Source organism: Oncorhynchus kisutch, linkage group LG12 (genome assembly GCF_002021735.2).
Source record: "Oncorhynchus kisutch isolate 150728-3 linkage group LG12, Okis_V2, whole genome shotgun sequence".
In the NCBI taxonomy this organism is placed as follows: Eukaryota; Metazoa; Chordata; class Actinopteri; order Salmoniformes; family Salmonidae; genus Oncorhynchus; species Oncorhynchus kisutch.
Window position 1 is genome coordinate 35,122,872 of NC_034185.2, and position 72,089 is coordinate 35,194,960.

The window sequence follows — 72,089 nt, forward strand, 5'->3', positions numbered from 1 at the left end:
ATGAATTTATTTGCAAATTATGGTGGAAAATACGTATTTGGTCACCTACAAACAAGCAAGATTTCTGGCTCTCACAGACCTGTAACTTCTTCTTTAAGAGGCTCCTCTGTCCTCCACTCGTTTCCTGTATTAATGGCACCTGTTTGAACTTGTTATCAGTATAAAAGACACCTGTGCACAACCTCAAACAGTCACACTCCAAACTCCACTATGGCCAAGACCAAAGAGCTGTCAAAGGACACCAGAAACAAAATTGTAGACCTGCACCAGGCTGGGTTTGAAGAAATCAACTGGGGGAGCAATTATTAGGAAATGGAAGACATACAAGACCACTGATAATCTCCCTCGATCTGAGGCTGCACGCAAGATCTCACACCGTGGGGTCAAAATGATCACAAGAACGGTGAGCAAAAATCCCAGAACCACACGGGGGGACCTAGTGAATGACCTGCAGAGAGCTGGGACCAAAGTAACAAAGCCTACCATAAGTAACACACTACGCCGCCAGGGACTCAAATCCTGCAGTGCCAGACATGTCCCCCTGCTTTAGCCAGTACATGTCCAGGCCCGTCTGAAGTGTGCTAGAGAGCATTTGGATGATCCAGAAGAAGATTGGGAGAATGTCATATGGTCAGATGAAACCAAAATATAACTTTTTAGTAAAACTCAACTCATCGTGTTTGGAGGACAAAGAATGCTGAGTTGCATCCAAAGAACACCATACCTACTGTGAAGCATGGGGGTGAAAACATCATGCTTTGGGGCTGTTTTTCTGCAAAGGGACCAGGACGACTGATCCGTGTAAAGGAAAGAATGAATGGGGCCATGTATCGTGAGATTGAGTGAAAACCTCCTTCCATCAGCAAGGGCATTGAAGATGAAACGTGGCTGGGTCTTTCAGCATGACAATGATCCCAAACACACCGCCCGGGCAACGAAGGAGGGGCTTCGTAAGAAGCATTTCAAGGTCCTGGAGTGGCCTAGCCAGTCTCCAGATCTCAACCCCATAGAAAATCTTTGGAGGGAGTTGAAAGTCCATGTTCCCAAGCAACAGCCCCAAAACATCACTGCTCCAGAGGAAATCTGCAAGGAGGATTGGGCCAAAATACCAGCAACAGTGTGTGAAGACTTACAGAAAACGTTTGACCTCTGTCATTGCCAACAAAGGGTATATAACAAAGTATTGAGATAAACTTTTGTTATCGACCAGATATTTATTTTCCACCATAATTTGCAAATTAATTAATTAAAAATCCTACAATGTGATTTTATGGATTTTTTTTCTCATTTTGTCTGTCATAGTTGAGGTGTACCTATGATGAAAATTGCAGGCCTCTCTCATCTTTTTAAGTGGGAGAACTTGCACAATTGGTGGCTGACTAAATACTTTTTTGCCCCACTATATATATATATATATATATATATGCTCTCTAGCACACTTCAGACGGGCCTGGACATGTACTGGCTTAAGCAGGGGGACATGTCTGGCCCCATTCATTGCCTTCTATATATATATATAGTGGGGCAAAAAAGTATTTAGTCAGCCACCAATTGTGCAAGTTCTCCCACTTAAAAAGATGAGAGAGGCCTGCAAATTTCATCATAAACATGAAAACACACATTACATGTTGGATAAATAGTACTCAGACATGTTCAGTATACACTATATACAGTATAGTGTTTTCAGCAATAAATATTACCGATCATGAGCTTTATAATCCCAACCCTCTCCGTCCAAGCCACCTATATCCTTAGACCACCCTTTTTTGATTTTCATGTGCCATATATTTTCAACTGTGCTGTGACGTCTTACATGAATTTTGAACCTTTCTAATTGCATAGTATACAGAGATTGCAAATTAAAGATAAATATTATTATAAGGAAAAGCATTATTGTATTGTTGATTGACTATGGCTTTCAGAATCACCCAACACTGCTATTTGTAGGGTTCATTTTAAATTAACATTGTGATTTTTCTGCCATTCCTGAACCTATGACCAGAAATAAAGATAAAATAAAATATAAAATTAATAAATAAATGTAAAATTTAGATGTTTTTTTAAAAATTACCAGAAACAAAATACAAGATGGTAAAACCAGAATAAATGATAAATGATTCTGTCTCTTTGCAGCAAAAATCAGCAGAGCTGAGATGGTTGTATACCCCATATATAACATTCTGTTGGTGGCAAAAATGCTCTATAATCTTTTAAATTCTGTTGAATCAAGCATTGTTTTGTGTATCAGTTCATACACCTTGTGCCATGGAATCGGTACATTAAAAACATCTTCCCAGCTATTTTGCAACCTGTATGGCGCAGCTGTCAACATTTTTGCCCTCAAATTAAACTGGTATATTTATGCTAATCTTTTTCAGCCAATTTTGGTCTGTAATATATGGCAGACAAACAAGTTCCCTACCCTCTCCTGCTTAGACTTGCCTTCTACATGTTTTGCAGTAATGCTGCAATCAGTCTGTTGTAACTTTGGATTGAGGAAACATTCCCATATATTTTCGATAGCTGCATGTGTGAAAGAACTCCACCATTCCCATTCATAATATCATTAATAAATATAACAGTTTTATTCCATAAAGAAGGTTGTTTTAATCTATTAGTATATTTGAGTTCAACATTAATATTTGTTGTGATTATTTGTTCCTTCTTCTCTGAAGGATAACGTTTAAGTTGTAAACAGCTTTGTATGGCTTGTTAAAGGAAGGGTGATACTTTGAACAAGGTTTAATTTTCAATGAACCCGAAAATGGGAGATTGTAATCTGTATAAAGGCAAAAGGCAATTTTTTAACAATGAATGAGGCTTTCATTATAATCCCTGGGGAACCATTTCGAATTTAAGTATAATTTACGTATGAGTAAAGCTTTAATTGAGAGGTTTAATGATTTAATATTTCATCATTTCAGCCCCTACAAATTAGATATGTTTAATTTTGTCTAGTTTAGCATTCCAAATAAAGTGAAATACTAAAATCATTGCTGAAATGATGTTAAAAACGAGTCATCTAGAATAGGCAGCCTCATAATTAAAGAAGTAAATTGTGATATAACTAAAGAGTTAATGAGTGTGATGTTTCCATAAATAGACAGGCATTTACCTGTTAACTTCTTTGTGGTAGGGGGCAGTATTGGGTAGCTTGGATGAAAAACGTGCCCAAATAAAGCTGCCTGTTACTCAGCCGTAAAAAATAATAATATGCATATAATTCACTCTGAAGTTTCTAAAACTGTTTGAATGACGTCTGTGAGTATAACAGAACTCATATGGCAGGCAAAAACCTGAGGTTTGTAGTTTTTCAACTCAGCCCACATTGAAGATACAGGGTGATATTAGTTATGTTTCACTTCCCAAGGATTCCACTAGATGTCAACAATATTTAGAACCTGGTTTGATGATTCCACTCTAAAGGAGGGGCTCATAAGGGTTCTTTGAGTGAGTGGTCTGGCAGAGTGCCACAGCCTCGGGCTGGCACGCTCATGTGAAAGGTAGCTACGTTTGTACAGACAAAGAAATTGTCCGGTTGGAACATTAATGACGTTTTATGTTAAAAACATCCTAAAGATTGGCATGTTTCTACGGGCTGTAGCAGAACTTTTTGTCCGATGTTCAGCGCGACCTGAACGCGCTTTTGGAGTTGTTTACCAAACGCCCTAACAAAAGAAGATTTTTGGACATAACTGATGAACAAATCAAACATTTATGGTGGAACTGGGATTCCTGGTAGTGCATTCTGATGAAGATCATCAAAAGGTAAGTGAATATTTAAAATGCTATTTAATGTATGCTGAGTAATGTTGACTACCCAATATGGTGGGTATCTTTTTGGCTGATTTGTTGTCTAAAGGCTGTACTCAGATTATTGCATGGTTTGCTTTCTCCGTAAAGGTTTTTTGAAATCTGACAGAGCGGTTGCATTAAGGAGAAGTTTATCTAAAGTTCCATGTATAATAGTCGTATCTTAATCAATGTTTATTATGAGTATTTCTGTAAATTTATGTGGCTCTCTGCAATATCAACGCATGTTTAAGAACTACTGAATGTAACACGCCAATGTAAACTCAGATTTTTTTATATAAATATGAACTTTATCAAGCAAAACATACATGTATTGTGTAACGTGAAATCCTATAAGTGTCATCTGATGAAGATCATCAAAGGTTAGTGATTAATTTGATCTCTATTTCTGCATTTTGTGACTCCTCTCTTTGGCTGGGAAAATGGCTGTGTTTTTCTGTGGCTTGGTGGTAACCTAACAATCGTTTGTGGTGCTTTCACTGTAAATCCTTTTGGAAATCAGATACTGTGGCCGGATTAACGAGAATTTTATCTTTAAAATGGTGTAAAACACTTGTATGCTTGACAAATTTTAATTATGTGAATTTTGTTGTTTTGAATTTGGCGCTGTGCACTTTCACTGGAGGTTGCGGAGGGGTTCAGTCCTAGACAGGTTAATGGTTGCAGGATCTAGTCTATTTAAAAAATATATATTGAAATTTAATCTGTTATGTTAATTTATATCTTCAGGTATATAAATAGCAAGTATGTTTATTTCACCATCACCCCATTTTATTTGTAAGCTACAGGGTAATGCAAAAGTTGTGTATTTTAACGATCCAATACATAATAGAATAAACTTACCATAATTGGGGTTTAGTTCAGAGAGGCTAGAGAAATGTAATAAGCGTAATAATAAAAATCCCCATCCAAATCCTAAAGCTAGAGATATCTGTTTTTTTGTATGGGCTGCCTTCAGCATCTGCGTTGGAAGCTGGCCGAGCTACAGCAGTGTTTGTCAGACTATGAGACATTCCAAAAATCGGTCTTCTCACAGAAATGTCTGTTGCGTACGGACGGTTTGGCCTACTCTATAGAAAGATGAAACTCTCATGATGGTGTTCTCCGTTTTTCTCAATGACCCCCACAAGAGCCACAGGACTCGTCTGAAGTCGGTACCGCCAATCTGCCTACTTCTACTTCGTCTGTAGCGTCTGAACAGTTTGTGCTACACACTGATATGACCCCTCTACTGAAAGGTGAGACTCTCACAAACATGTACATGTCAGTTGTTTGGCTGTAGGATGCCCACAATAATTGACTTTAACCCACTGTATAAGACATTCACCGGAATTAAAACAGTCCAGGCATGTATATATAAATTTGAGTCATACTTTATCAAAAGCGTTTTTTCAAAATCGAAATTATCTCCAATGTACCATCCATGTAAAAAAAACTGTCTGATCAAAATGAACACTATCTGTTCAAATATGTTTCATTCTGTGCATTTTGCCAGGATGTTTGCTTCACAACATTGACTTGTAAAAGGCCTCCAGTTTTATCTTTATACTTACCACCTGTGTCCTGTTTCAGTAATAGTGAAATGAGACCTTCTTGATTGTCTACCATTTTTTATAGGCGTTCAAACATGCTAATAATGGATCTTTGTTTATTAAGATCTTGCTGTACATTTGTGACCGACCTGCTTGATTCTTTTGTAGCAACATTTGAAAGTGCTTTTTTTTACATTGGATAAAAGTAGAGACTCAGAGCTAGAAAATGGCATATCATACACTACAGTTGAGAAACAATGGGAAAGTAATTCTGGTTTGAAAGTTGATCAACTTGTAACCACACTTTTGAGAAAATGTCCTTTGAATGTTTTGGTACACCTACTGGAGAGCTCTTCTTTGTCTACACCCATTCAGGATCATTCACACCCTCTTAAGCTTTAGCCACACCCAGCTCTTTAAGGATTCAGATTTGAGCCCATGTACTAAACAACCAAGGATTTGAAGACTAAAGGCTGGTTTATACTGTGGGTGAGGTCGTAAATTCAATCTGGAGTGCCAGAGTGTGCTCAGAGTGCGCTCTGGGTGTTGGTAAACTCAGAGCGTTGTCACATTGTCCATTCATAAATTCAGAGAGCACAATGGACGCTCTGGCTGAGGAGTAGGGTTGATTCGAGATTTCTGTTCTAACAATACCAGTCAAGCACCCAAGCAAACTGGCAAATTTTGCTAGCAACTTCCAGACACAAATGAGGGAACAGCTCACTGACTATTTTACTCACCCTTGCAGAGCTGGTTAGGCTGATTTTATGTTATCCAGAGCATTGGTGACTGCAAGTGTGCTGCTGGCAATAATTTAATTATGCTTTTTTGCCAACGTCTACTGACAACGGCCATATTCAACGGGTGTTGAGTGTACGTACATTTTTCAGTTATTCTGCGCTATGGTACACTCAGACGAGTGCTCTGAAATCTGAACAGATAGCCAGAGTGAATTTACCAGATACATCTATCAAGAGTTGTCACAGTGACATCATGAATATTCTATTGAAATGGTTATTTGCATAGCGGAGCCGTTTGTTTCGGCATGTTTTTTTTCTCACCTTTATTTAACCAGGTAGGCTAGTTGAGAACAAGTTCTCATTTACAACTGCGACCAGGCCAAGATAAAGCATAGCAGTGTGAACAGACAACAACACAGAGTTACACATTGAGTAAACAATAAACAAGTCAATAACACAGTAGAAAAAATAAGAAAGAGTCTATATACATTGTGTGCAAAAGGCATGAGGGGGTAGGCGAATAATTGCAATTTAGCAGATTAACACTGGAGTGAAAAATGATCAGATGGTCATGTGCAGGTAGAGATACTGGTGTGCAAAAGAGCAGAAAAGTAAATAAATAAAAATAGTATGGGAATGAGGTAGGTAAATTGGGTGGGCTATTTACCGATGGACTATGTACAGCTGCAGCGATCGGTTAGCTGCTCAGATAGCAGATGTTTAAAGTTGGTGAGGGAGATAAAAGTCTCCGACTTCAGCGATTTTTGCAATTCATCCAGTCACAGGTAGCAGAGAACTGGAAGGAAAGGCGGCCAAATGAGGTGTTGGCTTTAGGGATGATCAGTGAGATACACCAGCTGGAGCGCATGCTACTGGTGGGTGTTGCCATCGTGACCAGTGAACTGAGATAAGGCGGGGCTTTACCTAGCATGGACTTGTAGATGACCTGGAGCCAGTGGGTCTGGCGGACGAATATGTAGCGAGGGCCAGCCGACTAGGGCATACAGGTCGCAGTGGCGGGTGGTATAAGGTGTATTGGAAGCTATTTTGTAGAGGACATCGCCGAAGTCGAGGATCGGTAGGATAGTCAGTTTTACTAGGGTAAGTTAGGCGGCGTGAGTGAAGGAGGCTTTGTTGCGAAATAGAAAACAGACTCTAGATTTTATTTTAGATTGGAGATGTTTGATATGAGTCTGGAAGGAGAGTTTACAGCCTAGCCAGACACCTAGGTACTTATAGATGTCCACATATTCTAGGTCGGAACCATCCAGGGTGGTGATGCTAGTCAGGCGTGCGGGTGCAGGCAGCGAGTGGTTGAAAAGAATGCATTTGGTTTTACTAGCGTTTAAGAGTAGTTGGAGGCCACGGAAGGAGTGTTGTATGGCATTGGAGCTTGTTTGGAGGTCAGATAGCACAGTGTCCAAGGAAGGGCCAGAAGTATACAGAATGGTGTCGTCTGCGTAGTGGTGGATCAGGGAATCGCCCGCTGCCTGAGAGCAACATCATTGACATATAAAGAGAAAAGAGTCGGCCCGAGAATTGAACCCTGTGGTACCCCCATAGAGACTGCCAGAGAACCGGACAACATGCCCTCCGATTTGACACACTGAACTCTGTCTGCAAAGTAGTTGGTGAACCAGGCAAGGCAGTCATTAGCAAAACCGAGGCTACTGAGTCTGCCGATAAGAATATGGTGATTGACAGAGTCGAAAGCCTTGGCCAGGTCGATGAAGACGGCTGCACAGTACTGTCTTTTTTCGATGACGGTTATGATATCGTTTAGTACCTTGAGCATGGCTGAGGTGCACCCGTGACCGGCTCGGAAACCAGATTGCACAGCGGAGAAGGTACGGTAGGATTCGAGATGGTCAGTGATCTGTTTGTTGACGTGGCTTTCGAAGACCTTAGATAGGCAGAGCAGGATGGATATAGGTCTGTAACAGAACAATATTGGGTCCAGGGTGTCTCCCCCTTTGAAGAGGGGGATGACCGCGGCAGCTTTACAATCCTTGGGGAACTCAGACGATATGAAAGAGAGGTTGAACAGACTGGTAATAGGGGTTGTGACAATGGCGGCAGATAGTTTCAGAAATAGAGGGTCCAGATTGTCAAGCCCAGCTGATTTGTACGGGTCCAGGTTTTGCAGCTCTTTCAGAACATCTGCTATCTGGATTTAGGTAAAGGAGAAGCTAGGGAGGCTTGGGCGAGTAGCTGCGGGGGGGGGGGGGGGGGGGGGGTGTTGGCCGAGGTTGAAGTAGCCAGGAGGAAGGCATGGCCAGCCGTTGAGAAATGCTTGTTGAAGTTTTCGATTATCATGGATTTATTGGTGGTGACCGTGTTACCTAGCCAGTGCAGTGGGCAGCTTGGAGGAGGTGCTCTTGTTCTCCATGGACTTTACAGTGTCCCAGAAGTTTTTGGAGTTAGAGCTACAGGATGCAAATTTCTGCTTGAAAAAGCTGGCCTTTGCTTTCCTGACTGACTGTGTGTATTGGTTCCTGACTTCCCTGAACAGTTGCATATCGTGGGGACTACTCGATGCTATTGCAGTCCGCCACAGGCTGTTTTTGTGCCTGGTCGAGGGCAGTCAGGTCTGGAGTGAACCAAGGGCTATATCTGTTCTTAGTAGCTAGCAAGCATTTTTTTTTTACCATAATCCCAATACATAACATTACTACCCATGAATCTGCAGATAGCTGACCAACCAGGTTCAATGTTAGCTAGCTAGTTAAGAGATGCAAATAATAGTACTACACAGATCATACACATAACTTTAGCTAGTGAGCCAGCTAGCTAACAGTAAGCTTTAACTTCAAATTAAAACGACTTTCTGACTAAATTAGAAACATGTCATAGCTGAAAATGTAGCTAGCTAGACTATCATACCCATATACATTAATGGACAGTTCTCCCTCTCTGTCACAGATGCCATGGTTGCCTTAGTTTTGAAGATGTAGTCCGGAGAGAGGTGTTTTATATAACAGCCTTCTGTGTTCTCTTTTCGACTCCGTCTGCATATTTGTAAACAAATGCCAGAATTTTCTCCATCTCCTGAGCTATCATACTCTAATTCCACTGGTATCAAAACTGGGTCCTGCAGAAAGTGGAAAGCAACACCTTTGCAGTTATACGACGTGATGTCTTTCAAAACAGCTGCGTTAGAAAGGATTATATACACATAGTGACCGGCACATGTTATAGCCTGAAGCATGCTGCATGCCATGCTACATGCGCCGAATACCGTTAAACGCTTACTTACAAGCCCTAAACCAACAATGAGGTTCAAGAAATATAGCAAAGCAAATATTTAAGTAAAAAATTCAATAAAAAACAACACAATAAAATAACAATAATGAGGCTATATACAGGGTCAATGTGCAGGGGTACAGGTTAGTCGAGGTCATTTGTACATGTAGGTAGGGGTAAAGTGACTATGCATAGATAATAAACAGCGAGTAGCAGCAGTGTAAAAACAAGGGGCGGGGGGCAATGTAAATTGCCCTGGTGGCCATTTGATTAATTTTAACAATGTTATTTGTATTTACAGATGGCATACACATGTGTTATTAAGGCACATGACAGTTCACATGTTCCAGAAAGCGTTTCTGCAAAAAAATAATTTTTGATTTAAAACATTTTTTATTCACGTTCAAGTGGCTCTCCTGTGAAGTAATAAAGTGAAATTTGACATATGTCTAGTTTCCTGAAATTCCTGAAATGAGTCAGTTGTTAGTATTACATTATTAATATCATTACGGGAAAACACTTACAGTTAACATCATTCAGTGTAGATGGGGGAGACTGATAAGAAAACATATGCTTAAAATATTTAGCTCTATCTTTCGAAATATAATTTGGGTTTCTTTAAATTAATTTTCGGTAGCATTTCTATGTTGAAGATTCAACAATCAAAAAATTGCATGACCCCTCTTTGGAAAGATGAGACTCTCACAAACACAATGGCGTTCTCTGTTTTGCTCTATGACTCCCGTCTAAAGTTGGTACAGCCGATGTACCAACTTCTGCCTGTAGCGGCCAAACCATTTTGGCTACACAATAATATGACCCCTCTGTGGAAAGGTGAGACTCTCACAAACTCATACTTGAAAGTTGTTTTGCTCTAGGATGCCTCAAAAGTCTCGTCTGAAGGTCCCCCGGGACCAGTTGAAAAAATGAATGGAAGCACAGTATATGGAGGCTGTTTAGTGACAAAAATAAGACAAAAATAAGGGGTTAAATACATGTTTTAAAAAAAATGTTTCCTGATCTTTCTTATATCTCTCAGATATAGGACAAACACTTCAGAATCTGTTGTTCCATATCGTGAATTTGTTATTCAATGCGTTTGCATTTTCATCAAATCCTTCAATGGGTCTTCATTGACCTTGTGACCTTCTTAAAACATTTCCACATAGCTTGGGTCCTCTTGTCTTGTCTTCTCTTCTCTTCTCTACCAATTCCCCTCCTCCCCTAGCCTCTCCTGATCCTCACAAAAAAAGTGAACGCAATGTCAAATGTCAAATGATGCCAGGCTCACCGCATCTCTTCTTGTTTCTCCCCGACTACAGAATTCAAGGCCTTCTGTCCTGGTGTCTCAGGACAGTCAGCAGTAGAACAAGCACCTCTCTCCTCTCCGTTCTTTGCATGACCATGACCGGAGCATCCGGCTGGCAGACAGACATACACTTACCTCCCTGCTTATCCTGTCTCCGTGTGGGGATGCATTGTCTGTCTGGCATCAAAAGCTTCTGCTACACTCAGCAACTGCCATCGCAGTTCACAGAGGTGACAAAGAGCGAATGGTTCAAAATATGCACAATCAGCACATGCAGGCTCAGACACACATATTGTACTTGCAGCGACACACACATGTACAAGGGTGCACGCACACACAATCACACCTAGACACAAAAAGATGAAACCTGGAGCCTTTTGAAGCCAGGCGATAGTGTAACAGGTGAAACCTGGGATGTGGGAGTGAAGAGGGTTTGTTGTGGTGTCTGTGAAGTCTGGCTCTTTTATCTGGGGATGTGAACGTTGTCCCGACTCGATTCACCCGTAAGATACCCACTCCCCACCTGGGCTTTGATGTGCCATGCGTCCACTTTCCTGGGAGGAAGCAAGCATCAACATGGTGGAACATTACACTCACAATGTAAAAACATTGGTCTTAAGATAGGACCCGTATGTTTTCCCTGACCACATGACTTATCAAGGGGAGAAAAAAAAACGTAACTGTAAGAAACTCTAGTCCTGTTTCACAGAAAAAAATATTGGTAAAACTCTTCATTTATAATGGGAAATGAGACAATGAAATTCATTCCTGCTCTTCTTTTTCACCAATTCATTTAGGGTTGTCAACTAAATCATTGAAATCCCAAGGAAAATCTCAAGCAGAAATGATTCATTGAAATTACAGGTATGGACAAGTGTTCTCACGTTCTCTCAAACTGAAAAAATATTATTTAGTGTAAATGTAAAATGAGGATGAGCTACAAGCCCAAACTAGTGACTTAAGAAAGATTGGACAGTCTGTCACATAGCTGAAATATGCTGATAATTGGCATGAATCTCAGCTGCCTTATGCCTCATTTTTGCATGGGACATAAGTAACAACAAATACCCTCTTTTGGGCTTTGTAAATGTGCATGATTTTTACATTCTAAATAATGACTATCCAGTGTGTTACAAAATATGGATTGACCAATATGCTAATTTCATCCCTGGCTCCGGTTATACAATGAAGAACAGAAGAATGAATCAGACATTCAAGAACAGCAAAAACCACAAACACCCTGCAGGTAGCTAGCTTCACTTCTAAATGTCACCTACAGATGTAGGATCTTAATTTGAGAGTTTGCTACAGCAGGAAAAAAAATCCTGCAGCAACAGGTTATGTGAATTATTATGTGGATTATAATTAATGAACAAACATTTCAAAGTGGAAATTGCTAACTTTGGAAGCCTTTTTAAACCTCAAATACACAAGAAGTTTAAACTGTTCTGTTTTAAATGTCCTTAACATTCCTGCATTGATCAAATTAAAATCCTACATCTTTAACTTTGTTCCTCTCTCTCATTTCAATTTGTCTTTCTTTTTTCATGTTTGTGTACATGCTGTGCTACCTATTCTTAGCTTTTTTGTTTCATGGTTGGTAACTGGCAACACTTTCCTGCGGTCTCCACAACAACACTGGTGATTAAAGAGGCGAGAAGGGTCTTCTCTGTCTGTTTAATAAGTGGCTAATCCCATGGCCTTTCCTTCTGTCAGTCTGAACAGATGAGCTCCTAGGCTGGGGACATTCATCAAATGAGACCCGCCATGTGTGTGCGTGTGTGTGCGTGTGTGTGTGTGTGTGTGCATATGCTTGCGTACATGTGTGCGTATGTGGTAAATGCAGCTCTACTTGGAGCAGGAATCTGAAACATTTAAAGTGATGTCTAAAGTGAGGACTGATAATATGCCATGCATAAATCATAAATCACCGCTAAAGAAAACTGGTCCTTTAGCAGCTCAATACTTGACAGACGATGGCAATTGGTTAAAATAGCAACTTTAGAGGGGCATACAGAGGATAATGTTTAATTTATTTTGTAGATTCCCCCCCCCCCCCTCTAACCAGAGCCTGTGATGTGTATCACATTCCTCTATGTTTACATTATCGTCTATCCAAGGCCGAGCCAGCAACCGTTCACACCTGTCTCGTCACGTCCAGGGAGGAGGAGGAAACGGTGATACATTTTCAGTGTGGACAGAAAGCTGATTGTGTCGGGGGATTGTCAAATACACACACACACACACACACACACACACACACACACACACAAAAATGTTGTCAGGCCCACTGAGGAGTGAGTTATGAAGCTGGTGGTGGATGTGCCTGAACACGGAGAGAGAGATTCCACTCCTCTAAAGATAAATGGGGGAGAGGTGAGGATGGAAGACTGAGAGCCTCAACTCGTCTGCCGAGACACCCTTGCCGCTCACTGCTTAACGCAACTCACAGGGGACGATGGGTGTCAACACATCAGGGGCTTCCTACACCTCACACACACACACCTCCAACACACCTTACACAGCAGGACACGCAACCCGCACAGCAACTGTCAATTTCCCATCATCACCACTCCAGTCTACACCGGGGTTAGTGTAATTGACAAATGGCATGTCCACCCTGCCAATTCCAAAATCACAGCAGGTGATGAAATGTAGGATGACATACACAGAAATTGACAGACCGATACAGAAATAAAGAGCAAGAGAAAGAGACAGAGAGGGAGAAAGAACATTTCCTCAGTGGAAACAATGTACTGAGCAAATGACAAATTGTCTTTGTACCAAATTACAGTACGACATTCGCCGTGCACACCCCAATTGACAAAGTCTTCTCATGTTTTGTTGATTTGTTGCTATACAAATTGATGGAAAGTAGTGTTGGGGGAAAAACATTTGACATGAAAATACAAGAGTCGTTAAAATTGGTAAAAAAAAACACATTTCCTTCTTAATCAAATCAAATTTATTTATATAGCCCTTCGTACATCAGCTGATATCTCAAAGTGCTGTACAGAAACCCAGCCTAAAACCCCAAACAGCAAGCAATGCAGGTGGAGAAGCACGGTGGCTAGGAAAAACTCCCTAGAAAGGCCAATACCTAGGAAGAAACCTAGAGAGGAACCAGGCTATGTGGGGTGGCCAGTCCTCTTCTGGCTGTGCCGGGTGGAGATTATAACAGAACATGGTCAAGATGTTCAATGTTCATAAATGACCAGCATGGTCGAATAATAATAAGGCAGAACAGTTGAAACTAGAGCAGCAGCACAGTCAGGTGGAAGTTGAAACTGGAGCAGCAGCATGGCCAGGTAGACTGGGGACAGCAAGGAGTCATCATGTCAGGTAGTCCTGGGGCATGGTCCTAGGGCTCAGGTCAGTTGAAATGGCCATGGAGTGAGACAGGATTGCAGCTTAAGCCCCATCCTCTTCAACATATATATCAACGAATTGGCGAGGGCACTAGAACAGTCTACAGGACCCGGCCTCACCCTACTACAATGTGAAGTCAAATGTCTACTGTTTGCTGTTCTTCTGCACAGATTCAGTCCGACCTGGGCCCTGACAGTAAATCTCAGGAAGACAAAAATAATGGTGTTCCAAAAAAGGTCTAGTTGCCAGAACAACAAATACAATTTACATCTACATACATACCTCGGGCCTAAACATCAACGCCACAGGCAACTTCCACAAAGCTTTGAATGATCTGAGAAACAAGGCAAGAAGGTCTTCTATGCCATCAAAAGGAACATAACTGTGACGTAGAAGTCCGTCACTGGCTGCGGGCAGCATTTGGTTCTTTAACGCACACACATATTCATCACTCCTCCCTGCGCCATTATACCATAAGTTAACAATGTGGGTCGACACACAATTTAACTTCTGTCTTGGTGCATGCATTTCACACTTGTCAATGTTCATATTTGAGAGATACAATAATTATTATACTTATCAATGTTGTGGATGAGCGCATTGTTTGTTTGTTCTGTTCCTCTCTCTCCATCTCTGTAGCTTCTGGGTATGCTGGAAAAGGACCCGAGCTAAGGGAATTGGGTTGGCTTTATAGTGCCTGTCCCAAATGGCTCATTAATGCATATGGGCATATTGAAAGATATTGTCAGTAATGATGTAATGTTGTAAATGTTATGTTGTGATATTGTTTAAAACCGTGTTGCAATGTATATCCTTTAGTATGTTTAGTTCATGGAAAATGTAGGTTTGTATTGTTAGTTGATTAATTAATTAGGGTTAATTGTTCTGAGGGGAGGGGCTAGCCCTACAAAAGGAGCCTCTCTCCAGTCTCTAAGGGGGATTTTTTGGATTGAGCTGTGGATGGGGCAGCATTGTTGTTAAGCTGTCCCATAAGGTAGACGTTGATGGCAGTACTGTTGTTTTCTGTTCCGGAATCACTTGTAAATAAACACCTTTGCACAGAAGAACTTTTGCGGTTCCGCCATCTTTTTATTTTTATAGTTTTATTTTTATAGTTTTTTATAGTTTTACTATTTTTATAGTTAGGTTATCCAGTTTAGCCATCTGGCCTACTCTACGTGACAATAACATTTGACATACTAATTAGGATCTGGCAAAAAATACTTGAATCAGTTATAGAACCCATTGCCCTTTATGGTTGAGAGGTCTGGGGTCCACTCACCAACCAAGACCTCACAAAATGGGATTTGACCACCAAATTGAGACTCTGCATGCAAAAATCAGCAAAAATATTATCCATGTACAAAGTAATACACCAAATAATGCACGCAGAGCAGAATTAAGCCAATACTCGCTAATCCAGAAAATAGCCGTTAAAATCATCAACAACCTAAAAGGAAACGATTCCCAAATGTTCCATAACAAAGCCATTACCTACAGAGAGATGAATCTGGCGAAGAGTCCCCTAAGCAAGCTGGTCCTGAAGTTCTGTTCACAAACACAAACAGACCCCACAGAGCCCCAGGACAGTAACACAATTAGACACAACTAAATCATGAGAAAACAAAAATATAATGAATTACTTTAAATAATTAACAGAAAACTGAGCAAACTAGATTGCTATTTAGTCCTAAACAGAGAGTACAGACTGACCAAAACTTACGGAAAGATTTGACTATGTACAGACTCAGTGAGCATAGCCTTGCTATGGAGACAGGCTGCCGTAGGCAGACCTGGCTCTCAAGAGAAGACATGCTATGTGCACACTGCCTACAAAAGGAGGTGGAAACTGATATCCACTTCCTAACCTCCTGCCAAATGTATGACCATATTAGAGACACATACAGTGGGGAGAACAAGTATTTGATACACTGCCGATTTTGCAGGTTTTCCTACTTACAAAGCACGTAGACGTCTCAATTTTTTTATCATAGGTACACTTCAACTGTGAGAGATGGAATCTAAAACAAAAATCCAGAAATTCACATTGTATGATTTTCAGTAATTAATTAGCATTTTATTGCATGACACGTATTTGATCACCTACCAACCAGTAAGAATTCCGGCTCTCACAGACCTGTTCGTTTTTCTTTAAGAAGCCCTCCTGTTCTCCACTCATTACCTGTATTAACTGCACCTGTTTGAACTCGTTACCCGTATAAAAGACACCTGTACACACACTAAATCAAACAGACTCCAACCTCTCCAAAATGGCCAATACCAGAGAGCTGTGTAAGGACATCAGGGATAAAATTGTAGACCTGCACAAGGATGGGATGGGCTACAGGACAATAGGCAAGCAGCTTGGTGAGAAGGCAACAACTGTTGGCGCAAATATTAGAAAATGAAAGAAGTTTAAGATTACGGTTAATCACCCTGGGTCTGGGGCTCCATGCAATATCTCACCTCGTGGGGCATCAATTTTTTAAAATTTTAAAATTTTATTTTATTTCACCTTTATTTAACCAGGTAGGCAAGTTGAGAACAAGTTCTCATTTACAATTGCGACCTGGCCAAGATAAAGCAAAGCAGTTGGACACATTCAACAACACAGAGTTACACATGGAGTAAAACAAACATACAGTCAATAATACAGTTTAAACAAGTCTATATACGATGTGAGCAAATGAGGTGAGAAGGGAGGTAAAGGCAAAAAAAGGCCATGGTGGCAAAGTAAATACAATATAGCAAGTAAAACACTGGAATGGTAGATTTGCAATGGAAGAATGTGCAAAGTAGAAATAAAAAAAATAATGGGGTGCAAAGGAGCAAAATTAATTAATTAATTAAATACAGTAGCGAAAGAGGTAGTTGTTTGGGCTAAATTATAGGTGGGCTATGTACAGGTGCAGTAATCTGTGAGCTGCTCTGACAGTTGGTGCTTAAAGCTAGTGAGGGAGATAAGTGTTTCCAGTTTCAGAGATTTTTGTAGTTCGTTCCAGTCATTGGCAGCAGAGAAAGGTGAGGGATCAGCCCAGAACTACACGGGAGGACCTGGTCAATGAGCTGAAGAGAGCTGGGACCACAGTCTCAAAGAAAACCATTAGTAACACACTACGCCGTCATGGATTAAAATCCTGCAGCTCACGCAAGGTCCCCCTGCTCAAGCCAGCGCATGTCCAACCCCGTCTGAAGTTTGCCAATGACCATCTGGATGATCCAGAGGAGGGATGGGAGAAGGTCATGTGGTCTGATGAGACAAAAATAGAGCTTTTTGGTCTAAACTCCACTCGCCGTGTTTGGAGGAAGAAGAAGGATGAGTACAACCCCAAGAACACCATCCTAACCGTGAAGCATGGAGGTGGAAACATCATGCTTTGGGGATGCTTTTCTGCAAAGGGGACAGGGCGACTGCACCATATTGAGGGGAGGATGGATGGGGCCATGTATCGCGAGATCTTGGCCAACAACCTCCTTCCCTCAGTAAGAGCCTTGAAGATGGGTCGTGGCTGGGTCTTCCAGCATGACAACGACCCAAAAAACACAGCCAGGGCAACTAAGGAGTGGCTCCGTAAGAAGCATCTCAAGGTCCTAGAGTGGTCTAGCCAGTCTCCAGACCTGAACCCCATAGAAAATCTTTGGAGGGAGCTGAAAGTCTGAATAGCCCAGCGACAGCCCCGAAACCTGAAGAAGGTTCAGAAGGTCTGAATGGAGGAGTGGGCCAAAATCCTTGCTGCATTGTGTGCAAACCTGGTCAAGAACTACAGGAAACGTGTGATCTCTGTAATTGCAAACATCACCAATGTGATTTTCTGGATTTTTGTTTTAGATTCCGTCTCTCACAGTTGAAGTGTACCTAATGATATAAATTACAGACCTCTACATGCTTTGTAAGTAGGAAAATCTGCAAAATCGGCAGTGTATCAAATACTTGTTCTCCCCACTGTACGTACCTCAGATTCCACAGATCCACAAAGAATATGAAAACAAACCCAATTTTGATAAACTCCCATATCTATTGGGTGAAATATCACAATGTGCCATCACAGCAGCAAGATGTGTAACCTGTTGCCACAAGAAAAGGGCAATGAAGAACAAACACCATTGTAAATACAACCCATATGTATGTTGATTTATTTTCCCTTTTGTACTTGAACTTTTTGCACATAATATGACATTTGAAATGTCTTTAGTCTTTTGGAACTTTTGTGAGTGTAATGTTTTCTGTTCATTTGTATTGTTTATTATCTACTTCACTTGCTTTGGCAATGGTAACATATGTTACCCATGCCAATAAAGCACTTCAATTGAATTGAAAGACAGAGGTAGTAAGAGATATGGAATCATCTAAAAAGAAAAGATGACATTAGGATTGTTCTCTGTGAGAGATGTTGAGTTGTAAATGCTCTTGGTATGCCTGCCAGTCTTCAGGATCTTTTGATGGATAGTTTTTGTTCCTCAGTTTTTGTCCCCTAACAAGTTGAGTGCTGCCTGTCAGCCAAATGAAAGTGGCTGGGAAAGCTAGAGAAAATAATGTCTCGCCAGTTGCTCTCCAAAAAAAATACACTGTTGCACTCTGCACTTGATAATGTAAATCCCTTGTGTGTGACTGATTTAGGCCTGCGTTCATCCCGCAATATTCCTACTGGCTCAGACGCTGAAATATCCCCCTCACATCGAGAACATTTTCCCACCTGTTGCTTGTTTCAATATGACCAAATGGGTCGGATGAGTTTATTGATTTTTGTCTCAAGGAAAATAAAAACATCTCATGAAATGGAAGTGAAGGAGCTGAGGACACACATTTTGCAGAGATACATCTATTGGCAGATAGCAAGTGCTAAATATTGATGCATTATATAACTTTGCAAAGTAACAGTACTCAAACTGTGGACTTTTTTCACTTATAATCCCAATTTAAACCTACTATAAATGCAAATGTTCTCCTACAGTTGGTAATGAGCTAAATGTAAAGTAGTGTTAGGACAATACGTTAAAATTGTCTGGTATGTTTACAATTACCAGTGTATTATCTTTCTAGTACTTACTAAAGACGCACCAAATGACAACATTTGTTTTCTCATGTTGGAATCGCAACTTATTTATCTCATGATCGCCATAACAAAAGTTGTGGTGTCAATGTAACGTCTGCTTCTCATACACGTAGATCCCGTGATCGTTCAGCTCACTCTCCAGATCCCAATCACCCGGATTCTGTTCACATGTTGACACACCTGTATGCCATTATCACACACTACTTAGTTCAGTTCTTTGCACCCCATCTTTGTGAGTTATTGTTTGTTTGTGACACACTTCTATTCAGAGCTCTGTTTTCCCCGTAATTTACTCCTCCCGTGTATGATAATTTTTGCCTGCCTCACTAACAACCCCTTTTGCCTGTTCCCTGCCTGTAACTTAGCCTCAGATGTTACTAGCCTTTTCCCTGCCTGTACTGTCGCCTGCCTCATCCTGTGGTCCTTTACATTAAACACCTGCTGCGCCCTGCACTTGAAACCAGCTTTCTGTCTCCCACTTGGTCATTACAGTCTAGATCACAAGATCATTTTCTTGTGGTTATAGCATTATCAATCAATCCATCACATTTATTTATAAAGCCCATCAGCAGATGTCACAAAGTCCTTATACAGAAAATCAGCTTAAAACCCCAAACAGCAAGAGATACCCATGTAAAAGCATGTTGGCTAGGAAAAACTAGAAAGGCACGAACCGAGGTAAAAGCCTAGAGAGGAACCAGGCTCTGAGGGGTGGCCAGTCCTCTTCTGGCTGTGCCAGGTGAAGATTAAGAGTGCATGGCCATTAAGGCCAGATCAAGTTTCAAGTTGTTCAAATGCTCATACATGACCAGCAGAGTCAAATAATAATCACTATGGTTTTAGAGGGTGCAACACCAGCACCTCAGGATTAAATGTCAGTTGACATTTCATAGCCGATCATTCAGATGGTCGAAACAGCAGGTGCAGTAGAGAGGGAGAGAAATAAAGGAGGGAGAGAGAGAGGGTCGAAAACAGCAGGTCCGGGGCAAGGTAGCAGATCCGGTGAACAAGACAGGTTTCCATAGCCGCAGGTAGAACACTTGAAACTGGAGTTGCAGCAAGACAAAGTAGCATGTCTGGATCAGCAGCACAACCAGGTGGACTGAGGACAGCCAGGAGTCATCATCAGGCCAGGTAGTCCTGAGGCATGGTCCTAGGGCTCAGGTCCTCTGGGAGGAAAGTGAGAGAGACAGAGAGAGAAAGAGAGAGAGAAGAAGAGAGAGTGAGGGAGATAGAGAGAGATGGGATAATTAGTGGGATCATGCTTAAGTTCACACAGGACACCAGATAGGACAGACTGACCCTAGCCCCACTGCACATAGAATATTGCAGCATATATACTGGAGGCTGAGACAGGTGGGTCAGGGGACACTGTGGCCATTTCCGACGATACCCCCGGACAGGGCCAAAGAGGCAGGATATAACCCCACCCACTTTGCCAAAGTATAGCCCCCACACCACTAGGAGAATATCAACAGATCATGAACTTACTTCCCTGAGACAAGTCTGAGTATAGCCCACGAAGATCTCCTCCACCGCACAAGCCGGAGGGGGCGCAAAATCAGACAGGAAGATCACATCAGTGTCTCAATCCACTCAAGTCGAGAATAGAAAAAAAGCCTGGCACGACATGATGCACCCCTCCTAGGAACGGCAAGGGAGAATACTACTTAGCCAGTGAGTCAGCTCCCATAATAGGGTCAGAGGCAGAGTAACCCAGTGGAGAGAGGGGAGCCGGCAAGGCTGTGACAGCAAGGGCAGTTCGTCACTCCAGTGCCTTGCTCTTCACCTTCACACCCTTGGGCCAGACTACACTCAATCATGGGACCTACTGAAGAGATGAGACTTTAGTGAAGACTTAAAGGTCACGACCGAGTCTGCGTCTCTCACATGGATAGACAAACCCTTCCATAAAAATGTAGCTTTATAGGAGAAAGCCCTGCCTCAGCTGTTTGCTTAGAAATTCTAGGGGCAATAAGGAGGCCTGAGTCTTGTGACCGTAGAGTACTTGTAGGTCTGAACAGCAGGACCAAATCGGAGAGATTGGTAGGAGCAAGTCAATGTATTGCTTTGTAGGTTAGCAGTAAAGTCTTGAAATCAGCCTTGGCTTAACAGGAAGCCAGTGTAGAGAGGCTAGCGCTCGAGTAATATGATCAAATGTTTTGGTTCTATTCAAGATTCTAGCATCCATATTCAGAGCTAACTAAAGTTTATTTTGTGCTTTATCAGGGTAGCCACAGAGTAGAGCATTGCAGTAGTCTAATCTAGAATTGACATAAGAATGGATGAGCTTTTCTGCATAATATTTGGACAAAAAGTTTCAGATTTTTGCAATGTTACGAAGATGGAAAAAAGCTGCCCGTCAAAAGAAAGATCAGGGTCCAGAGTAACGCAGAGGCCCTTTAAAATATTATTTGAGATGACTGTACAACCATTAAGATTGTCAGATCAAACATCAGATCTCTTTGTTTCTTTCGACATAGAACTAGCATCTTTGTTTTGTTTTGTTTTTGACAGCAGGTGTGTGAAACAAAGACAAAACAAATAGAAGATGAAAAGTGGATCGGCAGTAGCTAGAAAGCTGATGACTTCGACCGCCGAACATCGCCCAAACAAGGAGAGGGACCGACTTCGGCGGAAGTCGTGACAGTGTCAATCCCCATAGCAGTGAAAGTTGACATTGTAGTTTGGTACAGTTTGGTACACATCCAGAGGATAGAGAGACGGTTATTATGTTCGACATTGTAGGGAAGAGCACATTTAGTAGCTATTTCAGTAAGAATAGTATTACTATTTTCGTGAATGTGTTGAGACATACAGGATAGAAAAAACTTTAGTGTCTCCATTGATCCTAGGCCCTGGCAGTTCTGTGCAGACTCAAGACAACTGAGCTTTGGAGAAATACACAGATTCAACAAGGAGTCCGTAATTTCTAATGATATAGACAAAGTTCATGAATTCATCCCTGCTAAAGTGAAGGCCGTCCTGACTTGGAGAATGCTGCTTTTTAGTTAGCTTTGTGACAGTGTCAAAAACAAATGTTGGATTGTTTTTATTCTCCTCAATCAGGTTGGAAAAGTAGGCTGATCGAGCAGCAGTGAGTACCACGCATCATCCATTAATTTGTTCAGATGCACCATGAACAATAATCACCTCATCAAGGAGCCCTGTGGCTGCTGCTGCATTGGTTATAACGCGCTCATGGGGCATTTAACCCTCTAGAGTCTAAACCCTGTCTAAGCCAGGGGAGAGGGGGTTCGAAGCTAACATATGGAATTGTTTTAAGATTGTCATACCAGAGATTATTTAGCTATTTGATTTAGAATTAAGTTCCCTTAAGGTAGAATATTAACAAACAAAAAAATTGAGGATTAAACAATGAATTTGGTGTTATTAGCCAATAGAAACTCTCTGAATAACAGATTCACTACACGTAAAAACATATAGTTCCCAAAAAAGTCTGAAGGAAGTTTGTTCTGAAGTGTCTGTCCGATATCTGAGACAGATCAGGAAACTATTTAGATTTGTTTTTACATGTATTTATACCCTTATTTTAGGCACTAAACTATCTCCATATATACTTCCATTCATTTTTTAAACTGGTACCTGGTACCTTCAGACGAGTCTTGTGAGGCTTTTGGCGTCCTATAACAAAATGGAGATCACCATAGTGTTTGTGAGAGTCTCAGCTTTCAAGAGTGGTCATAATAGTTTTGACGGCCAATCTTCGGGATGTATCATGGTCTGACAAACACCGCTCTAGCTCTGTCACTTTTCACCACAGATTAGGAAGGGCAATATCAGCGGATGCGATGGATTAAGATGTAGTCCATGCAAAAAATGACGTATTTTGATGGGGATTTTTGTATTATGTTATCTAGATTTCCACGCAGCCATTGTAGACTAAGGGTTATAGACTGTGTGTAAACTCTTTCATAGGTAAGCTTCTTGAAGGCAGATTAACTGTTAGCGATTTATAGGCTGATGGATATTATGCAGAGTGGGTATGCTCTGTTCCTGGCAGGCTGATCAGATTCAATAGCAGCCTCAGAGGTGGATAAATCAGGATGCTGCTTTGTATACTGTTTCATATGTAAGGCTCCTTGCAGACAGCCTACAAGGCAGCATCCTGATTTATTTGTCTCTGAGGCTGCTATTGAATCTGATCAACATGCCAGGAATAGAGCGGACTCACTCTTGATCGTATACATAATGCACTGACTGCTAATCTGCCTGTAAGGAGCTTTACCTATGAAGTCAGAATCCTAATTCATCAGCCTCTGAGGATGCTTTTGAATCTGATCAAGCTCTGAAGCTGAAATTGAATCTGATCAGACCGTCAGGAATGCAGCTCACCATAAAACATGAAGTGTCCCTTACTATTAGTTATGCAAGCTAACAACCAGCACAGATAACAAGCTAGCTAGCTAACAAGACTACCTAACTAGCTAGCTCTCTCTCTCACTCACAAGACTAGCCAAATTAGTTGTGTTGCTGTTGCATGCTTTTGGCTGTGGTCTTGGGGGTGGCACACAGCCTGGGAGGTCCGCATCGTTCAGGACTTAAATGCCTTAGCTCAAGGTAAGGGCCATTAAGCTTGCTAGCATTCTTACTTATACACACAAATGAAAGCATGATGCTAGCATGAAATGTACCATCCGTTAGTGTAGTAATTATTAAAAAACATACCATCTGCCGCCTCAGCCATACTGTCAATCTATCATCAATACGTCCACAGTTTATTTTGTGATTTCTACAAAACATTTTATTTATTTATGTCTTGATCATAACAAAATGTATCTTGGCAAAAGGAGGGAATACTTTAAAAAAATCATATGTACTTTCTGGACTTCCGTACCAAACGGTTTTAGCTTCCACATGGTGCTGTAACATGACAATATCTGTGGTCGTTTAGAGTCTATAGTCTAGACTTAATGTTGTGATCTTAAGAAAAACACTAGTCTAAATGCCTTAAATCCACAAAACTATGTCGTAAACAAACTCTTAATGGAGGGATTATTTATTTACTATTGACTTAAATGCCTTCATAGCAATCATCTCATTTGAGATCTTTTTTTCCTTTTTTGGTGGAGAAGGCTTCTGATAAGCCTGGAACTCTTCACTAATCAGCTAATGTTAGATCCTTTTAATTAGTGGGCCCTCTCTCAGTCATTTGATTTCTATCACTTATACAGTTTGTGTTTTCATTTCTCTCTTATATCTCTTATAATGATGCCAAAAGGTTCACGGTGGGAGTAATTAATTATAACTTAGCTTAATGAAATGTATACAACTGTTTAACGATGCACTGAGAAAATAAAGATCAATATGTTTCTGTACGGTATAGAATTGAATTGCTCTCCAAAAGGTTTCATTGAAGTTTCTCAGTGTCATATGTTATGTTTGAGCTTCTACAGTGAGTTGACTAATAGCTAATAGTAGTTAACTGAGAACTTAAATTAACAGGACAATATGTTTGAAAAACAGCCAGTGTTTTTATGTAAGATTCTGAACATATGTACAACATTAACTGATTTTATTAGGTTCCCCATTAGCCAACGAATTTCAAACAAAAGACTTAACAATTTACATACATTTAAAAACATTAACATGTAGTGTGTGTGTGTCTATGCATCTATCAGTTACACATACATGTCCATACATACACACAAAATGTAGGTCACGTGAGGGAGAGGCGTTGTGCCACGAGGTGTTACTTTATTTGATTTTTAAAACCAGGTTTGCTGTTCAACTTGCGCTATATGAAATGGAAGGGAGTTCTATTCAATCATGGCTCTGTACGGTATAATACTGAATGTTTCTGTAATGATGTATGCTGAGTCGGGATGCAAGTTCAGGGAGTGAATACATTTAATTAATAAATGACCGAAACAAGAGACACAAACAGCGCACCAACATGAAACAGGAACAATGACGACTGGGGAAGAAATCAAAGGGAGAGACTTATAAAGGGCAGGTAATCAAGGAGGTGATGGAGTCCAGGTGAGTGTCATTATGCACGTAATGCTGGAGACAGGTGTGCGCTCTAACGAGCAGCCTGGTGACCTAGAGGCCGGAGAGGGAGCACACGTGACAATTTCCTTGAATTTGTTCTGGACATGGGGACTGTGAAAATACCCATGGTGGCATGTGTGTTGGGTTAAGTGTGTGTCAGTGCCAATTAATGTTTCTTATAAAAACAAGAAGCAATGCAGTCAGTCTTTCCGCAACTCTTAGCCAAGAGAGACGGGCATGCATAGTATCGATATTTGTCACGTTCTGACCTTAGTTCTTTTATTTATGTCTTTGTTTTAGTATGGTCAGGGTGTGAGTTGGGTGGGTTGTCTATGTTCCGTTTTCTATGTTGTGTTTGCGTTTGGCCTGGTATGGTTCTCAGTCAGAGGCAGGTGTCGTTAGTTGTCTCTGATTGAGAATCATACTTAGGTAGCCTTTTCCCACTTGTGTTTCGTGGGTGTTTATTTTCTGTGTGTTCCACACGGAACTGTTTCGGTTGGTATTTTCACGTGTCGTTTATTGTTTTGTTTCAGTGTTTGCTTCTTGTAATAAAGAGCATGAACATGTACCACGCTGCGCATTGGTCCTCCGATCCTTCTTACTACTCCTCCTCAGAAGAGGAGGACGAGAATCGTTACAGAAACACCCACCACAAACGGACCAAGCAGCGTGGTACCCAGGAGCAGCGGGTTCAAGACTCCTGGACTTGGGAGGAGATCTTGGATGGCAAGGGACCCTGGGTACAGCCGGAAGAATATCGCCGCCCCAAGGCAGAGCTGGAGGCAGCGAAAGCCGAGAGGCGGCGTTATGAGGAGGCAGCACGGCAGCGCAGCTGGAAGCCCGAGAGGCAGCCCCAAAATGTTCTTGGTGGGGAAGCACACGGGGACTGTGGCTAAGTCAGGTAGGAGACCTGAGCCAACTCCCCGTGCTTACCGTGGAGAGAGAGGGACTGGGCAGTCACCGTGTTATGCCGTGAGGCGCACGGTGTCCCCAGTGCGCAGGCATAGCCCGGTGCGATACATAGCAGTGCCTCGTATCGGCTAGAGTGGGCATCGAGCAAGGGGCCATTAAGCTGGCTCAGCGCATCTGGTCTCCCGTGCGTCTCCTCGGGCCGGGGTACATGGCACCAGCCTTACGCTTGGTGTCCCCGGTTCGCCAACACAGTCCAGTGAGGACTATTCCACCTCTCCGCACTGGCCTGGCTACGGGGAGCATTCAACCAGGTAAGGTTGGGCAGGCTCGGTGCTCGAGAGCTCCAGTGTGCCTTCACGGTCCGGTCTATCCGGTGCCACCTCCACACACCAGCCCTCCGGTGGCAGCCCCCGCACCAGGCTGTCTCTCCGTCTCCTTCCTACAGGTGCGCCCGCCTGCTCAGCACTGCCAGAGACTTCCTCCTGCCCGGCGCTGCCAGCGTCTCCCGTCTGCCCGGAGCTGCCAGAGTCTCCCGTCTGTCCGGAGCTGCCAGAGTCTCCCGTCTGTCCGGAGCTGCCAGAGTCTCCCGTCTGTCCGGAGCTGCCAGAGTCTCCCGTCTGTCCGGAGCTGCCAGAGTCTCCCGTCTGTCCGGAGCTGCCAGAGTCTCCCGTCTGTCCGGAGCTTCCAGTCTCCCGTCTGTCCGAAGCTTCCAGTCTCCCGTCAGCCAGGAGCCGCCAGTCAGCCAGGAGCTGCCAGAGCCGCCAGTCAGCCAGGAGCTGCCAGAGCCGCCAGTCAGCCAGCGTCTCCCGTCTGTCCGGAGCTGCCAGAGTCTTCCATCTGTCCGGAGCTGCCAGAGTCTCCCGTCTGTCCGGAGCTGCCAGAGTCTCCCGTCTGTCCGGAGCTGCCAGAGTCTCCCGTCTGTCCGGAGCTGCCAGAGTCTCCCGTCTGTCCGGAGCTGCCAGAGTCTCCCGTCTGTCCGGAGCTGCCAGAGTCTCCCGTCTGTCCGGAGCTGCCAGAGTCTCCCGTCTGTCCGGAGCTGCCAGAGTCTCCCGTCTGTCCGGAGCTGCCAGAGTCTCCCGTCTGTCCGGAGCTGCCAGAGTCTCCCGTCTGTCCGAAGCTTCCAGTCTCCCGTCAGCCAGGAGCTGCCAGAGCCGCCAGTCAGCCAGGAGATGCCAGAGCCGCCAGTCAGCCAGGAGATGCCAGAGCCGCCAGTCAGCCAGGAGCTGCCAGAGCCGTCAGTCACCCAGGAGCTGCCAGAGCCGTCAGTCACCCAGGAGCTGCCAGAGCCGGCAGTCAGCCAGGAGCTGCCAGAGCCGCCAGTCAGCCAGGAGCTGCCAGAGCCGGCAGTCAGCCAGGAGCTGCCAGAGCCGGCAGTCAGCCAGGAGCTGCCAGATCCGGCAGTCAGCCAGGAGCTGCCAGAGCCGCCAGTCAGCCAGGAGCTGCCAGAGCCGTCAGTCACCCAGGAGCTGCCAGATTCGCCCTTCACTCCAGATCTGCCGGAGTCTCCCTCCTGTCCGGTGCTCCTGGAGTCTCCCGCCTGTCCGGTGCTGCCAGAACCTCCAGTCCATTCGGGACCCGTGGCTTGGGTCCCCAGTCCGAGGTCGGCGGCGAGGGTCGCCACGTTAAAGAGGCCACGGAGGCGGGTAAAGAGGCGGAGAAGGACTATGGTGGAGTGGGGTCCACGTCCCGCGCCAGAGGCGCCACCACGGACAGACACCCACCCAGACCCTCCCCTATAGGTTTAGGTTTTGCGGCCAGAGTCTGCACCATTGGGAGGGGGTACTGTCACGTTCTGACCTTAGTTCTTTTATTTATGTCTTTGTTTTAGTATGGTCAGTGCGTGAGTTGGGTGGGTATGTTCTGTTTTCTATGTTGATTTTGCGTTTGGCCTGGTATGGTTCTCAATCAGAGGCAGGTGTAGTTAGTTGTCTCTGATTGAGAATCATACTTAGGTAGCCTTTTCCCACTTGTGTTTCATGGGTGTTTATTTTCTGTGTCTGAGTTCCACACGGAACTGTTTCGGTTGGTATTTTCACGTGTCGTTTATTGTTTTGTTTCGGTGTTCACTTGTTGTAATAAAGAGCATGAACACGTACCACGCTGCGCATTGGTCCTCCAATAATCGTTACAATATTAGCCCACCGATTACAATGAAAAGCAAAACACGCCACTCTGTTCTGGGCCAGCTGCAGCTTAACTAGGTCCTTCTTTGCAGCATTTGACCATAATCAAGATACGATTAAACTTGAGCCTGTCAAAAAAGCAGGCATTGCATCTCTTTATCACGGACAGACCTTTCCCCATCTTTACAACCATTGAATGAATATGGTTTGATCATGACAACTTGCTCAACAGCCACATCATTCATTACCAGACTCAGCTGAGGTCTAGAACATAGGGAATGATTTGTACCAAATACAATGTTCTTAGCTTAAGAGAGCAGATTGTTACTAGCCACCCATTCTTAAACTGACTGCAACTATTTGTTTAGGGTTGCAGGGATTTCACTAGCTGTGGTAGCTGACGCATATAGGGTTTAATCATCCACATACAGTACATGGACACAGGCTTTGTTTAATGCCAGTGGAAGATCATTGGTAAAAAATAAAAGGGCCAAGAGAACTTCACCACACTTTCCATGTTTAACAATAGAGAAGCTTCCATTAAAGAAAACCCCACTGTGTTTTATTAGATACAGTGCCATCAGTATTCAACCCCCCACTTGACTTTTTCCACATTTTGTGATTTTGTGTCACTAGCCTACACACAATACCCCATAATGTCAAAGTGAAATTACACATTTTATTATAAACGAATTAAAGATTAAAAACTGAAATATTTTGAGTCAATAAGTATTCAACACCTTTGGCAAGCCTAAATATATTCAGGAGTAAAAATGTGCTTAACAAGTCACATAACAAGTTGCATGGACTTTGTGTTCAATAATAGTGTTTAACATGAATACCTCATCGAGCAGTGAATTTCAAACACAGATTCAACCAATACATCGCTAAGACAGGCACCTATTGGTAGATGGGTAAAAAACTAAAAAAGCAGACATTGATGACATTGGTGTATCAAGACACCCAGTCACTACTAATATACAGGCATCCTTCCTAACTCAGTGGCGGAGAGGAAGGAAACCGAATTTCATCATGAGCTCAATGGTGACTTTAATGCAGTTACAGTTTAATGGCTTTGATAGGAGAAAACTGAGGATGGATCAACAACATTGTAATTACTCCACAATTGTAAACTAAATTACAGAGTGAAAAGAAGGAAGCTTGTACAGAATAAACATTTTCGAAAACATGCATCCTGTTTGCAATAAGGCACAAAAGAAAAACTGCAAAAATGTGGCAAAGAAATTAACTTTATGTCCTGAATACAGTGTTATGTTTGGAGCAAATCCAACACAACACATCGCTGAGTACCTCTCTTCATATTTTCAAGCATGCTGGTGGCTGCATCATGTTATGGGTATGCTTGTCATTGGCAAGGATTCGGATTATTTTTAGGATACAAATAAATGGAAAATAGCTAAGCACAGACAAAATCCTAGAGGAAAACCTGGTTTAGTCTGCTTTCCAACAGACACTGGGAAACAAATTCCCCTTTCAGCAGGACAGTAACCTAAAACACAAGGCCAAATATACACTGCAGTTGCTTACCAAGACGACATTGGCTGTTCCTGAGTGGCCTAGTTAAAGTTTTGACTGAAATTGGCTCGAAAATCTATGGCAATACATGAAAATGGCAGTCTAGCATTGATCAACAACCAACTTGACAGAGCTTCAATGTATACATATTGTTCAGTCCAGGTGTGCAATGCTCTTAGAGACTTACCCAGAAAGACACAAAGCTGTAATCGCTGCCAATGTTGATTCTAACATGTATTGACACAGGCAAATTAGGCAAATGAGATATTTCTGTATTTCTGAGTTTTATAATGCATACATTTTCAACAACAGATTGTAATCAATAATACCAAAAGGCTGCACTAAAATCTAACAGTACAGCTCCCACAATCTTATTAATATCAATTTCTTTCAACCAATCATAGTTTAATGCTAGTCTATTCATAATTTCTTTAAAGCTGGCAGCAAGCTAGTCAGTTTTTAGAAACAGTAAAGGCCACTTTACCATTCTTGTGTTGCGGAATGACTTTGGCTTCCCTCCAGGTCTGAGGACAAATACTTCCCTCTAGTCTCAAATTAAAGATATGACACATACAGTTGAAGTCAGAAGTTTACATACACCTTAGTGAAATGCATTTAAACTCAGTTTTTCACAATTCCTGACATTTAATCCAAGTAAAAATGCCCTGTTTTAGGTCAGTTAGGATCACCACTTTATTTTAAGAATGTGAAATGTCAGAATAATATTAGAGAGAATTATTTATTTCAGCTTTTATTTTTTTAATCACATTCCCAGTGAGTCAGAAGTTTACATACACTACAATTAGTATTTGGTAGCATTGCCTTTAAATTGTTTAACTTGGGTCAAACATTTTGGGTAGCCTTCCACAAGCTTCCCACAGTAAGTTGGGTGAATTTTGTCCCATTCCTCCTGACAGAGCAGGTGATTGTGATGGCCACTCCAATACCTTGACTTTGTTGTCCTTAAAACATCTTTGGGATAAGGGGCAGTATTTTGATGCCCGGATGAAAAGCGTGCCTAAAGTAAACTGCCTGTTACTCAGGCCCAGAAGCTAGGATATGCATGTAATTGTTTTCTATCCAAATCTACCAATCTAAAGTGTCTAAAACTGTTAGAATAAGGTCTGTGAGTATAACATAACTGATATGGCAGGCGAAACCCCGAGGACAACAGCCTACAACTGTTTTCAATGGCTGTCACTTTCATTATAAGGCAAAATCCTCCAATTGCAGTTCCTAGGGCTTCCACTAGATGTCAACCGTCTTTAGAAATAGTTTCAGGCTGGCTTTTGTAGGTGGCTCCCATTTTGGCTGTAGTGTTTCCATGCGCATGGACGAGAGAGCATTCTATGGTAAAGACAATAACGATTCTCTGTCTTAATTTGTATTGTTTATTTACTTCTTAGGGTACTTAAGGTTTGATTAGAAACGTTGTTTGACTTGTTTGGGATTCATTTTGTGTGCATTTTGATGGAGGGAAACTGGGTGGATTATTAACTGAAGCGAGCCAGCTAAACTGTGTTTTTATGGATATAAAGAATGATATTATCGAACCATTTGTGATATAGCTGGGACCTTTTGGAGTGCCAACAGAAGAAGATCATCAAAGGTAAGGCATTTATTATATCGCTATTTCTGACTTTTGTGGCGCACCTGCCTGGTTGAAAATGTTCATGCTTTTGTATGCGGGGCGCTGTCCTCAGATAATCGCATGGTGTGCTTTTGCCGTAAAGCCTTTTGCCATAAAGCCTTTTTGAAATCTGACACAGCTGGATTAACTTCTCTAGGGTAGGGGGCAGGATTTGGAATTTTGGATGAAAAGCATGACCAAATTAAACTGCCTTCTACTCAGGCCCAGAAGATAGGATATGCATATAATTAGCAAATTTGGATAGAAAACACTCTAAAGTTATGTCTGTGAGTATAACAGAACTGATTTGGCAGGCAAAAACCTGAGAAAAATCCATTCAGGAAGTAGGATTTTTTTGTTGATGTTGTAGTTTTCTATTCAATGCCATTACAGTATCCATTGACTTAGGACTCAATTGCAGTTCCTATGCCTTCCACTAGATGTTAACAGTCTTTAGAAATTGTTTCTGGCTTATATTCTGAAAAATGAGGGAGTAAGAGCAGTCTGAATGAGTGGACCCTGCCGTGTCACAGAACGAGTGCCTTTCTTGTTTACCTTTTATATTGACAACGATATTGAAATACTATCAATTATTTAGGCTAAAAACAACCTGAGGGTTGAATATAAACATTGTTTGACATGTTTCTATCAAGCAAAAAGTAGATATCCTAACCAACTTGCCAAAACTGTAGATTGTTAACTTCTTATGGCTGCCATCCCGTTAACGGAATAATTGTCATCAACAACCGCTGAATTGCATAGCCCAACATCCAAACAATATTACAAAAAATATTTATATTCATTAAATCACAAGTGCAATATAGGAAAACACAGTTTAGCCTTTTGTTAATCCACCTGTGGTGTCAGATTTTGAAAATATGCTTTGCAGCGAAAGCAATCCAAGCGTTTGTGTAAGTTTATCGATCGATCGCTCGACAAAACATTATGTACACCTAGCATCAAGTAGCAATCAAATTAATTGTTTAAATTTGATGATCTTCGGATGTTTTCACTCACGAGACTCCCAGTTTGTTCCATAAAGATTATTTTTACATTTATTTTTATATCCAAAATACCTACATTTGTTTGGCGCGTTATGTTCAGAAATCCACAGGAAAAAGCGGTCACGACAACGCAGACAAATTTCAAATAGTTTCCTTAATGTCCACAGAAACATGTCAAACGTTTTTTTATAATCAATCCTCAGGTTGTTTTTAAAATATATAATCAATAATATATGAACCGTAACTGTCTTTATCAGTAGGAGAGGGAAAGGCAATGGCTGCCCAAACTCTGTTAAGCATACAAAACGCTGCTGGCACCCGACCATAAAATGACGCGATGTTATCTTTCTCGCTCATTTTTTAAAATAAAAGCCTGAAACTATGTCTAAAGACTGTTGACACCTTGAGGAAGCGATAGGAAAAGGAATCTGGTGGTATCCCTTTAAAACCTGTTGTGACTTGGGGGCAGTATTTTCATTTTTGGAGAAAAAAAACATTCCCGTAGTAAACGGGATATTTTGTCAGGACAAGATGCTATAATATGCAGATAGTTGACAGCTTAGGATAGAAAATACTCTAAAGTTTCCAAAACTGTAAAAATATTGTCTGTGAGTATAACAGAACTGATATTGCAGGGGAAAGCCTGAGGATAATCCAATCAGGAAGAGCCTCTTATTTTGAAACGTCTGTGTTCCTATGCGTGCCTGTCCTCCATTTTTAAAGGGATATCAACAGTCTTTAGACATAGTTTCAGGATTTTATTTTGAAAAATGAGCGTGAAGGATCACATTTCGTAAGTGAAGAGCTGGGGGCTCTGAGTGAGTTGGTGCGCAATTGAGTAAATCGGCCATTGTTCCTCACGCTGTTATGGAAAAAGCTACACACTCGGTTGATATATTATCGAATATGTATTTTAAAAACTACCTGAGGAATGATTATGAAAAATGTTTGACATGTTTCTGTGGACATTATGAAGACTATTTGGAATTTCCGTCTGCGTTGTCGTGGCCGCTCTTTCCTGTGGATTTCTGAACATAACGCGACAAACAAACGTCGGTATTTTGGGTATAAAAATAATCTTTATGGAACAAAAGGAACATTTGCTGCGTAACTGGGAGTCTCGTGAGTGAAAATATCCAAAGATCATCAAAGGTAAATGGTTAATTTGATTGCTTTTCTTATTTTCGTGACCAAGCTTCCTGATGCTAAGTGTACATAATGCTATGCTAGGCTATCAATAAACTTACACAAACGCTTGGATTGCTTTCGCTGTAAAGCATCATTTCAAAATCTGAGGCGACAGGGTGATTAACAAAAGGCTAAACTGTGTGTTTCAAAATATTGCACTTGTGATTTCATGAATATGAATATTTTCTAGTAATATTATTTGACTGTTTGTAGCTATTCAGCGGTTGCAGACGGAAATTATCCCGCGACAGGGATTTGTATCGTCAAGAAGTTAATCAGCTTGGAAAATTCCAGAAAATGATGTCATGGCTTTAGAAGCTTCTGATAGGCTAATTGACATCATTTGAGGCAATTGGATGTGTACCTGTGGATGTATTTCAAGGCCTACCTTCAAACTCAGTGGCTCTTTGCTTGACATCATGGGAAAATCAAAACAAATCAGCCAAGACTTCAGAAAAAGAATTGTAGACCTCCAGAATTCTGGTTCATCCTTGGGAGCAACTTCCAAATGGCTGAAGGTACTACGTTAACAATAGTACGCAGGTATAAACACCATGGGACCACGCAGCCGTCATACCGCTTAGGAAGGAGACACATTCTGTCTCCTAGAGATGAACGTACCTTGATGCAAATAAATCCCAGAACAACAGCAAAGGACCTTGTGAATATGCTAGAAATGGATACAAAAGTATCTATATCCACAGTAAAAAGAGTCCTATATCAACATAACCTGAATGGCCGCTCAGCAAGGAAGAAGCCACTGCTCCAAAACCGCCAGAAAAAAAGCCAGACTATGGTTTGCAACTGCACATGGATCATACTTTTTGGAGAAATGTCCTCTGGTCTGATGAAACAAAAATAGAACTGTTTGGCCATAATGAACAATGTTATGTTTGGAGGAAAAGGGGGAAGCTTGCAAGCTGAAGAACACCATCCCAACCGTGAAGCACAGGGGTGGAAGCATCATCTTGTGGGGGTGCTTTGCTGCAGGAGGGACTGATGCACTTCACAAACTAGATGGCATCATGAGGATGGAAATTATGTGGATATATTGAAGCAACATCTCAAGACGTTAAAGCTTGGTCGCAAATGGGTCTTCCAAATGGACAATGACCCCAAGCATAATTCCAAAGTTGTGGCAAAATGGCTTGAGGAGAACAAAGTCAAGGTATTGGAGTGACCATCACAAAGCCCTGACCTCAATCCTATAGAAAATTTGTTGGCAGAACTGAAAAAGCGTGTGTGAGCAAGGAGACCTACAAACCTGACTCAGTTACACCAGCTCTGTTAGGAGGAATAAGCCAAAATTCACCCAACATATTGTGGGAAGCTTGTGGAAGGTTACCCGAAATGTTTGATCCAAGTTAAACAATTTAAAGGCATTGCTACCATATACTAATTGAGTGTACGTAAACTTCTGACCCACTGGGAAAGTGATTAAATAAATAATTCTCTCTACTATTATTCTGACATTTCACATTCTTAAAATAAAGTGGTGATCCTAATTGATCTAAGACTGGATATTTCTACTAGGATTAAATGTCAGGAATTGTGACTGACTTCAACTGTACCTATTATTAGTTAGAAGCTAGGCTAGCGTCTGCACCAAAGATGGAAGAGTGAGATATGTATCTGGAGCCAAATAGACCTGCTATTATTCCATGTCATACAGTGAACACCTGACACTTAAATGTGATGTTTTAAACTGAGTGCAGAAAACATTAAGAACACCTTCCTTTGTTGCCCTCAGAACAGCCTCAATTTGACAGGGTATCGACTCTACAAAGTGTTCCACAGGGATGCTGGCCCATGTTGACTCCAATGCTTCCTGCAGTTGTGTCATGTTGGCTGGATGTCCTTTCGGTGGTGGACCATTCTTGATAGACATGGGAAACGGTTGAGCGGAGAAAACCCAGCAGAGTTCCAGTTCTTGCAACAAACTGGGGCACCTGGCATATGGGCTTAAATCTTTTCTCTTGAATGTGCTTAACATTAGGAACACCTGCTCTTTCCATTACATAGACTGATCAGGTGAATCCAGGTGAACGCTATGATCCCTTACTGAAGTCACCTGTTAAATCCAATTCAATCAGTGTAGATGAAGGGGGAGACTGGTTAAAGAAGAATATTTGAGACATAGCTTGTGTATGTGTGCCATTCAGAGGGTGAATGGGCAATGCAAAACATTTAAGTGCCTTTGAAGGGGGTGTTGTACATTAGTAGTAGGTGCCAGGCACATTTCTTGTGTTACAATGTGAGATTAAAATGGATTTAAATGTAATTTCTTCTCAACGATCTAAACAAAGTACTCTGTAATGTCAAAGTGGAAGAAAAATTCTAACATTTGTAAAGAATTTTTCAAAATAAAACATGATTACTGTATTTCTTGATTTAGTGTTCAACTTCCTGAGTCATTATATGTTAGAATCCTCTTTGGCAGCGATTACAGCCTCTAAGAGCTTTCCACAACTGAATTGTGCAACATTGACCTATTATTCTTTTCAAAATTCGTCAAGCTCTGTCAAATTGGTTGTTTATCATTGCTAGACAACCATTTTCAGGTCTTGCCATAGATGTTCAAACAGATTTAAGTAAAACTGGCTGCTTAGGAACATTCACTGTCTTCTTGGTAAGCATCTCCGGTGTAGATTTGGCCTCGTGTTTTAGGTCATTGTCCTGATGAAAGGTTATTGTCATGCGAAACATTGCCGGTCTTACGGTAATTTACGATTAATTGACCTAAACACCTTTAGCATCTCTAGGGCCTCCGCACGTACAAGTTGTTGATGTTGTTTGGAACATCTGTATAAAAAAGTATAATAAATCAATTGAATATACACCATTATTTACTTTAGACAGGTCTAAGGAAACATTATGATATGAATAAAAAAGTATTCAGAAGAACAGAATATGATTTGGCCTACTATAGGCCTATGTTATCAGTCTATGCTCCATGCCATATGCTGTAGGCTTGTTCATTTACCTAACAAGATAGGAAATAAAATAATGTCAAGGGATTTATAAGCTTATGATTTTATAATAAAAATTATAGAATTGAGTGTTAAAGTGGAGATTTGAAAAGGTCCTATATGCTAGATTTTGAGTTATTTGGCAACTTTAGTTGTGAATTATACAACATTTACAATGTCTTAGAAATCAAAACATATAGAGTATGGGCTGCATGGTGCGACTATAGGCTATTGATGATTTAAGAAAGTAGCAAACAAAGCTTGAGCTCTGTTCCTAGCCTCAGGCTGCACAGCTTTTCTCTCAAGTGATCATATTTTCAACCATCAGACTATTTTCAATTTAATATTTTCTTTACTAACATGTACAATTAGTTTTGATCTAGAATGGCTCATTATGAAATAGGCAGGAACAGGAGCGTTGGAAAAAAGACACGTAATCTGTATGCACTCCGATAGCAAATGGAGGCTGTGCAATTACCCACCATTTCGCCTACTTCGGGTTTATAGCTGAGCATGTGCTTAATGTAAGCAGCTGTGAAATAAATATGTGACAGACCGGCTTGATTCAGTCTTCCGTAGCAAATTTTGAAATTGTGTTTTTTACATTGAATAAATGTAAGGACTCAGAGCTAGAAAATGATATATCATACACAGCAGTTGAGGAACAATGGGAAAGTAATTCTGCTTTGAAAGTTGATAATCTTGTAACCCCACTTTTGAGAAAATGGCCCTTGAATGTTTTGGTACACCTACTGGAGAGCTCTTCTTTGTCTACAAACATTCAGCATCGTTCACGCCCTCTTAAACCTTTCAGCCTCACCCGTCTCTTTAAGGGTTCACATGGGAGGCAATATGTTAAACATACACTTTATGAAATAAAAGCTATGTTTATTTTTCACAGGATACAGAAGGTGTAGACGACAGTGAAATGGTTACTTGCATAGTACCAATATCAAAAACAGAAAGTGTCCACATATGGATAGTGTATAACGCTTATCTGACAAACTTTTATAAATTGATGGGTCATGTGAAGGGAATTCTATAACCACCCCCCCAGCCACAGCTAGCTAAGTTGATGAATCACTATTGTCTTGACATGTGCACATGTTTATGAAATACAATAGATGACCGTAATCAACCCCAGACACACTTGGCAAACGTGATGTGTCATGGAATCATCCGGCCGAAGTGGAGTCATTTGTTTAGACATGTAACTAGCTAGCTTAACAACGAACCGGCATAATCCCAACTCATACTACTACCAATACAAATATTGTCATAGCTGTAGTATGATTCTGCACTTAGCTGAAGCTACCAAACTAGGTTCAATGTTAGATAGCTAACAATAGGCTATAACTAGCAATGAAAACGGTTTTCTAATTCAAATAATATTACTACATGGATCATACACGTAATGTTAGCTAGTGAGCCAGCAAGCTAACGTTCACTAGCTAACAAACAGAACACTTTAATAACTTGCAATGACTAAATTAGAAATGGATATCTGAAAATCCAGCTAGACTCTTATCCATGTAATGTACATGGATGAACTCATCACCGCAGACTGGAACCATTTAACTCTGTTTTGTTTGTAGCTACATCTTGTTTGGCCAGCGTTGTGTCAAGTCCCTCCGGTTCACACTGACCGTGGCATGTGCAGAAGCAATTTTTCCAACTGATCTGTCGATAGATTACATTCAGGGCATCAATGTTGTTGAGAAAAGTAGCAAAACCTTTGCAGTTCACAATAGCTAACGTTATATCGTTAAAAAAAATGACGTGGTAGAAAGGAGTAGCGACACATACTGAACTGCTCACGTTATAGTCAGAAGCACGCTACACGACATACCAATCCAAACTCATCTCCCTGGCATGTCCATCCCATCCAATTTCTCAGCCAATCATGGTGTTTCTCCTTGGCTTAACCAACTAGGCTCGTAATTTAACAATTGTATTAATATTTACGGATTTAATACAAGTTTGTTATTAAGGCGCATGAATGTTCACATGTTCCAGAAGGCATTTCTGCCCCCCAAAAAACGCATTTGGATCTAAAATAAATGTTTATGTTAAAATCCCTCTTCGGTGTAGTAGAGACTTGTGACATACGCCTAGTTTCTTGGGCTCATAAGCCTATACATATGCACAAGCTCTAATGTGTGTATGGGAGTTTTTAATAATCTCCTTATAAAGCGATGTGCATTTTGTTGTGTTAGGCTTTGAAACAGTATACATGTTATACTGTTATACAGTTTCAACCTGCTGTTAAACTTCTTTCTTCAAATTGATCATCACAGTGGGGTAAGGTTTAAAAGTACAATAGGCCTACTGTTTTGATGATAAGTGTTTGAGGTGATTTTTGATTGCATTTGCATTGATGTCAGAGCACATCAGTTAAGAACAAATTTTTATTTTCAATTACAGCCTAGGAACAGTGGTTTAACTGCCTTGTTCAGGGGCAGAGCGACAGATTTTTACCTTGTCAGCTCAGGGGTTCGATCGTGCAACCTTTCAGTTACTAGTGCAACGCTCTAACCACTAGATTACCTGCTGCCCCAATAGAGCCCTGAGTACCAGGCCATTAGGACCTGATGCTCGTTAACAAATTGGGTACTACCAAAGCATGTCCAGAGTGCATAAGAGGAGATTACCGTGACTCAATGGTCACATGGAATTTTACCTCAAACATAACACTTTGTATTTTGGAGAAGTGAAATGCTTTGCCACATTTTTTTGCAGTATTTACTTTAATGCCTATTTGCAATCAGGACAAATGTTTTGAAATATTTTTTAATTCTCTACAGTCTTCCTTCTTTTCATACTGTCATTTAGGTTAGTATTGTGGAGTAACTACAATCTTGTTGATCTATCCTCAGTTTTCTCCTATCACAGCCATTAAACTCTAACCATTGGCCTCCCTGAGCGGTTTCCTACCTCTCCGGCAACTAAGTTAGGAAGGACGCCTGTATCTTCGTAGTGACTGGGTGTATTAATACACCATCCATGGTGTAATTAATAACTTCACCATGCTCAAAGCAATATTCAATAACTGCTTTATTTTAAACTTTACCCATCTACCAATTGGTGCCTTTCTTTACAAGGCATTGAAAAACTTCCCTGGCCTTTGTCGTTGAATCTGTGTTTGAGGGACCTTATAAATACGTGTATGTGTGCGGTACAGAGATGAGGTAGTCATTCAAAACCCATGTTGAACACTATTGTTGCAAACATTTTTACTCATTAACCTATTTAGGCGTGCCATAACAAAGGGGTTGAATACTTATTGACTCAAGACGTTTCAGTTTTTCATTTTGTATTAATTTGCAAAGATTTCTAAAAACATGATTCCACTTTGACATTATGATAATTGTGTGTAGGCCAGTGTCAAAAAAGAAATCTAAATTTTGCACACACCTGCACACCTGCACATGGGAGTGTGTGGATAATTTTCATGTATTATTTAATTATTTAATGTGTTTTAGATTGATTACACAAGGTGTTGTCTGTGAGTACATATAAGTAAATGAGTAAAATAATTAAATATGGAAACAAAAAGAGAACAAAACGTAACGCAAATAAACAAACAAAACACGAACAACCACAATGTCTATCCCATTTCTCTTCGGTTGTGGCACAAGGTGCACATTTAGCTGTCAGCTTAGCAGACTTCTGCTCCTCTCAAAGCAGGATGAGACGTTTATGTCCATCTGGGATCTGTCTATAATGTGTTTTTTCAAAATCTAGGTAGTATGTTTCCATTATGTTGTCATATTTTGAGTAGGAACACAGGTACATCTCAGTTTCTAGCTTCTGTAAATCACAATACCAGTAGTCTCTGATCTCAATTTCCAGACTGTGATCGCTCAGTCTATTTTAAGAGGGTTTTTCTTCATTTTACATATTGGAGGCATAGATATTGTGCCAATGTAAATGTTAGATTTAGGGACCGATAACAATCAAAGTTTTTTTTCCAATTTTAGTTTGTTTGTCCAATTTTCAATGTAGTCATTTTTCAATTTAAATCCATTTGATTGATTTTGGTTTTAGAAATTAAACTGTCTTTTGGTTGGACTTTAATTTAAATGTCGCCCGTGAGCTGCAGAGAAATGGTAACTCAGAGGAGCTTTCGTCTGAAAGATCATGATTGAAATGTTTTATAAGCTTACTCTCTCTCTCACACACACACAGACACAGCTAGGTTTCACGGGAGATAGATGTGCAGTAACCTGTGAACCTCTGTACGGTCCGTCTGGTCTGTGTGCCGAGCAGATGTTCTGAACTTTCCCTCTCCACCATGATGTCTTATAATTATGGATATAAACAGATTGTGCACATGGTTTTAAGCTGCCACTGTGATGAATGACTGAATGATTTCAGCCCAGGCCTGGTGTACGAGGGGAGGAGAGAGAGAGAGAGAATGGCCATGAAACTGCTAACAGCCATCTGTCTATCTGTAGAGTCTGTTTTAGATCTGCTTTACATAGCCTACTGTCTGGTGGTGCTAAAAATAATCAAACACACAGATGCTTCTGGGGTTAGATACACAAGTTTTATTCAAGTGGACATTAATGCTTTTAAAAAATATATATTATCTGACTGTTCCACTAAGTTTCATATAGCTCTGCCTGGTTAAGCAGTGTTAGGGTCACATATTTGTTGGAGTCATGAATGTTTACTCCCAGAAAAGCTAAAGGAAGTTGTCAATACCTTTGCTGATAAGTGGAAATACAATAAAGATTGTTAGTAACGCCTGCCTTAACAAAGTATTTCAACTGATCTACAGTATTTCGTCCATCGCGGTTGGACAGCACACAAAAGTGTGGAAATGTATACCGTAGGCCTAGACATTCTCCAGCCGACAGGACTGACCTCGGCATAGCAATTTAATGACACTCAGGGGCGGCTGCTGCGGAAATGGTTATGTGTATCTCTTTGTGAGACTAAAACACCATGGAAAAAATGCAGGAGCAAGAGAGGAAAAAGAGAAGAAAAAAGAGAAAGACATGGAATGGATGTTGTTCTGTTCATCGGGCTGCCAATGGTGGAATGATGAACAATTGCCTCACTGTAATCTCCTACAGCTTTGGGATTGAATAGATGCTGCTTTTATCTTACAGTTCTAGCAGTCACAGGGTGTGTGTGTGTGTGTGTGTGTGTGTGTGTGTGTGTGTGTGTGTGTGTGTGTGTGTGTGTGTGTGTGTGTGTGTGTGTGTGTGTGCGTGTGCGTGTGTGTGTGTGTGTGTGTGTGTGTGTGTTTTGCGTGTGTGCGCGTGTGTGCGTGCATGCACCGGTCTACATACAGTACATGCATTTGTGTGTGTGGCTGTACACTAGAACCACTGCTCCTTCCTCATCTAATATTCAGCCCAAGGTTGGAATTCCTCAGGGCCTGACTCTGACATTTAAAAATTCACTCTTATAGACAGGAGTAATAAAGTTACATGGCCCTACTCTCTCCCCTAAAGAACATTGCCTGAATTACAGTGCCAGAAACAGATAAACAACAGAGCAGTTCTTGTGTGAATGTGAAGATGGACATGCGCTGAAATAACCTTGCATTAAATTAGATTTCATTTCTTCTTCAATCTGTTCAGACTGAAATGGGCGGTGACATCTGAAAACCATCTGCTGGGACTGTTTTTTTTAACATAAAATTGACAAAATGTGTGAACTCTACCACCGTAGTACAGGCTAAGCTGCTCGAATAATGGTACAGTGATATACCGTTAAAACCAGTAACAAACGTCAACACAAGGCAGCACAATACCTTCATGCTTCCATGACTAAGATTGATTTATTATTAGTATATTTCTCTCTCTCTCGCCATTTTCCCCTCCGTTGAATCCCTGTGGAAAGAGAGAAATCTATGGCAGGGAGGCCAAAAGGGCTGCTGTGTGCAAACCATGTCTCTCTCTCACACACACACACGGACACACACACAGAGTGTAGGTAGTTACTGGTTACAGACCGTATAGGCCACTGTGTGTGAATAACCCAGGAGAAAGAAATGCAAGGTGCAGCCTTTAAAATGCACATGTTTCTGTCAGTGGGGTGATGGATGTGGCGGAACATTGTTTATTGACACAACACCTTCATGTTTCGCCATAGGCCATCACTCATAGAGAACACCAATCTGGGTGGAACCTCACTTAGCAACAAGATCTCACGGTTTGACCAATTTGACTTGAAAGTCCGAAGTTGGTCCATGTTTCGCCAAAATTCACGTTGTCTAAGTTGCTCCAAATGTCAAATTTGAAGGTGTTTTGGACACCCCGGGTTGCTCTTTCTGCTGTGGTTGCGGCTGTCGCTGTCGCCTCGCAGCTGATTAAGTTTAAGCTGGATGGTTTCTGGATGGTTGTGTGTGTGTGTTTGAGGGGGGGGGGGGGGGGGGGTTTGCATGATTGCTGAGCTGAGTCACATCCTCTCTCTCTCTCTTTCCCTCACACACACACACACACACACACACACACACACACACACACATATATTTGATATATATATATATATATATAGTATCAATTTGTTATCTGGTGCAATATGGCTGTTCTGTTGGTAAGATGAATCTGCACCAAAGCATTCCCACACTTTCATTTATAGTGAGGCAGGCTGCCTCATCACGCCCTCTGTGATTTTCAACAGCTTGTCCAGATGATCTAAAGATCATGCAATCTGCACAGATGCTAACATTATGATGGATTGCCTCTCGCTGCCAGCCTCACAGCACACTCGCTGCCTGCCTCACGTACGCTTTCCTCTCTTCCCAAAATAAATAAATAAAATGATGCTGCGAAGTACGGAGGGATGCAACCAAGCATTGCAAACAGTTCGCACACACTCACCCCACCCCACACATAGATAGTCTGCCCAGAAATGCCATCTTCCTCGTTATAAATAATGTGTGGATTACAGATCTATTGGCTGTGGCTGGTGTTGTGATGGAAAGCCCCTGGCGTGTAATGATGGGGTCTAGGAAGCCACGGGGCCCTGTGGGGGCCGTGGGATTTCTCAGCACTTACGTAGGGCCACAGAGGTCACATCCAGAAACAGGCAAGCAGGCAGCGTGCTCTCTGCACTTGCTCGTTCTGCGTTTGCCCTTGGGAGAGAGAGACACACAGCGGGGGAGGTAGGCTAAACAGCGGGAAATGTTTGCCCAAGTGCATGCATTTGTCCATCTCGAACTCGGGGGCTCTTTTCCCTGCTGTTATGATGACCCTCTCCCTTCCTCCCACTTACTCTTCCCCTCTCTCTCCCTTCTTCAGGCGGGTTCAGTCCCGGTTCAGAAAAGATTTAGTCCTGTCCCAGCTAACAATTCTGGGGAATGAGGTTTTATAATGTTACACGTAATGTTCGCGTGTCCTGTTTCCATTAGTTAGGGGAACATTTTATATAGGTTATCGAGAACATTCCCTTGATATAAAACCGAACTTACCCATGACGTGGTTACCATGTTCTCAGAATATAAGATATTATTGTTCTAGACACTTTCCATGAGAACGTTGCAAGAACATTCATTGTCAGTTGTTATTTTCAAAGCACATCTCTGCTTTTTCGGTTAATAACCTTTTGTGACTAGGGGGCAGTATTTTCATTTTGGGAAAAATAACGTTCCAGTAGTAAACAGGATATTTTGTCAGGACAAGATGCTAGAATATGCATATAATTGACAGTTTAGGATAGAAAACACTCTAAAGTTTCCAAAACTGTAACAATATTGTCTGTGAGTATAACAGAACTGATATTGCAGGCGAAAGCCTGAGAAAAATCCAATCCGGAAGTGACTCATCTTTTGAAAGCTCTGCGTTCCAATGCGTCCCTATTGAGCAGTGAATGGGCTATCAACCAGATTACTTTTTCTCCATATTCCCCAAGGTGTCTACAGCATTGTGACGTAGTTTTACGTATTTATGTTGAAGAATACCCGTAAGCGGCTACATTGTGCAAGTGGTTACCTGATGGCTCTCAGAGTGATTCTCGCGTAAAATAGGTAGCAATTATTCCAATCGGTCCTACTGAAAAACCAATTGTCCCGGTGGATATATTATCAAATACATATTTGAAAAACACCTTGAGGATTGATTATAAACAACGTTTGCCATGTTTCTGTCGATATTATGGAGCTAATTTGGAATATTTTTCGGCATTTTCATGACTGCAATTTACGGGCGATTTCTCAGCCAAACTTGAAGAACAAACGGAACTATTTCGCCTACAAAAATAATATTTTTGGAAAAAAGGAACATTTGCGATCTAACTGGGAGTCTATTGAGTGAAAACATCTGATGATCATCAAAGGTAAACAATTTAATTTGATTGCTTTTATGATTTCCGTGACCAAGTTACCTGCTGCTACCTGGACAAAATGCTCTTCTAGGCTATCGATAAACTTAAACAAATGCTTGTCTAGCTTTGCCTGCAAAGCATATTTAAAAAATCTGAGACGACAGGGTGATTAACAAAAGGCTAAGCTGTGTCTCAATATATTTCACTTGTGATTTTCATGAATAGGAATATTTTCTAGGAATATTTATGTCCATAACGTTATGCTAGTTAGTGTCAGTCGATGATTACAATCCCGGACCTGGGATGGGGAGTTACTAGAGATAAAAAAATGCAACATCAAAAATCCAGAGCTCCAATAGCACGTTTTCTGTAAAAATGCAAACGTAGGCCAATCTTTGCGAAACATTTATTTTATTTATTGAACAGAAAGTTGGGATAAGATGGCGCCAACAGAGGGATGCCTCACCGGTTTTGTTTTTTTATGTATTCTTTTTTATTTATAAAAATTATTATTAAATTCAGCCTGGAAGAACTATTGGATATCAGAGGGACGTCAATTTACAAGCACTGCGATCAGGAATACAACTTTCCTGAAGTGGATCCTTTGTCCACACCACCCAGGGCATTTGAACTGATTCCAGAAAACAACGCCCTGTAGAAGAGGGAGATGGAGCGGTCTTCTGTTCAGACTTCAGAGGCTCGCACACCACCCACCGTTTCCGAGTATATTACTCGCGAATGTCCAGTCCCTAGATTACAAGGGCGGCGAAATCAGGGCAAGGGTTGCTTTCCAGAGAGACATCAGGGATTGTAACATACTCTGTTTCAAGGTAATATGGCTCTCTCAGAATATGCAGTCTAAGTGCGTCGCACCGACAGGAATTAACATCTCTCTGGGAAGAAGTGCATGTTTCATGATTAATGACTCCTGGTTTTATTGTAACAACATACAGGAACTCAAGTCCTTTTGTTTACCTAACCTAGAATTCCTCACAATCAAATGCTGACCGTACTACCTCCAAAGAGTATTCTCTTCCATTGTTGTCACAGTCGTGTATATCCCCCCTCAAGCCTATACCATTACGGCTCTCAAGGAACTTCACTGGAAACCATGTATCCTGAGGATAAATGTATTGTAGCTGGGGATTTTAACAAAGCAAATTTTAAAACAAGGCTACCTAAATTCTATCAGCACATCGACTGTAGCACTCTGGAAAAACACAGGACCATTGTTACTCTAACTTCTGTGATGCATACAAGGCCCTCCACCACTCTCATTTTGGCATATCTGACCACGACTCCATTTTCCTCCTCCCTTCCTAGAGGCAGAAACTGGTCAGACCAATTGTAATCCATGCTTCAAGATTGTTTTGATCACGCGGACTGGGATATGTTCCGTGTAGCCTCAGAGAAAAATATCAACGTATATACTGATTTGGTGAGTGAGTTTATGAGGAAGTGTATAGGAGATGTACCCACGGTGACTATTAAAAGCTACCTAACCAGAAACCGTGGATAGATGACGGCATTCGCGCAAAACTAAAAACGCGAACCACCGCATTTAACCATGAAAAGGTGACTGGGAATATGGTTGAATACAAACCGTGTAGTTATTCCCTCTACAAGGCAATCAAACAAGCAAAATGTCAGTACAGAGACACAGTGGAGTTGCAATTCAACAGCTCAGACACAAGACGTATATGGTAGGGTCTACAGACAATGACGGACTACAAAGGAAAAACAGCCCCGTCACGGACACCGACGTCTTGCTTCCAAACAAACTATGGACATATTCAATCTCTCCCTATCCCCAATGCTTCCAGATGGCCACCATTGTTCCTGTACCCAAGAATGCAAAGATAACGGAACTAAATGACTATCGCCGCTTAGCATTCACCTCTGTCATCAGGAAGTGCTTTGAGAGACTAGTGAAGGATAATTTCACCTCCACCTTACTTGTCGCCTTAGACCCACTTCAATTTGCTTACCACCCCAATAGGTCCACAAACGACACAATCACCATCACACTGCACACTGCCATATCCCATCTGGACAAGAGGAATACCTATGAAACAATGATGTTCATTGACTATAGCTCGGCAGTCAACACCATAGTACTCTCCAAGCTCATCATGAAGCTTAAGGCCCTGGGTCTCAACCCCGCCCTGTGCAATTGTGTCTTGGACATCCTGACAGGCCGCCCCTAGGTGGTGAAGGTAGGAAACAACATCTCCACTTCGCAGATCCTCAACACTGGGGCCCCACAAGGGTGTGTGCTCAGCCCGTCCTGTACCCCTTGTTCACCCATGACTGTTTTTCCATGCACACCTCCAACTCAATCGTCAACTTTGCAGACGACGTCATGAGATACGTCATCAGAGTGCGCAACAGAACATTGTACTGTCCACACTCAGTTTATTGTTTATATTAAAACATTTTCATTAAATAGATTTTAATCAGAACTAAAGTTTTGTTGCTAAGCATTCCACGACATGCTTAGCCTTTACGGCTGGGACTGCAAGTTTGTGTTTCTTTTTTTTTGCATAGATTCCACCAGTGCTAGCTGGCTGTACTACAGACACCTGTCATCACCGTGGGAAAGACTCATTGTTATCTTTTCGAAAACAACTGGTTACAGTAAAGAGCCAACCTGAATACTAAGGAGATCCTGAGGGAAATCGTCGAGTACCAACAGCTTTACGCTATGGAGGAACAACATACTCCATCATGGAAAGATCTGGCTACCTCACAAAATAACTTTAACAAAAAAAAGAAACATCTACAGACACAGACGATTGTGCTCTTGTGGGAATGGAACACTGGAAAGGTTGTGTGAGGAGGTATCAGGGCTGAGGGAGAGTTTGGAGTTCAGCCAGAGGGAAATTCTCAAGCTCCAATGAGAAAACAAGACACTCACAGCCAAGGTAAATATCCACGATTCCAACATGGATTGTCTACTCAGGGAAAACAGGGTGATGAAGGAGTCGCTACTAGACATACAAAGTCGTAGCATGCGTGACATTTTTTTTCTTTTTCTGGGATTCCTGAGGACGCATCCAATAATCCAGAGGGCGCGATCAGAGAATTCATGCAATCTGCCTTGAAACTTCCTATAGCGACTGTAAACAAGGTGGCTTTCCACCAAGTACACAGACTTGGAGCTCGGTGCGACAAGACCAAGGGTCCCCGACCGATCATCGCAAAATTTGAACACTACCAACAAAAGGAGCTGATCAAAAGCAGGGGAAGGGGACTTAAAGGGACCAAATTCGGTCTCAATGACCAATTTCTAAGGGAGATAAACAAACTTCATAAGAGACTGTATCCAGTACAAAGACAACAAAGGGAGAACGGTAAGTGTGCCTTTATCATTATTGACAAACTCTTTATAGATGGACAGCTATTCCAAGACAGCTCCATAACACCGTGGCTGTACTAAATTCTTCAGGGACTTCAGGTTACGAAAATAAGGCATAATAACATATTGTACGGAATACATTTGTACTGTAGTGAAGCCGTCTCTAGAGTAATGCATGGTCTCTTTCATGATGATGTGAAACGTCAATTTCTATGGAAATGCTGGGACGTGTTTTTCAATTATGTTAAAGGTACTTATGATGCAACTATGGTGGTGATACGATATGGATTACAATTGTCATCATGAATATTAAGGCTAAACACACTACATGTTACACACTCAACCATGCAAATTGGCAGAGTTATTATTTATTTGGACATCAAATCAAATCAAATCAAATCAAATCAAATCAAATTTATTTATATAGCCCTTCGTACATCAGCTGATATCTCAAAGTGCTGTACAGAAACCCAGCCTAAAACCCCAAACAGCAAGCAATGCAGGTGGAGAAGCACCTCACAAGACATCACACATTATAGTCTTACTCTTTTACAGACATCGTACACATCCAATATCATACACATCAACCTACTCAGATTTACTACACACATAATATCTTGTCTCAATTTTCTAACATCTATGGCATTGGCCCACAGGCAAACAGGCAAGGGAATAAAACAAATATTCTTTCCAAATAATATCAAAAATGGAAAATTAACACATGTACAGAAAGATCAGTGCAAAAGCCAAATTACAGAGGAATAACTTTTTGAGGCTATTAAATCCTTTCAGTCTGGAAAACCCCAGGGCTTGATGGCATACCGGTAGAGGTGTACCAAGTATTTTTTGATGTACTAAAAGCTCCATTGTTAGATTGTTTTAACTACTCCTATCGAAATGGTACTCAGCAGGAAGGACTGATTTCTCTATTATTAAAACAAGACCCAGATGGCAAATATAAAGACCCAGTCTATCTAAGAAACTGGAGGACCCTTACTCTTCATTGTTGAAATGCATAACACTCAGAATTAAAAAGGCTTTACCAGGTATTGTTCATCATGAAACACATATGAAGCCAGGAATGGTATTCATAGCGGATTTTGAAAAGGCATTTGATAAAGTATGCCTGGATTTTTACATTTTGGTAATTCTCTTATAAAATGGGTAAACATAATGTATAGCAACCCTAGGTGTAAATTAGTAAATAACGGCTACTTCTCAGAGAGTTTTGAATTGTCAAGAGGAGTTAAACAAGGGTCTCCGCTGTCACCATATCTACTTGTTATGGCCATCGAAATGCTAGCTGTTAAAATCAGATCCAATAACAACATTAGAGGATTAGAAATCCAAGGCTTAAAAACAAAGGTGTCCATGTATGCCGATGACTCAAGTTTTATATTAAGTCCGCAAGCTAGATCCTTGCAATGACTCATTGAAGATATAGATAACTTTTCTGTACTCTCTGGACTTAAACCTAATTATGATAAGTGTACAATATTACATATTGGCTCTTTAAAAAATAGAACTGCAGTTTTACCTATAAAATGGACTGATGGTGAAGTAGAGATACTTGGTATTCGTGTTACAAAAGATATAAATAATCTCTCTACAACAAATTTCTATAGAAAACGTATATATATACAAGATCCTACAACTCTATTTATGGAAAAATTGCCCTGATTAACTCCTTAGTCTTATCTCAGTTTACTCACTTATGGCGCTGCCTACTCCTGATGTTTCGTTTTTCAAATCATATGAGCAAAAAATATTTAGCTTTATCTTGGACCCTAAACCAGACAAAATAAAGTTTTCCTATCTATTTAATGAATATGAATTGGGTGGGTTGAGATGATTAAATATAAAAGCACTAAACCTCTCTAAAAGCTTCACTTATCCAAAAGATTTATTTGAACCCTAAATGGTTCTCCAGTAGATTACTAAGAAAAGCTCATCCATTGTTTAAAATTGTGTTTGTGCAGATTGCCATGTCTCATTTTCGATTGATTGAAAATATCTGTCTTTTTCAAACAAGCATTGCAGAGCTGGCTACAATTTCAATTTCAACCCCCTGAAAAGAAAGAAAAAATATCACAAATATTATGGCTGAGCTCAAATATGCTGGTTGATATAATACCTGTATTTATAGAAAATATGTTTGAAAAGGGTATTTTGTTCTTAAATTATATTGTAAATTGGAATGGTAGAGTTATGTCCCTCATGGAGTTATCAGAATTTAAGGTAAAGTCTGTTCAATCCAAGAGTACAACCAATTGGTTACAGCATTACCCCAAAAATGGAGGAGGCATGTGGCAGAGGGAGGAGGTAGGGAACTGGTCTGTCTGCCCAATATAAAGGATCAAAACTGGAGGAGGAATAAAAAAAATAGCATAAATAGGAAAGTATACCAGTTTCATTTGAGGACCAGGATGTTGACAACTGCGCAACAAAGATTTCAAAATAGTTGAAGAGAGTTTTGATGTACCAATTCCATGGTACAGGGTGTATGACTTGTTAGATAAAACAACAAGATTCAAGACTTTGTGCTTTTCAGCTAAAATTATTATATAGAATTCTTGAATATTTGGGGCATAAAGTCATCGAAGCTCTGCAGATTTTGTTGTGAGGATACAGAATCAATAGACCATTTATTTTGGTATTGCCCTCAGGTAGCCTGTTTCTAGTCTCAGGTACAGGAATGGCTGAATATTGACCCTAAAAATAGTACTGACCGGGTCAGTCAATTACTAATATACTAATACTCTTAGTAAAATTATTTATCTACAACTCGCAATCTGTGGATTCTATTCGATAGATTGAAATTGTACGTTAAACATCCCAGCATAGTTTAAAGATTGTGTCGTGTAGAAACCCGAAGTGGGTGGCCAGCAGAGATAGATGGGATGGGATGAGGGAAGCTGAGGGTTGGGATGTGGAATTGGAGACAAGTGGGATTGGAGTTGCTGTGTTGGAGATAGAATAAGGGTCAAATATAAAAGTTTAAAAAATTAAAACAAATTGAATGACACTGAGGGCAGTGTTTTTACAACTAATGCCGGTTTGCCGAAGGCTGATGCCGTGGTTTAAACACATGCATATACACACATGCACATGCACACAAACATATACAGTTGGCATTGCTGTTATGATTTGTTGTCCTTGGTGTCCTTTGTTTTAAATGTATTATTTTGTTTTATTATTTTTTTGCATTGTTGTTTGCTGTTTTCTTCTGTCTTCCTTTTTTCTCTTTAGTTCATTCTCTTGTTTGTTGGTGCATTGGGGGGTTCTTGGGGGTGGGGAATGGAATTAATAGTATTTTCTATTTTTCTTCTTGGGGAGTGGGAGTGGTCTCGAATGGTTGAGGGACAGCTATTGGGGAACTGTGGGGGGGATCTTGGAGGGTTCGGGTACACGTTTTTTGGCCTGGTGGTAGATCGGTCAACGTGCTCTTGAGCAGGGCATTGGCCCTGGATGCTTCTGTGTGTCGCTCTGAATGGGAATCTGTTGGATGACTGGTATGATGTAGTTGTTGAGCGGCTTCACTGCAGGTATATTGTATGTTTTGAATATTCAATAAAGAATATATAAAAAATAAAACTGTTTGCAGATGCCACAACAGTAGTAGGCTTGATGACCAACAATGACGAAAGAGCCTACAGTGTGGTGTCAGGAAAATAACCTCTCCCTCAACGCCAACAATACAAAGGAAATGATCGTGGACTTCAGGAAACAGCAGAGGGAGCACCCCCCTATCCACATCGATGGGACAGCAGCGGAGAAGGTAGAACGTTTTAAGTTTCTCTGTGTACACTGACAAACTGAAATGTTCCACCCACACAGACAACAGCGCCTCTTCAACCACAAGAGGCTGAAGAAATGTGGCTTGTCACCTAAAACCCTCACAAACTTTTACAGATGCACAATTGAGAGCATCCTGTCGGGCTGTAACACTGCCTGGTACATAACCGCAGGGCTCTCCAGAGGGTGGTGCGGTCTCCAGGACAGCTACATCACCCGATGTCACAGGAAGGCAAAAAAGATCATCAAGGACAACAACCACCCGAGCCACTGCCTGTTCACCCCACTACCATCCAGAAGGCTAGGTCAGTACAGGTGCATAAAAGCTGGGACCGAGAGACTGAAAAAGAGCTTCTATCTCAAGGCCATCAGACTGTTAAACAGCCATCACTAGCACAGAGATGCTGCTGCCTACATACAGACTTGAAATCATTGGCCACTTTAATAAATGGAACCCTAGTCACTTAAATAAATGGAACCCTAGTCACTTAGTCATTTGTGTGTTTTAGGTATTTGTTGTGGAATTGTTAGCATTGTTAGATATTGCTGTACTGTCGGAACTAGAAGCGCATGCTTTTCGCTACACTCGCAATAACATCTGCTAACCATGTGTGTGACCAGTAATATTTCATTTGATTTGAATGCCCCTACTTGCCCTGTTTGCTATGGACGATAGATGCAATGGGTGCAGATTGTGTCGTCAGCGATGGTGCCTAGCAGTTTAGAACAAACTTGGTGGTAGTGTTGTTTTTTGATCCACTACAAACTGTTAATGCATAAATCGTGAATCAAAATTGTGTCGATATTGCAAGAAAACATTGTCATTTGACATAAGCATACCACAAGGTAGCTACTCTACCTGCTTCATTCATGATAAGAAAACTAACTGGAATAAGCTAGCTAGATATCTTATATTAACCAGTAATACATTTGATTGGTTAGGCTACCATATAAGCTAACATTCTTGATTCTATATAGATACTAAAATAAATAAAATATCTCAAATTAGCTTCTCACTTTAGCGTTAACTTTTTGCGCTATTTTCTGAACAGCTTTTGACCTTTCTCCAGTTGTCACTGTGACCATGCACCACTTACACACTCATTTGTGATGCCCAAATAAAAAAAATGACAGTTGGACTCCCCTGCAGAAAATACAGAATTATTATTCTAATCTAAGTAACAGTGCTTTTAGCTTGTGGTTTGCATACACATTTATGCAGATGGAATACAACAATTTTAGCTAGTGTCTAAAACAATTATAATGATTTAATATTTGTTAAACTGTTGAGCATGTCCTCAAAACTCTAATAAGCATCAGAAATCCTGATATGGATCTCAGTCAAGAAAAGCATATCTGGAATCAATGTATGTTAGTATATAGATTGTGCTGAGGAAACACGATGTGATGTTTACAGTCAGTATTTGTCAACATGAAGAGAAAAAATGGGATGTCACATATCTCAGGATGTTGAATGAGTCCGTATCCCATATAGGAAATGTGCATATGTGATATTCGGAGTAATCCCAATACCATATGCTGTATCTTATTTTCTAAGAACATGGCAACGATGTTCTGTGTGTATTGGACATTAATACAACATTCTCCTAACCCACAGAAAACTGGAGACATGAATGTGCTTGAGATGTTCGCATGAAACGTGTTGAGAACATTCATATTTTATATTCTTAGTACACGGAACTGATGTCCTGTGTATGACTGGAGTGACGTTAATGGAATATTCTCCTTACCCACAGAAAACTGGACACACATGGTCTTGCAATGTTGCCATGAAACGTGTCTAGATCGTTAATATCTTATGTTCTGAGAACATGTTTGGTGGCATGTTGATGGAATACATTCAGAAAATTGGACACATGAATGTTCTTGCAACGTTCCCATAAAAGGTGCTGAGAACATGGTAACAACGTTCTTGGTAAATACTATTTGGATCTATTTTGGGAACGGTCTCATGGAAACAGTCCATGCACATAACTGGAACATTCTTATGAAAACGTTGGGGAATGTTCTCTAAAGTTATGGGAGCATTTGTGTTTAGCTGGGTTAAGGTGTGCTGGTGATCCAGAAGTGTGACACCTCTCCTGGATGCCGTTAGCCCTGGTGGGCCCTGTCCTCTGGAGAGGGTTTAGATAAATGCCAGGGAATAGTCTGGGCTGACGATTAAAATGTTTTAGGATTAATATTTAGTACAAATCCACTAGCTGCGAAGGTTAAGGTGCGAATTGCGAAACTCAAAATATATATTGCAGGTATTCAGGGGGTTTAAACAAACTAGGGAAATGGAGACGCAGTAATATTCGGAGAGATATAAACTGAATGTTAAATTTTGTATCTGCCCACGGATACCAAATAGCATGCAAGTGCAATAACAAACCATCAGAGTTGTTACCATAGAGGTACACAATACACCTGCATGTGTGTTTATCAGAGTGAATTATTGATGTACCTAAAGGCTCCATGAAATTTATTTTCTAATGGTGGCCTAGAAGTTTAATTTGAATTTCTACTAGATAGTTTGGACTTGTTGACATTGGAATACCTTCTCTGAATAGCCAAACATTTTGAAACGAGGGCTGAAACGTTCATTTTCAATTGAGCTGTAATTTACAAGAATAATGACATCTTGATTTTGTCCAAAGTAACAGTTAGCCAAATCTGGTAAATTGATGAAGCAGACTTTTTTCTTTCCTCAATGTGAACTTATTTTACCATCGCATTGTTGTTTTTAGCTGTATATATTATATACTGTATTTTGAAGGATTTCAGACTGTGATAAATCGTGATTAAAAGCAATAGTTCACTGAAATTACTTTTTACTGTCTTGCCTCAGCCTCGACCTGAATAGACTTACTTGAAAACACGGCTGTGATGTTCTGTTGTATAACGAGCGTAGCACTACCACAGTCACGTAGCAGTTATACTCAGAATACTGCATATACTGTAGGTATCTTGTTAAAATCGGACGTGGCTGTTTAAACTTGTTCAGGTTTAGCTTGTCATGTATAATGACCATAGGAGCTGAGGCGGTTTTTGACCTCCTGACGAGGGTTAAATGTTCAACAATTTTCCTTTGAGGCTACGTGAGGACCAGCTGTAAATGTAAGCACAAGTAATTGACCTCTTGTTCTGTCAACCTAAACAGTACACAAGCACATCATTATCTTACCGTATATTTTCCACTTCAAACATTTCTCCTAATTCTACCTATAGATAGAGAGAAATAGAGGTGGGGAGAAAGAGGGAGAGACCGACACATATAGGGAGGGAGAGAGACAAACAGTAAAAGAGAGAGAGAGAGAGAGTAGCTGTGTGTTAAAGATTACCCATCAAACCAACCTGCAGGGACAGGAGGGTGACAGCCCAGGGAGCATCAGTTCAGCCTAACCTTTTACCCTCCATTTCACCTGTGGTAGAAGCACACACACACACACACACACACACACACACACACACACACACACACACACACACACACACACACACACACACACACACACACACACACACACACACACACACACGCAGATCCATTTGCACACAGCAGCCCTGTTTACCTCCACGTTTGCACATCCCTAACTGCTATGGGAGTTCAATAGAAGAAATAAAGCAGCAGAGCCAGAGACACAATAGGTGGATCCCGTAGATCCATGCATTGCATGGCCGCTTTAGGCTGTCATCAAAACAATATTTTATTGTTGACGCCTAGCTGGCAAGAACACTTCAAACGCGGAGAATAAACCATTCCCTCTGTTGCAGCGGAGTCCAAGAGAAACAGCCTCATAGCCAAAGCCTCTATTCTGTCTGTCTGCATTCCCAGAGTAATATGTTTCTTATACAATGGCCCCTGACTCCTCCGAGGCCGACTTTTAGCACTGAGGAATCTGTCTGTCTGTCTGCCGGCCTGGCTACCTTTCTGCCTCTCTGCCTGTCTCTCTCTCTGTGGCCTTTCATGTGAAAGCAATTCCAGCTCATCCCAGGGTAACAGGCTGCAGCTCCTCCTTGCAGACTGAAGAGATTAAGATCGCCTAGAATTATTAATATTCATCTCAGTGGAGGGACCCACGGTGGGAGTGTTTAGACTGTCACTGGGCCAGTGTCAACACCAGCCCTCCCACCGCCACACACACACACACACCCACAAACACATACACTGCCCCACCTCATCCCCCAGGATCTGGCGATATGGGGTCCCCTGAGGACTTAACTGGCTTGCCCCCCGTCTGAGTACTGAGTCTCATTTCCTCTGAACAAACAGAACACCAAGGCCACCGACCGACTCATTGGGAACAAACACATCCCCACCTCACCTGCCAGACAGGCTGTTCGGACTTCTATTTCTTCTCTATAGTGATTTTATGCCCCCCCCCACACACATACACACATACATGCCCTGCCTTAAACCAGACCATGTTAATCAAAGTGGCCCAGGGAAAATCATCAACAACAGTGTGATTTAGGACCACCAATTCAATGTTTTATGCCCGTGGAAATGGCCCTGCAATATATTTGGTTTATTTAATATTTCCTAAAGTTTTAGAGTGTGAATTTAGAACTGACGTTTACATTACAGCATGAGTTTTTCTTTCTGCTGCTTATTTACAGCTTAGGTAACCTTGTTTTTCATCACCCACCCAGGAGCACTTTCAGATATTGCAGCTTTCTTCTGTCACAGAATATACAGCTTAGGCCAGGTCCGTAACTACAAGTAACTACTAGAGGGGGTTTCAAATCCCCAAGCATGAATATATTGTTTCACTGGCAGGTGTGTATGCGGTCGCAAACAAGCAGGCCTAGAGTATTATTCAGCCTTACATTACAGCCTTATTTGAACATGGGTTAAATAGTTTTCCCCCTCAGGTTTTTGCAAAGATTTAACGCCCCCCCATCCTGACTAGTCTCCCAGTCCCTGCCGCTGAAAAACAACCCTACAGCATGATGCAGCCACAACCATGCTTAAACGTAGGGATGGTGCCAGGTTTCCTCCAGACGTGATGCTGGGCATTCAGGTCAAATAGTTAAATCTTGGTTCCATAAGACCAGAAAAAATACTTTCTCATGGTCTGAGAGTCCTTTAGGTGCCTTTTGGAATACTCCATGTGGGCTGTCATGTGTCATTTACTGAGGAGTGGCTTCCGTCTGGCCACTCTACCATAAAGGCCTGATTGGTAGAGTGCTGAAGAGATGGTTGTCCTTCTGGAAGTTTCTCCCATCTCCACAGAGGAACTCTGGAGCGCTGTCAGAGTGACCATCGGGTTCTTGGTCACCTCCCTGACCAAGGCCCTTCTCCCCCAATTGCCCAGGAAGACCATTCCAAACATCTTCCATTTAAGAATGATGGAACCCACTGTGTTCTTGGGAAACTTCAATGCTGCAGAAATGTTTTGGTGCCCTTCCCCAGATCTGTGCCTTAAAACAATCCTATCTCTGAGCTCTATGGACAATTCCTTTGACCTCATGACTTGGTTTTGCTCTGACATGCACTGTCAATTGTGGGACATTATATAGACAGCTGTGTGCCTTTCCAAATCATGTCCAATCAATTGAATTTACCACAGGTAATCAAGTTATAGAAACATCAATGGAAACAGGATGCACCTGAGCTCAATTTTGAGTCTCATAGCAAAGGTCTGAATACTTATGTAAATAAAAGTGTTTCAGTATATTATTTGTAATATTTTTGCAAAAATTTGGAAAAAAGTGAAGGGGTCTTTTATTGGATCTTTATTTAACTTGGAAAGTCAGTTAAAAACAAATTCTTATTTTCAATGACAGCCTTGGAACAGTGGGTTAACTGCCTTGTTCAGTGGCAGAAGGACATATTTTTACCTTGTCAGCTCAGGAGTTTGATCTTGCAACCTTTCGGTTACTAATCCAACGCTCTAACCCCTAGGCTACCTGCCGCCCCTGAATACTTTCCGAAAGCACTGTACGTCAGATATATCACTTCAATGAGAGGATAGCGGGAGACAAGTTCAAATATAACTTTTTATCCCTTGAAATAATTCCCCCTGCTTAAGCCAGTACATGTCCAGGCCCATCTGAAGTTTTCTAGAGAGCATTTGGATGATCCAGAAGAAGATTGGGAGAATGGTCAGATGAAACCAAAATATAACTTTTTTGTTAAAACTCAACTCGTCTTGTTTGGAGGACAAAGAATGCTGAGTTGCATCCAAAGAACACCATACCTACTGTGAAGCATGGGGGTGGAAACATCATTTTTCTGCAAAGGGACAAGGATGACTGATCCGTTTAAAGGAAAGAATGAATGGGGCCATGTATTGTGAGATTTTGAGTGAAAACCTCCTTCCATCAGCAAGGGCATTGAAGATGAAATGTGGCTGGGTCTTTCAGCATGACAATGATCCCAAACACACCGCCCGGGCAATGAAGGAGTGGCTTCGTAAGAACCATTTCAAGGTCCTGGAGTGGCCTAGCCAGTCTCCAGATCTCAACCCCATAGAAAATCTTTACTGCTCTAGAGGAGATATGCATGGAGGAATGGGCCATAATACCAGCAACAGTGTGTGAAAACCTTGTGAAGACTTGCAGAAAACGTTTGACCTCCTTCATTGCCAAAAAGGGTATATAACAAAGTATTGAGATAAACTTTTGTTATTGACCAAATACTTATTTTCCACCATAATTTGCAAATAAATTCATAAAAAATCCTACAATGTCATTTTCTGGATTTTTTTTCTCATTTTGTCTGTCATAGTTGAAGTGTACCTATGATGAAAATTACAGGCCTCTCTCATCTTTTTAAGTGGGAGAACTTGCACAATTGGTGGCTGACTAAATACTTTTTTGCTCACTATATATTTCTTCCTGTTTTGACTGTGATCTACTGATTTCTCGCGGTAATCGGGACAATTTTGTGGGAATACAGTCATTTACGGTCAGTCAGGTAACACAGCCAAAAATAAGAAGTACATTTTAATAGTTTAACAAGCTAGCACATTGCCAATGCAAAATTGGCTAGATTAAACAAATTAATTCTTGAATTCAAGGTTGGAGGACAAACCAGGTACAGCTAGCTATGAGTTAACCTTTCAACAAATCATTTGCCCATTGAATACTTCAGCAAATTTGAGTTTGTCCTTTGGTGTGTATTTTTTAAATCCTTCAGGGAATCAATAGTACGGAGATTGAATGGAAACACGGGATAAATGGTTTGAGACAGGGACACAGCTCGACTTCAGTGCGCTCCCAATGTATGATCCGGATTGATAGTAGAGCCTATGAGATGAGATGTTTTTGATTTATTTTACCTTTATTTTACTAGGCAAGTCAATTAAGAACAAATTCTTATTTTCAATGACGGCCTAGGAACAGTGGGTTAACTGCCTGTTCAGGGGCAGAACGACAGATTTGTACCTTGTCAGCTCGGGGATTTGAACTTGCAACCTTTCGTTTACTAGTCCAACGCTCTAACCACTAGGCTACCCTGCCGCCCCGTGTGAGGTAGACTTGGGGGACTTCAGAGAGAGGATAAAGGTGTGGTCAGTGAGTTGACAGTCTGCTCAGGATATTTCTCCTAGGCTAGAGGTTATGTCTGTCTTTGTCTGATAGCACTAACAGATGGGGCTGACGCTGACATCCCAACATCAACAGGAACAGAGGCTTGTTCTCCTCAGGGATATGACACCAACAGGAAAGTCCCTGTTTCATCCCGGTGAGGATATTGTGGGTTCATCATGTCAATAGTCTAAAATGGCTTCCTGCCCTCTGCTTTGCTCTCTTCTTTCTATTCTCTTATCTTCTCTCCTCGGGTGAGGGTAGGTAGATGAGAAGAGGTGGTTAATTTCAATAATTGTGATGCCCCCTGCATGCTTTTATTTGGTACCAACCAAAACCACAACCCATGACTTGTCACTCTATCATGCCAGGACATAGATGTCATGGGTCACTGTTCTCCTGATAATATCAATCTAGCCATTGTCTTGTGATACCACAAAGCCTCTCTGTCTGCCATGACTCTGGGCTTCACACTTGCGCCACCATTCTCACCCATGTTGGTATACGAAATATGTGGGATGTCTAAGACAATGTGCATGTTGACTGGGACAGAGATGTCAGTGCTAGAGCACACTGAGTCAGTGTGTTACTGCCAGTAGTGAGACTGGTGTCATGTGTCAGTCTGTCAGGGTGAGAGTCATTTCATATGCCTCAGCAGTCACTCAATCCCTGAGCCAGCCTGCCATCCAGTATCACCTATAAAACATTGATAGTCCGATGATCTGGCCTCTGACCAGAGGTTTCAGAGAAGTTACTACATGGTCATTCAGGAATGGATAATAGTTGCAATATCATCAGGACATGATGAGCAAGTCAGATTGTATCTTAATATGGGTATAAGATTAAAGGCTAGGGCAAAGATTAGTGATTAAAAACACATATTTGGTCAGACTTGTCTCGTATGGCCAGATTGCAGTGACTATCTGTCCTTTTCACCACCATTTTGAGCTTAAGCTGTCTGCCTGAAGTGCTTAGCTCTGTTCCCCCTAAATGAACATTTGCTGAACAGATGCACATTATGGTGTTGGAGGTGGTAAGGAATTAAAACAGGATGTTCGAACTGGAGGTTAATTGTGCTGATTCTTGCTCTGTCACCAAGCCCTCACCAACGCTTTTATTGCGACTGTATTTTCCAGGACATTAATTCTGTGGATTTTTAATAAAAGTGGAAACCTGGAGAGTACACTGGATATGTATATATATATATTTATGGCCTAAATGAAGGCTGCTTTGTAATGAGTGGTCGTAAATAGCTTATATTTATGATGGGACGACTCTAGCCATTTTGGCTGAGTAGTAACATTTACATAAATATGGTTGGAGTTTAGAAACTTTTACTCACATATTTTATACTAATCCAATATCTAATCCCGTTCGAGAAGTGTAGATTTAAGAATTGTAGCATGTCCAGTTAATGTGGTGGCTTATGTTTGAATACTTAGTCCCAAAGTATACACACAAACACATTAACATACAAGTGTTACACGAGGCACATGACTAAATGCATAAAAACAAAAAAGGCCGAGACGATTTGTTTGTCTAAATGCCTTTACGCTGTTACACCAAGGGACCTCTGTAGTGGAGATATGACGTGCATGTATTCCCTCATATCTGTCAGGTTAACGCATAATTTCCGCTTTGTGTGTGTGTGTGTGTGTGTGTGTGTGTGTGTGTGTGTGTGTGTGTGTGTGTGTGTGTGTGTGTGTGTGTGTGTGTGTGTGTGTGTGTGTGTGCAGGCATGCAAGCAGGCCAACAGACAGAAATAGAAATACAGATAAATGCATCAGATATGACTTCAATGAGAGGATGGTGGGAAACCTGATTTTAGTCAACCGTAAAGATTCCCATGGAGGAATTCACTTTTGACAGAAACCCAAACAACCCAGCTACTAAAGATGTCCCTCAAATATATTGTCAATACCGTTACGCTTCCTTTTTTAAATTACGGGTCATTTTTCCCATTTCCTCTGTAGAACATGAGGCTAAGTACATATTTGAGAGTTCCGAATATACACCTTGGTCCATTAAAAATGAATGGTTGAGATGATTTTTCTTTAGCACTCCCCGCTGAAAGCACTTAAAGAGTAACTTTCATGAAGAAAAAATAAATGTTTAATTCAAAACCAGATGTTTTAGGCTTCGTTATAGTGAAACGTAAATTCTGGTCTTCATTTTGACAGTTTGTGCATCTATGTCATCACAAAGGGAGTTTTTCGGTATGAAATACACACATTTTCCTCCACCATGGTTTGGATATTTTTTTTCCTGTTTTAAAGCTAGTTTCCTGCATTTCAACACATTTTGTAATATAATTATGCCATGTTAGGCATGTTAGTATAACAAAATCAATGGGGGGCCCCTGGAGGTCAAGGCCCCTGGGCAAGAGCCCTGTGTGCCCGGTTGGTATAAGTTTAGATAGCTGACCTAGAATAACTACCAATCTAAAAATTGTTAGCTGACATGGCTAATTGAGTGAATGTCACTAATCAAGTTTCCATCCAACCTTTCTTTTGTTATTTTTTTATTATTTTTTGTTGTTGTACTTTTTCTCCCTTTTTCGCCCCAATTTCGTAATATCCAATTGGTAGTTACAGTCTTGTCCCACCACTGCAACTCCCATACAGGCTCGGGAAAGGCTAAGGTCGAGAGCCATGTGTCCCCCGAAACACAACCCCGCCAAGCCGCACTGCTTATTGACACACTGCCCGCTTAACCCGGAAGCCAGCCACACCAATGTGCAGGAGGGAACACAATACAGCTGGCAACTAAAGTCAGTGTTCATGTGCTCGGCTGCTACAAGGAGTCGCTAGAGCGCGATGAGACAAGGACATCCCAACCGGCTAAACCGGCGCCCAACACGAACAACGCTGGGACAATTGTGCGTTGCCTCGGTCATGGCCGGATGCGACACAGCCCAGGATCTAACCCGGATCTGGAATGACGCCTCTAGCACTGCAAAGCAGTGCCTTAGACAGCTGTGCCCCTCAGGAGACCATCCAACCTTTTTATGCAAGTGAAGTAAGTGCATGTCGGATAAACATTTTTAGTCAACTTTCCAAATGTTGACAAAACAAAATATACTAGACAAGGTAGGATCTTTTTATGTGAGTAAAATGAATTAGGCGAGAAATGCCAGTGGAAACAATTTTATGCGCAAATATTGATATAATAACCATCATATCGAAGTAAACTTGGAGTCACAAGATGACATGTGTGATCTTTCCACAACAACTGTCAAGTTCTGACCATAGTTCTTTTGTGTTTTCCTTGTTTTAGTATTGGTCAGGAAGTGAGCTGGGTGGGCATTCTATGTTGTGTGTCTAGTTTGTCTATTTCTATGTTTGGCCTGATATGGTTCTCAATCAGAGGCAGGTGTTAGGCATTGTCTCTGATTGGAACCATATTTAGGTAGCCTGTTTTGTGTTGGGTTTTGTGGGTGGTTGTTTCCTGTCTTTGTGTTTTCTGCACCAGTTAGGACTGTTTCGGTTTTGCCACGTTTATTGTTTTGTATTCTGTTCATGTTGAGTTACCTTATTAAAATAACATGAATTCTAACCACGCTGCATTTTGGTCCGCCTCTCCTTCGCAGGAAGAAAGCCGTTACAGAACCACCCACCACAACAGGACCAAGCGGCAGCAGGAGCAGCGCAAGGAGGAATGGACATGGGAGGACGTTTTGGACGGCAAGGGTTGCTATACATGGGAGGAGATCCTGGCGGGAAAGGATCGCCTCCCATGGGAACAGGTGGAGGCAGCTAGGAGAGCAGAGGCAGCCAGAGAGAGGAACCGGCGATACGAGGGAAGACGGCTGGCAAGGAAGCCCGAGAGACAGCCCCCAAAATTTCTTGGGCGGGGGCACACAGGAAGTATGGCGAAGCCAGGTAAGAGACCTGCGCCAACTTCCTGTGCTTAACGGAGGGCGAGATAGACCGTGCAGGCACCGTGTTATGCTGTGGAGTGCACGGTGTTCCCAGTGCGGGTACATAGCCGGTGTGGTACATACCAGCTCCTCGTATCGGCCGGGCTAGAGTGGGCATCGAGCCAGGTGCCATGACGCCGGTTATATGCATCTGGTCTCAAGTGCATCTCCTTGGGCCAGCGTACATGGCACCAGCCTTACGCATGGTGTCCCCGGTTCGCCTGCACAGCCCAGTGCGGGCTATTCTAACTCGCCGCACTGGCAGGGCGACCGGGAGCATTCCCCCAGGTAAGGTTGGGCAGGCTCTGTGTTCAAGAGCTCCAGTACGCCTGCACGGTCTGGTCTATCCAATACCACCTCCACGCACCAGCCCTCTGGTGGCAGCTCCCCGCACCAGGCTTCCTGTGCATGTCCTCGGCCCAGTACCACCAGCGCGGGACCACGCCCCAGGCCTAAAGTGCGCCTCGCCTGTCCAGAGCTGCTAGAGTCTCCCGTCTGTTCAGAGCTGCCAGAGCCTTCCTCCTCTCCAGCGCCATCAGATTCTCCCGCCTGTCCAGAGCTTCTAGAGTCTCCCACCTGTCCAGAGCTGCTAGAGTCTCCCGGCTGTCCAGAGCCGCCAGAGCCTCTCGTCTGTCCTGAGCCGCCAGAGCCGCCAGTCTGCAAGGGGCCGCCAGAGGCGCCAGTCTGCAAGGAGCCGCCAGAGGCGCCAGTCTGCAAGGAGCCGCCAGAGCCTCTCGTCTGTCCTGAGCCGCCAGAGCCGCCAGTCTGCCAGGACCCGCCAGAGCCGCCAGTCTGCCAGGAGCCGCCAGTCTGCCAGGATCGCCAGAGCCGCCAGTCTGCCAGGATCCGCCAGAGCCGCCAGGATCTGCCAGAGCCGCTATTCAGCCAGGATCTGCCAGAGCCGCCATTCAGCCAGGCTCTGCCAGAGCCGCCAGGATCAGGAAAAACAAATGATAGTCCCACTACGCGCAAACCAGATGGGATGGCGTATCGCTGCAGAATGCTGTGGTAGCCATGCATTGAATTCTAAATAAATCACAGACAGTGTCACCAGTAAAGCACCATCACACCTCCTCATCCATGATTCACAGTGAGAACCACACATGCAGAGATAATCTGTTCACCTACTCTGCGGCTCACAAAGACACAGCGGTTGGAACCAAAAATATAAAAATGTTGATCAGACAAAAGGAAATATTTCCACCGGTCTAATGTCCATTGCTTGTGTTTCTTGGCCCAAGCAAGTCTCTTCTTATTATTGGTGTCCTTTTATTAGTGGTTTCTTTGCAGCAATTCAACCATGAAGGCCTGATTCACGCCGTCTCCTCTGAACAGTTGATGTTGAGATGGGTCTTCCTTTACTATGGCAGTCCTCATGAGAGTCAGTTTCATCATAGCACATGAGGGTTTTTGCGACTGCACTTGAAGAAACTTTCAAAGTTCTTGATTTTACGCATTGACTGACCATGTCTTAAAGTATTGATGGACTGTCGTTTCTCTTTGCTTATTTGAGCTGCTCTTGCCATAATATATATATAATATAATATCAAATAGGGCTATCTTCTGTATACCACCCCTACCTTGTCACAACACAACTGATTGTCTCAAGCGCATTAAGAAGGAAAAGAATACCACAAATTAACTTTCAACAAAGCACACCTGTTAATTGAAATACATTCCAGTTGACTACCTCATGAAGATGGTTGAGAGAATGCCAAGAGTGTGCAAAGCTGTCATCAAGGCAAAGGGTGGCTACTTTGAAGAATCTCAAGTATAAAATATATTTTGATTTGTTTAACACTTTTCTGGTTACTATATGATTCAATATGTGTTATTTCATAGTTTTGAAATCTTCACTATTATTCCACATTGTATAAAAATACTGGTACTGAATATATTTATTTTGGGTGTCCAAAAGGGGGTCCCCTAGGGGTCCCCTAGCATCCAAGGGGCCATAAGCGACCGCTTATGTCGCTTATGTCTGGAACTGGCTCTGGGCCTACTCAATGCTTGGGAGAGTAGTCTTCTTTCCAACTCTTTACACTGGTGGTGGGAGAAACACTATTATGACTATGTTGTCTTTAGTACCTGGTGGACATAGCAAGGTTTTAGGGGAGAGTCAAAATAGAAAAAACATGGATGGACATTCGAGACAATAATGTCATTTCAATATGTAGCTACCTACACTCGGTACACTGGTGGTGGAAGAATCACTCTCAGGGCCATACCACCTTTAGTTCTCTGGGGGACAAAGACAAAGCAAAGTTATGGGTTAGTTCTATGGGGAGTTGCCAATGCAGCCGTTTGGGAATCAACGCCATAAAACAGGAAACAAAGAGGTTCAGATTAAACTTGAGAGTCCATGTGCCTATCTTTGAGTCTGGTCAAGTTCATAATATTTGGGGACAAGGCCAAAGCTAAATTCTCACAATAACAAAAGTAATCCGTCTCATGATATAGGGTTACAGCTCCTTCCAACCAGCAGACCGTAGACACAACAATGTGGAGGTGGTCACAGTTTTGACGGCTAGCTAGCGAGTTTGTGATTGAAGTAAGCGTAGCTAAGTGAGCTTTTCCAGATATACACAGTGTTGAGTAGTGCAGAGAGCAAACAGAACATGAAGAAACCACCAAAAGTTATGTTTTGTTGGAGTACACTGCTAACTGAGTCCCGTATGTGAACTACATAAACATTTAACTGGAGAAGTAATGGCATATTTTGGAAAAGTGGATGTGTTTGATCCCAATTCAGAGACATGAATTTTACTTTGAGGCAAACGATGTGAATGAGGACAAGACAAAAAGGACAATATTACTATCAGCGTGTGGAAGCAGAAAGTACGGATTAGTGATGGACTTGATAGCACCACAGAAACCCACTCAGGTGACTTATGCAGACCTGATACAGCGTGTTGGAGAACACTTTAATCCCAAACCCAATGTGATAGCAGAGCATTTTAATAATCAGTGTCAGAAACCCAGTAGTAGCTCATGTGGCAAGACTAAAGCAACAAGCATCACGCTGTGAGTTTGGAGGGACACTAGACCATCTCAGACATCAGCTAGTATGGGGCATAGGATGTGAGCAGACACAATGTCGCCTACTAGCTATTGCAGAGTTATCATAGAAAACAGCCCCAGAAAAGGTAACAGCACTAGAGGGAGCAGACCAGAGAACACAGACCCTACAAAGTGCTGAGATCGTAAACAAGCTGTCACTGAGTAGCCATATTCTGGGGGGGAAGAGGCAGACCCAGAACAGTTTATGTAGCAGCATGTTACAGTTGCAAAGACAACCAGTCACCTGATACTTGCCCCTTTAAGGACGCAGAATGTCACTTTTTCAAAAAGCGAGGCCTTGTTGCATGAGCCTGCCACAATCAGTTTAGGGAGACTTCTAAAAGAAAGTCAGGGACCTGAGGCCATCAAGTTGTCGAACCCTGCTCCCCTTAATCTGGGGAAGAAGAGGAGGAGGAGGTTGAGGATGCAGCCTATGTAATGGTGATGAATTTCTTTGGGCTTGGGGACAGTATTTTGACGTCTGGATGACAAGTGTGTTCAAAGTAAACTGCCTGTTACTCAGGCCCAGAAGCTAGGATATGCATATAATTGGTAGATTCAGATTGAAAACTGTTCGAATAATGTCTGTGAGTATAACAGAACTGATATGGCAGGTGAAAACCTGAGGAACATCCATCCAGGAAGTAGGATTTCTTTTGATGTGGGTGGTTTTCAATTGAATGCCTATTGAGTATCTAATAGGTTAGGATCCAGATATCAGTTCCTATGGCTTCCATTAGATAGCAACAGTCTTTAGACATTGTTTCAGGCTTGTTTTCTGAAAAATGAAGAAGAATGAGACCTTTCGGTCAGGGGACTGTAGAAGCTTTCAGTGCTTGTTTGCGCGCGTGACTGTGTGCGCGCCCTTAAATCTTTTTCCTTTCTATTGAATACACTATTGTCCGGTTGAAATATTATAGATGATTTAGACAATTGACAGCATGAGGATTAATTATAAACATCGTTTGACATGTTTCAACGAACTTTACCGGTACTATTAGGATGTATTCATCTGCATGTTCTGACCTCCTTTGAGCCTGTGGATTACTATACAAAACGCGGCCAAAAAACTTTATCGAACAAAACAAATATTTATTGCGTAGCTGGGACTCTTGTAACTGCAACCAGATGAAGATCTTCAAAGGTAAGTGATTAATTGTATAGCTATTTCTGACTTTCGTGACTCCTCTACTTGGTTGGAAAATTTGTGTATGCTTTTGTATGCGGGGGACTGTCCGATAATCGCATGGTATGCTTTCGCCGTAAAGCCTTTTTGAAATCTGACGAAGCTGCTGGATTAACAAGAAGTTAATCTTTAAGCCGATGTATAACACTTGTATTTTTATGCATGTTTGTGACTATTTCTGTATTTTGAAATTGGCGCCCTGTAATTTCACCGGATGTTGTCAAGGTGGGTCACTAGTGGCACGCCTGTGCCAGAGAGGATCTACAGAGAAACCCTCAAGCCCCCTGTGGTCTACAGTGGAGATGGGTAACTGCCCAGTCGTGTTTGAGGTGATTACAGGGGCTTCCTGTACTGTTTTGGGAGAACATTTTTGCTGACCTAAAAGCCAGAGCACCTCAGTTGAAACTAGAGCCCTCGGGTCATGCACAGGAGAGCGCATTCCGATGCAGGGTGCAGTGTAAGTCAACATCCAGTACAAAGGTCAAAATACACGACTGAAGATGTTGGTGGTCCAAGGTCAGGATCTCAATCTTCTGGGAAGAGATTGGATGACAGTGTTACAACTGGACTGGAAAATAATGTTCAAAACAGTCATGAAGGTCTCAGACAGCGAGTTGTCAAGCACAATAAACTGGCACACAGATGTCTTCAAAGATGAACTTGGAAAACTGAAAGAGGCTGAAGTGTGAATTCAGGTTGACGCATCCATTCAACCACACTTCTGCAAAGGCCGCCAAGTGCAGTTCGCACGACAGCAGAAGGTCGAGGCAGAGCTGGACGGACCACTGGAATACATATACCAATCACTTACTCTGAGTGGGCTGCCTCCATAGTCCCAGTAATGAGTCCTGATAGAAATATCAGGATTTTGGCTCTGTCAATCACCACATCAGGATTACAAGGTAAACGCCAATGTACCTTCCAAACTGGAGCAGTACCCACTGCCAAGGATAGAGGAGCTATTCACAAAGCATCTAGTGGGACATGCTTTTTCAAGCATCAGATTTCTCACAAAGTTGGTGCTGGCTGAAGAATCCTGCAACGTGGTTACAATAAACACCCAGAAATCAAAGTGTGTTTTCCTGGCTCCCAAAGTGGAGTACATGGAGCACAAAGTCACCGCCATTGGGCTTCAATCCCTCTGGACAAGAAAATGAGAGTACTCAAAGAGGCCCCAGGACCCAAAGATGTGACTGAGCTATGGGCCCTGCTTGGGATGTTCGACTACTATGGTTGCTTTTTTCCTGACCTGGCCTCTGTCCTGGCCCCACTTCATCTCCTCCTGAAAGATATTCTCAACTGGAGAGAGAGGCCTTGGTTGTGAATTTTGCAGTGAAGAAATTTCACCAGTATGAGTACAGATGCCACTTCACCATCCAAATTGACCATAAATCCCTGTTGGGCTCCTGGGTAAGCTGAAGAACATAAACCCTTCTGCCTCCAGACGACTGCAAAGATAGGCCCTCATGTTAGCGCAATACCAATATGAGTTGGTGTACAGACTGGGCCCCTCCATCACTAATGCTGATGGTCTCAGCAGGCTGCCAGTCCCAGACATGCCCAAAGACCACAAAAGTCCCCCTGAACAGCTCCAATAGACTATCGCCAACTGAAGAAATGGAGTGTAAGAGACTTCTCAGGGAATGACAAATGAACACAAGGAGTGGTGCTCACCACCACAGGCCCTCTCTCATACTGAGTGGATGTTGATGAGAAGGTGGTAAGGCTCTACGTGCTGGGAAGGTTGTGAGGCGCCACATTAGGTTAGTTTTCCCCTTGTTTATGTTTCTTTGGGCTCAGTTAACCCTTTCCAGCTGGCACATTCTAATCTCAGATAATAGTTCAAATGGATTAAAGGATAGGAATTTTGGATGAAAAGCATGCCCAAATTCAACTGCCTGCTACTCATCCCCAGAAGATATGATATGCATATTATTAGTAGATTTGGATGGAAAACACTCTGAATCATGTCTGTGAGTATAACAGAATGTATTTAGCAGGCGAAACCCAGAGGACAAACCATTCAGAATATGTTTTTTTTTAGGTCAATCTCTTTTCAATAGATTTCATTGGGAATCCAGATTTCTAAGGGACGTTCTTGCAGTTCCTACCGCTTCCACTGGATGTCAACAGTTTTTATAAATTGGTTGAGGTTTTTCCTTTGTGTAATGAAGAAGTACGACCACCCAGAACAAGGGTAACTTGAAGTGTACTGTTAGAGGCGCGTGATAGAGGCGCGGGACCAGAAAGCTAGATACAGTTTGTTTTCCTCCTGTATTGAACACAGATCATCCTGTCTTCAATTTTATCGATTATTTACACTAAAAATACCTGATGTTGTATTGCAAAAGTAGTTTGAAATGTTTGGACAATGCTTACAGGTAACTTTTGAGTTATTTTGTAGTCACGTTGCATAAGTTGGAACCAATGTTTTTCTGGATCAAACGCGCCAAATAAATGGACATTTTGGATATATATATCGAAGGAATTAATTGAACAAAAGGACCATTTGGGATGTTTATGGAACATATTGGAGTGCCAACCGAAGAAGCTCGTGAAAGATAAGGCATGAATTATATTTTTATTTCTGAGTTTTGTGTCGTGCCTGCAGGGTTGAAATATGCTTTTCTCTCATTGTTTACTGGGGTGCTATCCTCAGATAATAGCATCGTTTGCTTTCGCCGTAAAGCATTTAAAAAATCTGACACGTTGGCTGGATTCACAAGTGTAGCTTTAATTCGGTATATTGAATGTGTGATTTCATCAAAGTTGAATTTTTATAGTAATTTATTTGAATTTGACTCTCTGCATTTTCACTGGATGTTGGCCAGGTGGGACGCTACCGTCCCACATATCCCAGAGAGGTTTTAACACTGCCATCAAATTTATATCAACTTTATTTCTGAAATCTGCCATTTACACATAACATTAGTTACACACACATATATATGTGTGTATATATATATTCACCTTTATTTAACCAGATAGGCCAGTTGAAAACAAGTTCTCCTTTACAACTGTGACCTGGCCCAGATAGAGCAAAGCAGTGCGACACAAACAACACAGAGTTACACATAAACAAATGTACAGTCAATAACACAATAGAAAAATCTATGTACAGTGTGTGCAAATGTAGAAGAGCAGGGAGGTAAGGCAATAAATAGGCCATAGAGTCAAAATAATTACAATTTAGCATTAAACCTGGTGTGATAGATGTGCAAATAGAGATACTGGAGTGCAAAATAACAAGAGGATAAGTAACAATATGGGGATGAGGTTGTTGGGTGTGCTATTTACAGATTGGCTGTATACAGGTACAGTGATCGGTAAGCATCTCTGACAGCTGATGCTTAAAGTTAGAGAGGGAGATATAAGACTCCAGCTTCAGTGATTTTTTGCAATTAATTCCAGTCATTGGCAGCAGAGGACTGGAAGGAAAGGCAGCCAAAGTAAGTGTTGGCTTTGGGGATGACCAGTGAAATATATTTGCTGGAGTGCGTGCTACAGGTGGGTGTTGCTATTGTGACCAGTGAGCTGAGATTAGGCGGGGCTTTAAATAGCAAAGACTTATAGATGACCTAGAGTCAGTGGGTTTGGCAACAAATATGTAGTGAGGGCCAGCCAACGAGAGCATACAGGTCGCAGTGGTGGGTAGTATATAGGGCTTTGGTGACAAAACGGATGGCACTGACTACAAATGGCACTGACTACATCTAGTTTGCAAAGTAGAGTGTTGGAGGCTATTTTGTAAATTACATCGCCGAAGTCAAAGGATCGGTAGGATAGTCAGTTTTACAAGGGTATGTTTGGCAGCATGAGTGAAGGAGGCTTTGTTTGCGAAATAGGAAGCCGGTTCTAGATTTAATTTTGGATTGGAAATGCTTAATGTGAGTCTGGAAGGAGAGTTTACAGTCTAACCAGACACTTAGAATATGTGGACAACTACAAATACCTAAGTCAGAACCGTCCAGAGTAGTGATGCTAGTCGGGCAGGAGGGTGCGGGCAGTAGTTGGTTGAAGAGCATGCAGTTGGAGGCCACGGAAGGAGTGTTTTATGGCATTGAAGCTCGTTTGGAGGTTTGTTAGCACAGTGTCCAAAGGATGGCCAGATATATACAGAATGGTGTCATCTGCGTAGAGGTGGACCAGAGAATCACCAGCAGCAAGAGCGACATCATTGAAATATACAGAGAAAATAGTCAGCCTGAGAATTGAACCCTGTGGCACACACCCATAGAGACTGCCAGAGGTCCGGACAACAGGCCCTCTGATTTGACACACTGAACTCTATCTGAGAAGTAGTTGGTGAACCAGTCGAGGCAGTATTTTGAGAAACCAAAGCTATTGAGTCTGCCGATAAGAATGCGGTGACTGACAGAGTTGAAAGCCTTGCCCAGGTCGACGAAGACAGCTGCACAGTACCGTCTTTTATCGATGGCGGTTATTATATCTTTTAGGACCTTGAGCGTGGCTGAGATGCACCCATGACCAGCTCGGAAACCAGATTGCATAGTGGAG